The sequence below is a fragment of the Osmerus eperlanus genome, chromosome 12 (assembly GCF_963692335.1).
Source record: "Osmerus eperlanus chromosome 12, fOsmEpe2.1, whole genome shotgun sequence".
In the NCBI taxonomy this organism is placed as follows: Eukaryota; Metazoa; Chordata; class Actinopteri; order Osmeriformes; family Osmeridae; genus Osmerus; species Osmerus eperlanus.
In genome coordinates, this window is record NC_085029.1 from 1,017,040 (window position 1) to 1,089,128 (window position 72,089).

At 40.6% G+C, this 72,089-nt stretch overlaps 1 protein-coding gene across 2 annotated transcripts; it reads right to left on the reverse strand.

Moving 5' to 3' along the window:
- Positions 1-16,079: 16,079 nt before the first annotated feature.
- On the reverse strand, positions 16,080-57,015 carry smarcd2 (SWI/SNF related, matrix associated, actin dependent regulator of chromatin, subfamily d, member 2). 2 transcript variants are annotated; one of them, XM_062475136.1, is made up of 14 exons: positions 56,645-57,014; positions 56,415-56,536; positions 54,210-54,397; positions 52,091-52,133; positions 51,853-51,975; positions 41,304-41,423; positions 36,741-36,836; positions 36,527-36,628; positions 36,142-36,303; positions 35,704-35,801; positions 35,436-35,571; positions 34,052-34,174; positions 25,002-25,103; positions 16,080-17,990 (listed from the first exon to the last, which is right to left on the reverse strand). In XM_062475136.1, exons 2-14 carry the CDS (start codon positions 56,526-56,528, stop codon positions 17,937-17,939), a joined length of 1,461 nt encoding a protein of 486 aa, XP_062331120.1. In that variant the 5' UTR covers positions 56,529-56,536; positions 56,645-57,014; the 3' UTR covers positions 16,080-17,936. The 2 variants fall into 2 exon arrangements, with proteins under 2 accessions (XP_062331120.1, XP_062331121.1); XM_062475137.1 differs by lacking the exon at positions 41,304-41,423 and having other exon boundaries at positions 56,645-57,015.
- Positions 57,016-72,089: the final 15,074 nt, after the last annotated feature.

Here is a 72,089-nt window from a genome sequence, read left to right on the forward strand (position 1 = left end):
CTCTTCATCATGATATGTGAAAGGTGTAAGTTGTGGTATTACATATGATCTTCCATAATTCAATTCAAATGGTGTTAATGCATCTGGTATAGGACTAGGAAAGACTTCAATCCACTCAGTAAACATATCTATAATTACCAGGCAGTATTTTCCCTTCACATTTCTTATTATCAAAGATATGAAAAACCATTGTCATTATCCCAAACCAGAATTTAATCTGTATGCTTCTCAAATAAAACATAGACCAAATAATGTTCTTAATGTAGCTATTAACCAAACATTCTTCCCCAACTATATTTTCTATAAAGGTCAGATAGGTAGAACGTCATAACTCGTTTTGCTGCAGTTCAAAACGAGCCAATTAGCTCAAACCATCATAACCACAATTTATCAGACTTGATGAGTCTTCCCAAATTATTTCAGAACTGAATGTTATAATAACCCTCTTCATGCACTAATACCATTTATCAATACAACATTATCACAGCCTAACTGTTTATCCCAAACAGTATGCCAGGCTCTGATAAAACTCTCAAATAAAACTTAAAACCAAATTACAATTAAACTCCAAATAAACTTACATTTAGTTATTTTCGCTTTCTCATTTTTAACCAAATTACATTGAATACCTTTATCAAAACTCTTAAAAACCCTAGATTTGACTATTTTGACTTAAAATGTTATCCCATATACCCTCAAAGTCTATTTATAGTTTCCTCTTCAAAACATCAGTGTTTAAACCAATCATCTCTTCACATCCACAAAACGTTCTCTTGTTTCATTTCATAACCTTCCATGATCCTCTCTAAACCAATCTTTTATGTAACTTTCTAATCGCTTCCTCATAATTTTTCACATACATTTCCTCAAACCATTCTTTGACCAACACAGCTGGTTGGCGTTTACCGTCTATACACTTAATTTCGCTCTAGTATAACTCTTTCAATTGTATTAGGGGCGGCTGTGGCTCAGGGGGTAGAGAGGGTTGTCTGTTAATCGCAAGGTTGGCGGTTCAGTCCCCGACTCCTCCTAGGTCATGTGCCGAAGTATCCTTGAGCAAGACTCTGAACCCCAAGTTGCTCCCGATTGGCAGGCCGGCACCCTGCTGTCGGTATGTGTGAGTGAGAGTATGAATGGGTGAATGAGAGGCAAACATTGTAAAGCGCTTTGAGTGCCGCTAAGGTAGAAAAGCGCTATATAAATGCAGTCCATTTACCATTTACCATTAGAACCTATTTATAAACCAGGGGTATACCCTCTGGGATCACCTTTGTAAGATCTCAACGTAACGGGACTCTTTTAGCCCCCACCTTTCTCCATCTCTCCTCGGGATTTCTGTAACTTCTTGGTCAAAGAAAAACTCAATCTTTAACTCAATCTGACTCCACACAAATATTACAAGTTCAGGGACTCTAACCCTTGGAGAGGACTCTAACCTCTCCTTGACAAAGACAAAACACGTACAGGGACTCTCATCCTTTTGGAGAGGATTCTAACCTCTCCTTGACAAAGACAAACCACGTGTTGGGACTAACCCTTTTGGAGAGGACTCTAACCGATAATATCAGCTTTAATGCAGCAGTTGGAAATCAACAAGTACAGAGCTCTGGGGTTGTCTACGTTTCCCTACCCGCAACAGAGTTTTGGGTTTGTTCACGAAGTCCAACTGGCTATCTGTCCCTGCCCCAGCATATATTATACAGTGCAATTAAAACAGAAAGATGAAAAGAGGGTTGAGCTTGTTCTCTCGTGCATCAGGGAGTTGTTCTTGCCTACGCGTCCCACCTGCTCGGGTGCCGTCTCCACTCATACAGCCTTTTTCCCACACTCTGTGGTCGAAACTCGTCTGGATTGTTCCTTTTTCTCCGCCCGCACCCCTGACTCCACCCGCCCTGTGTGAGACACAATGTTTAAGCCTGAGCACACTTCTAAGTTCATAAGACAGAACTTAAATAAGCACAATGCATAACTTTCATAAGCACAATATATTCTTTACTGTTACAAATATCCATGAGGACTGCTCCTGGTAGCCTAAATCGTTCCAACCGGTACTCGTCACTCTCTGCAAATAAATCGGTATGGTCACGGAAGATGCGTTCCCTCCTCAGCGATCTGCAAAATTTTGCAGCAGCAATAAATACGCCATTGTGTGGTGTAGTCCTAGTGTGCGTAATAAGTAAGTAAGAGTAAGTAAGTAAGACTTACTCTTACTAGATAGAATAGGATAGATTCAAGATAGGATAGATTCAAGATGGCGCCGATGAAGGCTGCCTCGGTCGTTAGGTGCACTCTTTTTTGTCTTGTTTTGTCTGTTAATTCAGTGTTCTGCCAAGATTTCCGAGGTTCTCTAACAAGAGAAGTACTTCTAAAAATCAGGACTACAACTCCTGTGGATTTATTTCCCACTTTTCTGCTTCCAGCGGCAGAATTAGTGGGAATTATAGTCAAAGCCACCCTCGGCTTTGTCCTAGCAGCGAAGCGTCGTAGGAGAGGCAAACGAGCCGGTGCTCTGGTGCGACTCCGTCGGCGTGGGGCACGCACAGCGTTACCGGGGATATTTCTCTCCAACTTGCGTTCACTGAGCAACAAACTGGATGAACTTCAGCTTCTGGTGTGGAAAAACAGAGACTTTCATTCATCTTCCGTTTTGTGCTTTACGGAGACATGGCTGAGTGAACTGATCCCAGACTTTGCGCTACAGCTAGCAGGTTTCTAACTGCTGAGAGCGGATCGTGACCCTGTGCTCTCTGGCAAAACGAAAGGCGGTGGTATTTGTTTTTACATTAACAGTGGCTTATGTGAAGATGTGACAGTGATTCTGCAGCACTGTTCTCCTGATCTGGAATCATTTTTTATTAACTGTAGATCTTTTTACTCGCCACGAGAGTTTGCATCATTCATTCTGGTTGGCGTCTACATTTCTCCGCAGGCTAGCGTCAACGAGGCTCAACGTGTGCTCGCCAGCCAGATACTGAGTGTGGAGCATGAAAATCCGGATTCCTTGGTTATTGTGCTAGGCGACTTTAACAAAGGCAATCTCACTCAAGAACTCCCAAAATATAGACAATTCTTCAAATGCCCTACCAGAGAAGGAAACACCTTGGATCACTGCTACTCTACAATCAGCAAAGCATACCATGCGGTCCCCCGAGCAGCACTGGGTCACTCTGACCACGCCATGGTCCACCTGATTCCTGCATACAGGCAGAAGCTAAAGCGCTGTAAGCCTGCTGTGAGGACATCAAAACAGTGGACCAGTGAAGCTCTGGAGGATCTGCGGGCGTGCTTGGACTGCACTGACTGGGACATGTTCATGACTGCTACCAATAGTCTGGATGAGCTCACAGAGGCTGTGGCATCATACATCAGCTTCTGTGAGGACTGCTGTATACCAACACGCACCAGGGTGAGCTACAACAACGACAAACCCTGGTTTACAGCTAAACTCAGAAGGTTGAGGTCAGCGAAAGAGGCCGCGTTTAGGAGTGGGGACAAAGACAGTTTCAAGGAGTCGAAGAACAGGTTTAGCAAGGCGGTGAGGGAGGCTAAACGACTGTACTCGGAGAGACTAAAACACCAATTCTCTGCAAACGACTCTGCTTCTGTCTGGAGAGGGCTCAGGCAGATTACCAACTACAAGCCCAGAGCCCCCCACTCCACTAACGACTCCCGCCTGGCCAACGACCTGAATGAGTTCTACTGCAGATTTGAAAGACAATTGGATAGTCCTGAACTACCCCTTCCCACCCAGGAGGCCTCCCACCTCCCCCCTCTACAGTGACGACTCTCTCCATTCAGGAGGGTGAAGTTAACAGAATTTTCAAGAGGCAGAATCCCCGCAAAGCAGCTGGGCCGGACTGTGTCTCTCCAGCCACCCTCAAGCACTGCGCTGACCAGCTGTCTCCGGTGTTTACCTACATCTTTAACACCTCCCTTGAGACATGCCATGTGCCAGCCTGTCTCAAGTCTTCCACCATCATCCCTGTGACCAAAAAGCCAAGGCCAACAGGACATAATGACTACAGACCCGTCGCCCTGACCTCTGTGGTAATGAAGTCTTTCGAGCGCCTGGTGCTGGCACACCTTAAATCCATCACAGCCCTCTACTGGACCCCCTGCAGTTTGCCTACAGAGCCAACAGGTCTGTGGACAATGCAGTTAACATGGCCCTCCACTTCACCCTACAGCACCTGGACTCCCCGGCATCCTATGCCAGGATCCTGTTTGTGGACTTCAGCTCTGCCTTCAATACCATCATCCCCACCCTGCTTCAGGACAAGCTCTCCCAGCTGAATGTGCCTGATTCCACCTGCAGGTGGATCACAGACTTCCTGTCTGACAGGAAGCAGTGCGTTAAGCTGGGAACACAAGTCTCTGACTCCCGGTCCATCAGCACCGGATCACCTCAGGGCTGCGTCCTTTCTCCTCTGCTCTTCTCCCTGTACACCAACAGCTGCACCTCCAGTCATCCGTCCGTCAAACTCCTGAAGTTTGCGGACGACACCACCCTTATTGGGCTCATCTCTGGTGGAGAAGAGCCTGATTATAGGTGGGAAGCGGCCAACCTGGTGACCTGGTGCAGCCAGAACAACTTAGAGCTCAATGCTCTTAAGACAGTGGAGATAGTTGTGGACTTCAGGAGGAACACAACCCCACTCACCCCCATCACCCTGTGTGACTCCCCAGTCAACACTGTGGAGTCCTTCCGCTTCCTGGGCACTATCCTCTCCCAGGACCTCAAGTGGGAACTGAACATCAGCTCCCTCATCAAGAAAGCACAACAGAGGATGTACTTCCTTCGGCAGCTGAAGAAGTTCAACCTGCCATAGACAATGATGGTGCACTTCTATTCAGCCATCATTGAGTCCATCCTCACCTCCTCCATCACCGTCTGGTACGCTGCTGCCACTGCCAAGGAAAAGAGCAGGCTGCAGCGTATCATCCGCACTGCTGAGAAGGTGATTGGCTGCAATCTGCCTACCCTCGAGGACCTGCACACCTCGAGGACCCTGAGGCGAGCGAGGATGATTGTGGCCGACTCCTCCCACCCTGGACACTCCCTGTTTCAGTCACTCCCCTCCGGCAGAAGGCTGCGGTCCATCAGGACCAATACCTCACGCCACAAGAACAGTTTCTTCCCTTCCGCTGTTGGCCTTTTCAACAAGGCCAAGGGACCACACTGACTCTAATGACTTCCTGCTTAAAACACACGGCTTTTGCACTGCATTACAAAATTGTATCTTGTACATTTGTATTTTTTGTAATATTTGTATTTTTGTATTTTTATATTGTAATTTACGGCAACTTATATTTTATTTTATTGTATATTTTATTTAATTCTAATTCCACTTAGTACTGCTAGTGTATGTACCTTTAGTATAGATAGTCCCTATATGTTTATTGTATGCATCTTCCTGCCAAAGCAAATTCCTTGTCTGTGCAAACTTTCATGGCGAATAAATCCCATTCTGATTCTGATTCTTTATTTATATAGCACATTTCCTACAAGAATTGTAGCTCAAGGTGCTTTACATAAAATCAATAATACAAGTGATAAAAGTAATAATTAAAATAGCAAATTATAAAAACAATAATATAACTAATAAAAGTAGTAAAACCCTTCTGAGATAAAATTACTTAAATGCTTCGGTAAAAAGGTAGGTTTTAAGCTGTCTTTTAAAAATGTCTAGGGTGTTTGCTTCCCTAATATTTATGGGTAATTTGTTCCATAGTTTTGGGGCGTAATTGACAATGGCCGAATCACCAATCTACTTATGACTGCTTCTGGTGACCTCTAATAGGCCTGCATTTGATGATCGCAGTGTTCTAGCTGGTGTGTAGTTTATAAAGGAGTTAGCAATGTAGCTAGGTCCTTGTCCGCGTAGAGCTTTGTATGTGAGGAAAAGGACCTTAAAGTCAATTCTGAAGGTAACAGGGAGCCAGTGTAAAGTAGCTAGGACAGGACTAATGTGTTCTCTCCTTTTAGTTTTGGTTAATAATCTAGCTGCAGAATTTTGAATGAGCTGTAGTCTTTCAGTGGTTTTCTTGGGAAGACCAGTGAAAAGTGCGTTACAGTAGTCCAGCCGGCTGGATATAAAAGCATGAATTAACTTCTCTGCATCATTTTGGTTTATGAATGGTCGTACCTTTGCTATATTCCTCAGGTGAAAGAAAGCTGTTTTGGTCACCTTATTAATGTGAGAGTTGAAATTCAAATCTGAGTCCAGGATTACACCGAGACTCGTCACCTCTGGTTTAAGACAGGGGGTTAAGCCTCCAAGATTCTTAATAAGCATCTCTCTTTTGGATTTGGGGCCACATAGTAGGACTTCGGTTTTGTCTTCATTTAATTTAAGAAAGTTATCATTCATCCATTTGTTTATTGCCAACAGGCAGTTGGTAATGGAATTGATGGCCGTTGCATCGTTGGGTTCAGTGGATATATATAGTTGTGTGTCATCCGCATAGCTATGGAAATCTATGTTATGTTCTCTGATTAGGTCGCCGAGTGGTAACATATAAAGAGAAAAAAGTAATGGACCTAAGCAGCTTCCTTGAGCAACCCCGTAGCAGTTCTCATGTTTCTTGGACCTATGGTCTCTTAAACTAACATAAAACTTCCTTCCTGTTATATATGATTTCATCCAGTTCAATACACTATCCGTGAACCCAATAAGCTTTTCCAGTCTATTGATTAGGATGTCGTGATCAATGGTATCAATTGCTGCACTGAGATCTAACAGGATAAGGATAGAGACTTTATTTGCATCAGAATTTAGTCTGAGGTCGCTAATTATTTTGGTGAGAGCAGTTTCAGTACTGTGATATTTCCTGAAATCTGACTGCGAGACTTCCAGGATGTTATTTTCTTCAAGAAAAGAATTTAATTGGACTAAAACTATCTTTTCCAGTACTTTACTAATAAATGGAAGGTTTGATATTGGTCTGTAATTTGCAAGTAGACTTATCTAATTTGGGTTTCTTTAATAGGGGCTTTACAACAGCTGTTTTGAAGGCATCTGGGAAGACGCCAGTTCTAAGGGATGTGTTTATAATCTCTAGCACCGGACCTGAGACACTATCAAACACTCGCTTAAAAAATGTTGTGGGTATAGGATCAATATCTGAGGTTGTGGAGTTAGATTCGTTGACAATTTTGGAAAGTTCACTAAGTGTGATACAGGTAAATGTGCTCATGGTTATGTTGCAGAATCTACTGATGTCAGTTTCGACCCCACTATTAATAATACTAGCTCTGATCAAAGTTATTTTGTTCTTGAAGAACAAAGCAAGCTCTTCACATTTAACTGCTGAGGATGGAGGTGGGGCAGGGACAGTGTTTAGCAGCTGGTCAATGGTGGAGAAAAGAACTCCAGAATTTCTGGCATTTTCTGTAATAATGTTGGAGAAATATTCTCTCCTTGCTAGACGGATGGTGTTGTTATAGGTGGTTAGTGTATCTTTGTAGAAATTGTAATGGATAGTGATCTTTGTTTTCCTTCATTTTCTCTCTGCTGCACGGCATTTTCTTTTCGTTTCACAACATTTTTATTTCTCAGCCATGGGGAGGTTCTGCTTGTGCACTTCTTTTTGGTTTTCAGTGGTGCAACAGAGTCTAACACAGATAATAGTGCATCATTGAGGTTCTCTACCATTTCATTCAGAGAGCAATCATGGTTAGTCGGCTCATATAGAGGAAATTGTTCAGAAAATGTCATCATAGCTGTATTGTCTAAATATCTTCTATGGACTAAGAATTCTTTTTTGTTTTTTGTTAGGATAATTTCCACATTAAAAAGTATATAATGATGGTCTGAGAGGGGTAGATCAGTTATTGAAATATTATTGATATTTAGTCCAGTTGTTATCACTAGATCTAGTGTGTTTCCGTGCCGGTGTGTTGGGTCTGTTATGTGTTGAGTTAGATTGAAACTGTCGAGGAGATTTAAGAGCTCAATAGTTCTTGGGTATGCTTTTTTATTTACTTGGATATTTAAGTCTCCGTTTAAAACTACTTCGTCATATCTAGTGACACATAGTGATAATAATTCAGAGAATTCTTGTATGAATATTGGCGAGTGCTTGGGTGGCCGATATATAATAACAAAAAGTATTGATTCGGTTTTGATCTCTATAGCAAGATATTCATATGATATGAATTCACCTAGCTCAGTGATTTTGAACAACAGTTTAGAGGAGAAAATAGCTGCAACTCCTCCACCTTTTTTTGATGTCCTAGAAACTTGGTGAAAGCTGTAATTGGGGCGGACACGCTTCTATCAAAGTTGCTGTTGCCGTGTCATTGTTTAGCCAGGTTTCTGTTAGACAGATGCAGTCTACGTTGTTTTATTAAGCCTACTTTGGGCCTATAAATACCTTGATAAGTCACTTATTATTGGATGGCAAGGTTCCCCTTTAACATAGTTGATGTGAATTGAAGGCAAAGCAAGGCTAGTTTATTTATATAGGTCTAGCACAATTCACACACAATGGCAATTCAATGTGCTTTACAAATGAGCAGAAGTGTAAGTGTATTGTGTATTTATTAAAACAAACATATAACTGTGTAAAATAATGACAATTATAAAGGAGAGAAATATTCCATTTCAAATTAGAACGGACGAAAATGGTACTACTTATTTTGCGCAAACATGTCAGCTCTCAATTGTGTGTAAGAGTGCTCTTGGGTGTGCGTAAATTCTGTTCTTACCTAAGAACAAATACCAAAAAGGAAAACATTGATAAATGCCAGAATCTTAATGAAAACGGTGTAAGTGGGGTTTGAGCAAACCCTAACCCTATTTGTGCAAAATAAGTAGTTATACCGTTTTCGTCCGTTCTAATTTAAAATTTTATATATTTCTCTCCTTTATAATTTTCCAACTAATAATTTTCATTATTTTACACATTCTTTTTGTTTTTTTTTAATAAATACACACTACACTTACACTTCTGCTCATTTGTAAAGCACTTTGAATTTCCATTGTGTATGAATTGTGCTAGGCCTATATAAATACACTATTTTACAATCGCTATGACAATTTTTTCAATACTTTTAACAAGTTTCCTAAACTCTTGACACAGTTAGCACAACATCCGTCTGTATTGGCTATACCATTAACACATTTCTTGTTGCTTTGACACAAAATGCATAGAATAAACACAAATGTTAAATGCCTGAACTTCTTTTACACACAAGCTTAACCAAGACCAAAACAATCGATTTTTACTGCCCAATTTACCAATGCTTTCACACTGTATGTCGGAACAGATAACATCATGTTCAAAACCTAACTTATTGGCTAAAGTCAAAGTGAACAGCTGTTCATATTGTAAATTGAAATACAAACATATCCCCTGTATTTTATTCCATTGCTACTGAGAAACAGCTGGTTGAAGTTATGCAAATACTGTAAATCACAGCTGATTCCCAACTCGGAAACACTCAAGTGTTTACAGTAAGAGGACCTCTTTGGGCTGATCTTATGTGGAAAAAGAACAATACAGAGAAACACGAAGAAAGAAAGAATATGTAATGCCTGCACGAGGGAGAAGAAGACCATTACCAGGACAAGGGAGAGGAGTGGGACAAGGGCAAGGTAGAGGGAGAGAGTTAAAATGTGTGGTGGTGCTCAGAGAAGGGCCAGAGCTAGGGTAACTGATGAAATATTGTAAATGGCAGCTATATTGCATATTTCTTGCAGTAATGTCCTGTTGCAACTGAAGCCTTTACTGCAGCAATTATGTTTCTGTCTTCTTTTTTTCAATACAGTAACCGTACATTCTATAAAGCTACTCTGAGATGGGTCATTCATTTTTTGTTCTGAATTTCTGCAACAAAAGAAACAAAATGCATGCATTTACTAAACCCAACAAAACAAAAATGTAAAGAGGCTTCAAAAGAAACTGCATTGCAAAACACAATCTATGATCCATATACTGTGCGACCTGACACATATACTGTATAATATAATGCAGTTTCTGTAATTTCATCTGATGTTAGTGTTTTTTTATGACATGTGCTATGATTGATTAAATGTTCCTGTTGAAAGAGAACGTGTGTTAGTGTTTTGGTAGACATGGTGTAATGTTTAGTGTATTTTTGTGTTATGAAAATGAGTGTTTGAGTTTAGTTTACAATGTGTGATTTTGAGCGTGAAATTAACAGTTTTGCCAATTGTGTGTGGTAGGTGTGTTGGTGCATTAAGAGTTAAGGAAACTTGTTAGATGTATTGAAAAGATTGTCATAGCGATTGTAAAAAATAAATAAACTTGCTTTGCCTTCAATTCAAATCAATTATGTTAACAGGGAACGTTGCCATCCAATAATAAGTGACTTATCACTGTATTTATAGGCCCAAAGTAAGCTTATTCCGCACACTAGGACTACACCACACAATGGCGTATTTATTGCTGCTGCAAAATACTTCTTCAGATACAGCGTTCACTGCATGAGTAATGGCATTCCATGCATCGGTTTTATTTATTGCTTTGTATCCACCGCTGACGCTACTAAATATGATGTGTCGTTTGTCGCTAACTTCTTGCAGCTGTACCTCCACTTCAGAATTACTAAAGTTTTTCTGTCTTTTGGAGTCGAGGCCTCCACCGTCTTTACCACGTCTTTTCGAGCTCACAAGCTTTCAACTTACGACATATTGGGATTCATCATTCTAAGACCACACCTGCGAACAATTCTGCTGTTTAGGAACACGTCATGAATCACACGTATTACTTTCTTAAGAACAAATGTAAGAAATAACTTAAGAGATATTGGTGAATGAGGCCCAATGAACCTGACTATAAGATGTGATACAAATGATCTCAAACAGGCAGAAACACATTGGGCCTCATTCTCGAACGCAGTTAAGAAGAATTTAAGAAGGAATTTCTTCTGAATTTGATTTAGGCAAACATTTGGCATTCATGAAAGGTTTCTCATCTGGGATTTGTTCTGAACTTCAGAAGACTTTCCGAACTCGACATAGCAGTCGTAAATCGGCCAGTTGTTTCAAATGCGATTCCTTAACCCTTGTGTTATCTTCGGGTCATTCTGACCCATCAGTCATTGTGACCCACCGTCGTATTGCGACAAATTTACCTCATACAAAAACAAAGTGAAGCATTTTCTTTTAACTGTCGGGCTGTCTCAGACCCCCCACATTGGAATGGTTAAAAGAAAATTATTTTTATTTGTTTTTGTATTGGGTAAAATTGGGTAAACACAACAATGGTTCGTTATGAACCTTTGGGTCATGTGACCCGAAGGCAGCACGAGGGTTAAAAAAACACAAGGGGAATTGCATTTAAGAAAATTCTCCGTGTTAGAAGTGTTAATGAATTTGTGAGAAATCGTTGGTGATTGCGTTCACATCAACTCTGCAGACATCCTCGGATCAAAATAATTATAATAATTTACCTTGCTTAGTGTGCACACTGTTAGATCCAGTGGAGAACAATTCCACTGCTCAATACTGGTATGATGTTGTATGTGACAAATAAAACCGTTAAATTGCACTTGGACTTGAACATCATATAAATTCAACAAGGCCATCCAATTATCACTGATCACTCGACCTATTTAAAAGGACGAATGTGCACCCTAGGCATACAATACGGCACAATTGCTTTTCGCTTGGACATAACGTGCGTTCCTGTTGCTTTCCTAATTGTGTCGATTCTGACTGCATACGTCATTGCTGTTGCGTGCCCTTATAAGGAGCTGTCGGGGCGTGTATGTATGCAAATTCAGGAGCACGAGGACGCGCTTTCAACTTAAGAAAACTCTTTCGAGGGAGCACCAATATGGCGTGAAATTAGTGCCAGGAGAGCGAGCTCTGTAAAAACGATTTGTAACTTTCCGTAGAAGAAAAAGATTTGTGTACTTGTAAAAATGTATATATGTATTCGGATATTTAATTAGACGACCAGTCATTAAACCAATTGGTTTTGTAGGTTGAACATATAAAACACAAGCCACATTTCTACACTGATGTTAAATTGAAGGCAGTGTGATTTTCGTGGCATTTCGTTTGAATATAAAGTTGACAGTAAGCTATGGTAAGTCTGCATTATGGAAGATTTCTGTTACAAAAATAACTATTAAGCTTTCTTTGCCTGGCGAGAACAACGACGGAGCTAAGTGTTCATGTTAACAGTTTATTTAATCCGATACATGGGTTGGAAATCATACTCAAATCACGAAGAAAAAAAACAACATATGTGATGAGTTCCATCTAGAATAGCCCTATATTTAGCCCTATAGCCTATTTCTAAAAAACAAGTGAAAGGAATGCTATACAGTGACAGCATACATTTCCGTAAAGTTTGCATCATGTCTCTGATTCTTATCGGACTTGTACCCCATTCTGCCACTGCAATGCCTTAGCTCACACGCTCGCAACCATATAAATCTATGCTCGCGACTGGTTGTCGCAAAGTATGACGTGTACAGCTAGTTGCAAGCGTGCACGAGGTCTCGGAGCTAGGGAAAAAAAGAGCCACTGTTTAAAGCTAGACCGGAAGAGTCGGAAGTGGAAAGATGGCGCGGTCCAGTTTCGTACTCTCGCTTGCCTCACTGCGCCACTGAGCACTTTTCATAGAAATGAATGGGAACGCCATCTTGGAAGACAAAAGTTGCTTCCTATAGTTATATTAACTCTATGGGGAGCACAGCTCAGAAAACTTCTGCTGCGTAGGAACACATTTTCAAGCGTTCATGAATTTGGCGGATGTATTTTTCTTACGTTGTTTTTCCGAAGCCTGTAAGAAACATTTCAGAAGAAACTTCAGAAAATGTTCGAGAATGAGGACCAATGTCAAAAGACAGTTCCGTCGAGTTAATTCCTGCACGCATAGCATTTTGTTCAAAAACATGCAGACTTTTTGAAGTGCAGACATGAATGAATTGACGTGTTTACTTCATCTCCAAAGAATGTATTAATTTAAATAAACAAGTTGAGAAATAATGCCACTTTAACTGTTTTCAAAAGCCATTGGTTAATTGACATAAAATAAGGCCTTAGAAACTAGAGCATCTAGACAAGTTACAATCAATTATGGCATATCCGTTCTTGGACAACCCTGTGGAGAGGGGCGGAGCAAGGGTTGTGTCTCAGGGGGGGCGAAACTGATTGGGGCCCCCCTGTTATTAATATTTTGCAGTGCAATAAAATATAACAATAAAAAGTAACCAATGGCAACCTCTATTGTGAACAGCACATATTAGCCTATATAATAAATGTGTTCAGTCATCATAGCCCATAATGTGCGGACAAAATGTAGGCCTAGGCCACTAGCCTCGCATTCAGCATTCATTAGAATCTTTCACACACAGTAGGCCTACACAAATCCATGCATAACATGGGTTTAATGATCTGTCCATTTACCAAATACACTATATTCAAATTCAACGATAAGATGTCATAAACCCCCCAAAATGAAGTTAAAGACAGTAGCCTATAGTCATCCTAACAGTGACAACTAATAATAAACAAACATAGGCCTATATAACAATTCTTTCAGCAACAATTTGCGCAAGCTACACGCAAAACCAAGCCCCCATGAAAAAGAAAACGAGTGTGCAACACACACACGCGTGACGCGCACTGCAGTTGACCACCTACAGGCATGCTACGATTGAACTAAAATTCCACTAGACTATAATAATTTTCTTTTCCGAACTGACATGTATTGTGCATCTCTCAAAACCAGCAAACTCATAGCCTACACACAGGTCAAAACACAAAACATTTATCAATTTCAGACGGCTGAAAGTCCTCTCTGCCTTAGCACTGCTTATCGGAATTGTCAAGTACCTAAATGCGATAAAGAATGGCAAGGTTGGGGAAAGCACAGTCCATGTCGTTGTCAATGAGAAATGGTAGGATGCTGTGTGTGTTTAGTTCATGTTTTTCCATGCTCAGCTCACGGTACATGGTACAAAGTGTAACAAATTCATCCACCACATAATTGGCCTTAGACAGATATTCCGAATAGAACTCTGCAAGAACTCTAACTTTCCGAGCAGCATCAGGGTGACAAAAATGTTTCGGGTTCATCACAGCAAATTTCTCAGCCATTCTTCTGAAATCAGCAACGCGATGCTCAAACTGCGAAAGTTTACTCATCTATCCTACTGTACGTCTACTACGTCTCTACGTCATGTAACCAAATTGAAAATGTATATATATTTAGTAAAATGGTCTTTTAGTTAATCCCCATGCTTGATGGAGTAACAGGAATGAATGAGACACTAAAACCACCTGATGATCACGACAATCCTTGTTCATACAACTAGCCCAGAAACACTGCGCCACAATAATAATCTCACCTACATCTGAAGGAATCTGATATATTTTTGCGAAGAAATTGCACACAACTATATGGAAAACTATATTTAGTAAAATTGTCTACCATGGATACAATCAACGTTTTGTTGCCAAAGAGAAATTATGAAAAAAGAAAAAAAAATCATAGATCACGAGGCCCCCTCGGGTGCGGGGCCCGGGGTTTACGGCGCCCCCGCCCCCACCCCCCCTCCGCTACTGCCTATGGATGAAGGTGCTCAGATTATACAAAGAGCGTTTATCCCACCAGCCCCAAGGGTCTTCAGAGACAGAAGTAATGCTTCCCTGACCAGTATGTGGAAGAGGTATAGGTTCAGCAGGCCCAGCATAGTTTATCTTGATAGATTTTATTGTCATTCTTAAATATTGCCCAGGGTGCTCCTTAACGCAATAAATGATAGTGTGCCCTCTATAAATGTCAAAACATGTCTTAATGAGTTTCTTTAAGGAAGATAAAATGTGATGCAGTACCCTATAAGGTGCCCTTACAATGGTCTATATTTGACTGTTCGCGTGCCCTTACTTCCAATGGAAAAGGGTGCTGTCATGAAGTTCCCTTTATGCTGCCCCTACATGACAGTGTCCCAAATGGTGCCCTTTCCAAATAAGACGATTAGATGCTGTGCCCAACAGTCTCCCCTACAATGTGCCCACTAGGGCAAGCTTTCCCAAGTGAGGCTGTGAGGACACTTGGGGTGTCGTCCCATTCCCATTGTTACACTGGTGAGAGCCCATGTCGTGCAGTAGCAATTAACATAGGCAGACTATGTTAATTGGAAATATGGAAATATGGGACAGCTGTCCATACACTGTCAGCCAGAATAGTAATAATTGGATTTGGATTAAATATGCACGCGTAATATTATAATTATATATTCTTAGTCATGCTGAGCAATTTTAAATGACTGTTCTGCCAAGCAAAGTGTGCTACAGTTTGGGTCACCTTCTGATCTGAAAGATTGTGCTGGATCTGTGCAATAATACTTATTTCAGTGAATCCCCATTTGAGTCATGGTTATCTTTCCCTTTGATCCTAAAGCTCAGCATTTAGCCTATCAGTTAATAAATGTGTGTGGCGAAGTATTGCTGCCACGTTCTTTTTTGAGCTATTATTCTCAATCTCCTGTTGAGAATATTGACCATAGGCTACTGTCAGAATGGTTTCAGACAGCTCATCAAACTACGCTAATTAGGCTATCAGTAGGCCTAACTGCATATAGTTATGTTAAGTAGATTTGGTATGCCTACAATTTACGCATTTTAACGGTCGTAATGGTTTGACAAGTTGTCTCCATTGCCATGTTAATTGCGGCAACATTGCCCTTTTTGGGGACAACTCCAAAAAACTCAAAAAATCAATTTACGCTGCTGAAAATAACACCCCTCTGCTGGTTTTGCTTTTTGCGACATAACTCCTCTTTTCGACGATCGCCTGATCTGGGCTGCACAGTCCAAGCTTATTGGGGTCTAGCTTGAATTAGCGTTGTCTGTTAGTGGAACAGAACGTTAGTGGAACGGCTTGAGGTTTAAGTCTAAGTTGACGTTTACCCAAGTGAGACTTATTCGTGTAAGCGCGACTTGCGTTAGCGACGTTGATGGAACACCCCACTGGTGAGAGTGGGACCTGTGTAGCAGGTCAACCTGAATTTGCAGGTAGGCTACATTAGATGACTGTCATGCCTATTAGAGGTCAGTAAAATATAAAGTAAAGATATGTCGTCCCATAGCGGTTCCATAGCCTTTAGTCAGATATATTTTCATCATAATAGATAAATATTGGTATTAATAAGATATTAATTGTACAAAAGTTAGTTTCTAAGAACACAAAAGCAAGAACAATGCTTTTAAAGTAGGTTTAATTTTCAAAATGTACCAAGTTTACAAATTGATAAAATATGAAAGCCTTTGATTAAAAATATAAAACAAGCAAAATATATTAAAAGTTTTTTGGTGAGAAATTTCCTGTGACATAAGCACCAACACTGTCAAGGCAACAATTTTGGCACTGGCCGAAATTTTTACTTGGAATGTTACTGAGCATTTGGAGATCTTAATCCAGTAAGTTTTTTTGATTATAAAAATGTATCTGACAAAATGATAATTTAATACAACCACTTTCTGCTTTATTAAGTAGCCTACTATGGTATGAATTCATGTTTCAGCAATAACAAATTATAATTTAATGATAATCATTTCACTAGTTCAACTCTTTGTGGTGATTATCCCCCCGAAAAAGCACCCAGAAATTGTATGCAACTTCACGCCACACTCTTCCCAGTTCAGCAAGCAGGACAGTCAATGTTTGTGAATGAATAAAAAACACGCATGCATTTAACAAAAAACTGACAGTTACACCATTTCAAGATCAACAACAAAGGATTACTCTGCTAAACATGTAAATAAAGTTGTGTTGGTCACAATACTTGAACAAATAATACATTTTCATCAAGTTATGGGAGATTGACTATGCCAACACTGGTTATTAAACCTGTGTGGTGTCGTTAAGCCATTCTAAATTAAATGTATTCCTTTTTTAAGTACACCCTTATATGGCATACAGACAGTGAACAACACAAACATCAAACCGACATCAATACAACATTCAAGGGGTAAATATAAAACATACTCTTAAACAGTAGGCACATGGTCTGGTTTCCTTACAGAATTTAGATTTCCTGTGTGCCCTGTCCAAAACTGATTCTAGTATACCTACTTTTAACAATCAACCAGAATGTAGGTATTGGTTTGAAAGATTGTCTTAACCACTTCCAAAATGTCACTCACTTAAACAACTTACAAGGCTTATGTTTCAAACAAGTTTCCAAACAATTTAAGCAAAATATTAAGGACAATGCTACAAAACTAATGGGCTAAAGGACTATTCAAAACTAATGTAATGTACAAAATAAACAACATTTTATGATTAAACCAGGGGCGTAGACAGAATAATCTTTTTGGCTAGGTCAAAAAAAATATGGATATGCATCTTTTCATATTTTTTTTAACTTATTTACTATTCGATGTGCACCCGGTGCATCATTTTTCGGACATATTTTCATTTTTGGGTAGGCCTTAGAACAAATTGGGTAGTCCGGTGACTGCACAATGGCAAAGGATCAAAATAATCCAAATTGGACTGATGGCTGTGAAAAAACTTAAGTTGTATGTTAGATAGGTGTTAATTTCAAGCTAATGAAAGATAATTATTTTTATTTTCCTGATGATTTTTTCCAATTCAGATCGGGCATGTCAAACTAATTGAGGGCACAGCCTCTTCTTTATTGATGCATTGTACCAACAGCATTGGGGATGTCCCAATTTCCCTTAGTGAAATCTATGCAGGGGTTTGGCTGGCCCATCAGCTGTGGACACACTTTAGGTTTGGAGATGGACAGTAGACAAAATGAGATAAAGAAACAGCAGATGCAAATTTATCATGTTACATACTGTGTGCGATGAAGGCTTAAATTTGAACCCTACATCTCAGCCATTATAACACATTGGTGTCTTTTGGTGTGTCAGGATGTGAGCAAGATGCTAGCCAGTTCCAGTTCTGTGGATGACATGCAGATCTATGGTTGTGAAGGCTTAAGTGAGCCGTATTCCCAGCACCTGCTCCAATTCTTGTCTTCTTTGCTGCACCTTAGCAAACATAAAAAAGGTGATCAGCCTCTCTACAGGTGCACTATGGTGTACTCACCATGTGGGTCCTCTAATATAATAAGACTTTATTTATATAGCACATTTCATACAAAAATTGCAGCTCAAGGTGCTTTACATATAATCAATAAAAATAATAATAAAAGTAATAAAAGTAATAAAACCCTTCTGAACATCAGGCCGCAGTCTTTGCGGTATCTCGGGCCAAAGTCTTTGTAGTTTCCCAATATAAATCTAAATGTAACTCAGCAAAAACACAGGCCGCAGTCTTTGCGGGAATCCAAAACACATAAGCTGCAGTCTTTGCGGTATCTCGAGCCACAGTCTTTGTGGTTTCCCAATATAAATAAAAATGTAACTCAACAAAATACAAGCCGCAGTCTTTGCGGGAATCCAAAACACACATGCCGCAGTCTTTGCGGTATCTCAAGCCACAGTCTTTGCGGTATCTCGAGCCACAGTTTTTGTGGTTTCCCAAACAAGCCGCAGTCTTTTCGGTATCTCGAGCCACAGTCTTTGTGGTTTCCCAATATAAATAAAAATGCAACTCAACAAAAACACAGGCCGCAGTCTTTGCGGGAATCCAAAACACATAAACTGCAGTGTTTGCGGTATCCTGAGCCACAGTCTTTGCGGTATCTCGAGCCACAGTCTTTGTGGTTTCCCAATATAAATAAAAATGTAACTCAACAAAATACAAGCCGCAGTCTTTGCGGGAATTCATAACATACAAGCCATGGTCTTTCCGGTATCTCGAGCCACAGTCTTTGTGGTATCTCGAGCCACAGTCTTTGTGGTTTCCCAATATAAACAAGCCGCAGTCTTTGCGGTATCTCGAGCCACAGTCTTTGTGGTTTCCCAATATAAATAAAAATGCAACTCAACAAAAACACAGGCCGCAGTCTTTGCGGGAATCCAAAACACATAAGCCGCAGTCTTAGCGGTATCCTGAGCCACAGTCTTTGCGGTATCTCGAGCCACAGTCTTTGTGGGAATCCAAAACACACAAGCCACAGTCTTTGCGGTGTCTCGAGCCACAGTCTTTGTGGTTTCCCAATATAAATCAAATGTAACTCAACAAAATAAATCAAATGTAACACAATCAATAAAAGCAGTAAAACAATTCAAAACACAATCTGCAATCTTTTGCGGGAATCCAAAAAATCTATAAAAACAATAATGCAACTAATAAAAGTAGTAAAACCCTTCTGAGATCAAATTAGTTAAATGCTTTTGGTAAAAAGATTTTAAGCTGTCTTTTGAAAATGTCTAGTGTGTTTGCTTCCCTAATATTTATGGGTAATGTGTTCCATAGTTTTAGGGCATAATTGACAAAGGCCGCATCACCAATCTTCTTATGACTGCTTCTGGTGACCTCTAATTGGTCTGCATTTGATGGTTGCAGTGTTCTAGCTGGTGTGTAGTTAATAATAGAGTTAGCAATGTAGCTAGGTCCTTGTCCGTTTAGAGCTTTGTATGTGAGGAAAAGGACCTTAAAGTCAATTTTGAAGGTTACAGGGAGCCAGTTTAAAGTAGCTAGGACAGGACTAATGTGTTCTATCCTTTTAGGTTTGGTTAATAATCTGCTGGTGCACATGTCATGCACTAACCTACATGAGAATATGATACAGTGGACGGATAGCCCCCCCCCCCCCCCCCCCCCGTTGAATGACTCGAAAAAAGATTCGTTAATTTTACTGAACGAGATTCAAAGAACCGAATCAGTAAAATGATCCGATCTTCCCATCACTACAACTCCGTTGTCCGGCAACGCGGACGAGACATCTACCCTTTATATATCTATGCGCGTGACTACCTGTAGCAGAACATTAGTTTCGCATCTGTTAACTTGGGGGATAGCTAGGCTAACTATAGCTTTACTGCAAGGCAGCTGCAGAAACGCCACAAGCAAAGAGGCTGTTCCATGGCCAGGTGTATGTTATTCCCTCATGGGAGTTCGTTATTTCATTGACAAGGAGCAGATAAAAGGTCTAGAGTTCATTTCAAGTATGGTATTTGTGTTTGGAATCTGTTGCTGTCAACTCTCAATAGGAAGTCCAAAGAGCTGTCACCATCAGTGAAGCAAGCCATCGTTAGGCTGAAAAATCGTTAGCTGTTTCAACGTTGGCTGAATCTAACAACACTTACCACCGGAGAAACAGCTTACTTTTTTATACAGTAACTGAACATGACAATATTCAACACTGAGAATAGCTCAATGGGCTGGCATGGTGACCTGTAAAGTATAAGGTAGTTGGTTGGAATCCAGCCATTATCTTTTGGCCTGTCATAATTTTGATTATCTGTTTAGTTAAACAGGATGACATCATTCTGAAATACGATGCACAATTTCATGCAATTTCACCTTGAAATGTCAACCGTTTCTTAACCTTTGTCCAAAAGCTGACCAAAGCTAATACTCTGCCCTTTCTATTCATACAATCTCAACAGTTGGTGTGTAGCAGAGAGGATAGAGAGACTGACTTGTAACCTTATGCTCATGAGTTCAAATCCCCATTCAGCCTGTTGTTGGCCAAACATGAAGTAGTTTTGCTCCCTTGTTGTCCAACTCTCGATCTTCTGCAGTGTACATAATATTTTGCCATTTTGCGGAGGAACCCGCATCGCTGCTTGCAGCTATATTTATTATTATTTTTCTTCTCCTTGCGCCCCAATATCTCAAAAAGTCCCTTGTCATAAATTTTCTAATTTGGCACATTGATACTACATCCAAGTGGGTACCCCCACACCAAATATGGGCCACATCGGACCATAGGGGGCGCCACAGGCCACGCCCAAAAGTCCGATTTTCAAAGTGATGGCATTTCCACCCCATTGCTCCAATTCTTCTGAAACTTGGTGTGCATGCCTCATTTTTCATGAGGAACAAAAAAGCCTCAAGGACCCATAAGGTCCGCCATGATGGATTTTCCTGTACTGTAATAATTTGGGAAAACCTTCAAAATTCCTCTTCTCTTGAACCAAAGGTGAAATTGACTTGAAATTTGGTACAGATATGTATCATTGACATATTTAAAAACGTTACTTAAGGCAATTGAATCAAGTACAAAATGTCTGAAATGGGTGTATTTATGTAAATGTCCACATTGCCTCAATATGTTTGTGTCACTAAATCAAATGTATTTTTGAAGGATGGTTCAAACCTAATAAGCTTTAAGGTGACATGCCTCTGAAGTACCATGCAAAGTTTCACCTTGATATGTCAAAATAGGATTGAATTAGAGCTGTTTCAACCTTGGCTGAATCTAACAACGCTTACCACAGGAGAAACAGCTTACCTTTTCATACAGTAATACCAACAATAACATGACAATATTTAACACTGAGAGTAGCTCAATGGGCTGGGACGGTGACCTGCAAAGTATAAGGTTGTAGGTTTGAATCCAGCCACAAAGGTTTGATCCTGTCTTAAATTTAAATATCTGTTTAGTTAAACAGGATGACATCGTTCTGAAGTACCATGCGCAATTTCACCTTGATATGTCAAAAGATCATTGAATTACAGCTGTTTAAACTTTGGCCAAATCGAACAATCCGTGCTTCAGGAGAAACGGCTTCCTTTTTTTGTACAGTAACTGACCATGTATACTCAGCCTTGAGGGTAGCTCAATGGGTTGAAACGGTGTCCTACAAAGTGCAAGGTCACAGGTTCGTATCCAGGCACAGTCTATTGGCCTGTCATAATTTTGATTACTTGTTTAGTTAAACAGGCAGACATCATTCTGAAATACCATGCGCAATTTCACCTTGAAATGTCAACCGTTTCTTAACCTTTGTCCCAAAACTGACCAAAAACTAATACTCATATCACGCAGTCGGAGCACAGCTAGATAATCAGCGTCAGCACCCTTGGGTACCCAGCATGCAGTGCGGCATATCAAAAAACGCAAAGACTTGTGGAAAATAGTTGGTTACAACAGCCGTGCAAGGGATTTCAGTTGTTGTGTTCGTTCAGTAAGATGTTTGTAATGTTATTGTTTGTTAGTTAATATAATCTTGTTGGTCACCCTGATTGTGCATGTTGTGTAGTTTAATGGGACCAGAGAGTCGGCTGCTGTACTATCACAAGCTATTCTCGAAAGCAGTTGACCCTAACCCTAGCAACGTGAGCTCTGCCTAGCCCCGTTGCCCACATCACTATTGTTAATTGTGCATTGACTGAGATTCTGGAAAGAGATCAACTCAAGATAGTTTCAATATCCTATAAAAAGCTAATACTCTACCCTTTCTATTCGTAAAATCTCAACAGTTGCTGTGTAGCAGAGAGGGTAGAGAGACTGACTTGTAACCTTATGCTCATGAGTTCAAATCCCCATTCAGCCTATTGTCGTTGGCCAAACATGAAGTAGTTTTGCTCTCATGTTGTCCAAGTCTCGATCTTCTACAGTGTACATGTTTATAATATTTAGCCATTTTGCGGAGGAACCCGCATCGCTGCTTGCAGCTATATTTAGGTTCCTCCGGTAGGAGGGAACCTATTGTTATTGTTGGTATTCTTATTCTTATTTTTCTTCTCCTTGCGCCCCAATATCTCAAAAAGTCCCTTGTCATAAATTTTCTAATTTGGCACATTGATACTACATCCAAGTGGGTACCCCCACACCAAATATGGGCCACATCGGACCATAGGGGGCGCCACAGGCCACGCCCAAAAGTCCGATTTTCAAAGTGATGGCATTTCCACCCCATTGCTCCAATTCTTCTGAAACGTGGTGGGCATGCCTCATTTTTCATGAGGAACAAAAAAGCCTCAAGGACCCATAAGGTCCGCCATGATGGATTTTCCTGTACTGTGATAATTTGGGAAAACCTTCAAAATTCCTCTTCTCTTGAACCAAAGGTGAAATTGACTTGAAATTTGGTACAGATATGTATCATTGACGTATTTAAAAACGTTACTTAAGGCAATTGAATCAAGTACAAAATGGCTGGAAGGGGTGTACTTATGTAAATGTCCACATAAGCCAGGACAAATCGCCAAAGATTTTAGGCATGATTTGAAATTCCCTTCCATGACAAGTTATGGCACCCCAAACAACCTTTTTAAAGCACTACGAGTAAGTTATTATTTACAGCAGCAACCCAGTCATCCCGTTGTCCCGTTTTTATGTCCCATATATAAATAGGACTAAATTACAGCTATTATTAACCAAATCTGATAATGCTTGCCATTGAAGAAACGTCTTTTTTCTGATACAAAAACTGAACAATGAAATGTCTAAGTCTGTTAATGGCTCAGTAGGATGAGACACAGTGCTGATGTGCAAAGGGTGGTGGGTTCTAATCCAGTCAGAGGTATAAACATTTTTTTTTTATTCTGACAGAAATTACAGTTTCAAGTCTTCTGGTTAATCCCAGTGTAACTGTCTATTATGTCAATTTTACAACACAACTTACCATTTTGAAGGAGGAATCCGCCATTACTGCTTGCAGCTATATTTACTTTTTGTATTCATTGTAACATTGTTTCAAACTGACTGATCTTTTTCCATCTGACAGCCAATTTTCAGCACATTTAGAGGCATCAAACATTTCCAGGGAGGGCGCCTCTGTACTGATCCGAATGAGGTCCTCTGTGGTGGATGGATTCAAACTACTCATTAATGGGAAATGTAGTTTTTATGTGGTATTCGCACCGGTGTTCATGAACTGCGCTCTTGGTTTTCAGCATGGCTTGCGGTAGGATAGAAGGGGACTCAGTTGGGGGGTTAATTTTGTTGACGGAAGCATTATTTAAGTTTCTATTGTTAAACTCGTGTTTCTTTTGGTATGTGTCGTGTGGACGTAAGTTTGCTTAGTTCTATTGTTCACACTGAGTGTGAAGGTTAGCTAGCTTGATCGTTAGCTAGGCTGTTACAGCGCAGGACAGATCCAGTAGGCTATCGCAGGACGCAGCCTATGAAGTTTATCTGAGTCATGATTATTAGTATAATAAAAAAAGGAGGAATAAATGTTTCCGGTTGCAAATAATAATGGTTTGAGACGCAAAAGAAGGTCTTGTGTTAATAGCGCTAAATTATTTTGAATGCATTAAACAATTCAAATTAATTGCTAAGATTAACGCGTTATCTTTCCCAGCCCTACTATTTTACAAAGACTGGCCTTCGGAAAAAAAGACAAATGTTGCCACATTACGTTGGGATGCTGTTGGAGCAGCAAGTTGCCTAAATAAAGCCTATGCAATGTTTATGATAGCTGTCAATGCGAAAAAGGAAAGCTCAGAGGAGGTGAAAGGCTTGGTGACCGGCGTGGAGAAATGCGCGTCTAGTGTGAACAGCCTCGCGCCATTCGTAGCCAATCGTGGCGCTTCGCGGCGCTTCAGGGCGCTTCACAGCCAGTGTGTCCCAGGCGTAACGCTACAACTTGCTCGCTGCTATCACAGCTGTAATGAAAGGTCAAAGTATACAGTTTCAGCACCCCTGCTGTTTGAAATGTGTAGCTCGATTTGTTTAACATCTCAACCGACTTGAATTGTTACAAATCGAATATCAATCAGCTCAGAGTGCATCGTTACATCCCTATTCAAAACCCTTATGCACACCTAACTCAATCTGCTAAACTTAACCTGTGCATTTGAGAACGTTTTTAAGAGGCATTCCCTCCTCATCATTGCCTCTTATTATCAAATATTTCAAAACTTTCACTTTTAATATATAAGCAAAAATAGCTAAGACATGTTTTCAACTTGTCATAATAGGGTATCATGTGTATATGATATAAATCTTAAAAAGATTATAGGCTGTGATCATGCGGTAACATTTGATAAATTATTAACAAGCCACCAAACTAAGACTTGGATAAGTATTGTTGAATGGTGGTTGGCCATGGAAAGGCTGCATTGTTTTGACATTATTGATTTTATGTACCAACTCACAAAAACAAAATTGGTGGATTTGCACAAACAATGATATATCGAAAGGTGAAGGTCTGAATACTTTATGTTTATGGATAAATGTTCTTCTAGAAGCAAACCTTTGCGTTAACGTATCTGCCCACAGCCTCAGGAACCCACGGGGCCTGGTAAAATTCTGTTCGCCTCTCCTCCTCTGGGTTCCCTGCAACATCCATCATCAGCTGGAAAACAAACAAAAATATGACATTATGTAGTATAAAACCAGACCACATGATGTCAAGCAATCGCAGTAGGGCCTAAATTTGTAAAGAGGACTTTAAAAATCCTACTTAAAGGGCAACCGTTAAGTTATTTTATTTGTTTTCATTCAATCTAACATTAGTGTGCTCTAATACGTGAAAATAAAAATGAATACTGAACAGATTTTAAGTCCTCTAGGGCATAGTGCCTGTGATGCAGTTGGTGATTAAGATCCGTATTTGTGAAACACACAAATACATATTACTTGAACTATAGTGCCCCTGATAAAGATCAAATCACAATTGAAACTAGAGAGGGTACAATTTCTGGGGAAATCGTGAGGTGTGCTTGTGATGGTTGCAAATAGTTTTTTAATTTAAATTTTACAACTGATATTTCTGTATATTTTAAATAAGTATGCATACTTATTATTTATGAAGACGGCATATATTAAGAAGCATACATTTGTTGCTGCTCAAAATTCTAAGAGTGAAGTGTAGAATGTCTTAAGATTCCTATATGTTTAATGTATGCACCTTCCTGCCAAAGTAAATTCCTTCCTTGTCTGTGCAAACTTTCATGGCGATTAAAACCCTTTCTGATTCTGATGAAACAGTGTTCTCTTCTCATCTCCCTGAGATTCTTCTCTGGCAGCCTCACATAGTTGAAATAGTTGCATGAAAACAAAGAAATTGGGCAATCCTTTGTAAAAACTGTCCTAACCTATATGACTTTATAGACGGGAAAGTTTTTCCCTTCAAGTGATATTATTTTAGCATTTTAAGATAAGATAATCCTTTATTAGTCCCACAGTGGGGACATTTTCAGGATTACAGCAGCGCAGAGATAGTGCAAACTTACAAACAAGAGTAGAAAGAACAACATAGTGCAAAAACAACAATGTAGCAAAATAATTTAAATAAGTAATAAAAATACAGTAGTAGGTAAATATATTGCACAGATTTGTTGTGTTTGGTGGTCTACTGGGAACACAGCTGGTTGTACAGCCTGACAGCAGCAGGAAGGAAGGACCTGCAGTACCTCTCCTTCACACACCGGGGGTGAATCAGACGGTGGCTGCAGGAGCTGCTTAGTGCTTCCAGGGCCTCCCGCATGGGGTGGGAGGTGTTGTCCATCAGGGATGATAGCTTAGCAATCAGCCTGTCTCCCACCACCTCCACCGTATCCAGTGGGCACACTAGCACACTGCTGGCCTTCCTAATTTAAGCATGTACTCATATTGCATTCAATCAATGATAAAGAACCCACTGTAACACCCCTATGTTACGTCCCACTAGTCAAAGTGGGACGAACAGGCCCTCAGACAACTGGAGGCCGTAACACCCCAGCCGGGATGTTAATAGAGGAGTCGGGTATCAAACAGTAGAAGCACTGGGGTGTTTATTAACAATACACAGACTGTTGTGGGCCACTGTCTACGCCTTAACTAAGAACAGTAAAATGCCTAATAAAGCTGCTAACCTAATACTGTAGCCTGACTAACTATAGGCTACAGCCAAAAGACCCCCTGGACACACACCCAGCTATACCACAACCCCCCCAGTCTCCAATAAGAACCTGAACATTTAACACAAACTTCAATTCAATTCAACTTTATTTCACCATGTATACAGATACTAGCAATTTGATTTGGTATTCTCCATGCAGGCTATAGCATCACAAATAGAACAACAAGACAAAACAGAAAAACAATACAAGGACAGATAGTACCAGTATGAGCAAAATAATAAATAAGAATGGAGGTAGTGCAACAATAGTAATGTTAAATAAAGTGCTATAAAGTTCATGTGTAAGAACTATTTAGGAGGGCTATTGCTTGGGGGAAAAAACTGTTGAGGTGACCTGATGTTTTGGTCATGATGGCCCTGTATCGCCGTCCAGAGGGGAGACGGTTAAAGAGACTGTTGGCAGGATGTGAGGGGTCTGCCGTGATATTTATTGCTTTCCTGAAGGATCTGGAGCTGTGAAGGTCATTGATGGAGGGAAGGGGGCAACCGATGATGCGCTTTGCTTAGATGAATGTCCAATAACTATAGAATAGACTAATGCGTTCTGCAGAGAAGGGAGACTAGCGTTGGTCACGGTTTGGAATGTTTTTTTTGGGACAACGTTGTTAATGCGGCAGGCGTGTGTTGCTTAGGCGGCTGCCTTAACTGAAAAGTGCTGCGGGAAACCCTGGCAGTTCATCAACGCTCAGAATGTAGCTCTAAAACAGGGGCACTCATTGGACATAAGCTCATTCTCAAAAGTCCCAACTGGAAAATGTTTGCTATTTTCACAGCCGTGTAGAGAAGATCTTCGTGACCAGATTGGCATCTAACTCATTTTCACCGTGGGCCACATCAGCATTAGGGTTTCCCTCAAAGGGCCAGTTGTAACTACGATGTAACGATCTTTACGACGTAAAAACATTGTTTTTAGCTGTAGCTTTTGTGAACATATTCTGCTGCGATTGCAGTCCGGCTTTTATTTCTTGGACAATCTGCTGTTTTTCTTGGAGGATAAATTTGGCATATTTATCTCTGTGTTTGGTGTCAAAATGCCGACGGAGATTGTTCTCTTTAACGACCGACATCACCTCAACACAAAATACATATCGTTTTTTCTCCTTGAAGCAAAAGAATTTAGGCTATTCACGTTCCCATCTTTCTTGAAACAGCCTTCCATCCAGGGCCGGATGCAGCCTGCTTTGACTGGGGGTGCTGTGAACATTTATGGGGGGTATCGTGATTACGGAAAGGGATCGTATTATTTTTTATATTGGATATGCTGTTGGAGTGCTGTCATTCAAACCATGCTCGCCTCCACCCACTTGGAAATTTGCGTTAAACACCGATGTGTATATAGACTACACTGCTTTCTAGAGGCGGGATGTGCACTTTGCCATAACATAATCGAAATTGTGAGAGATGTATGTTTATGGTCAATGCACGCTGTAAAGCAGCGTAGACTTATTTCAATAGGCCTACACCATTTAAGCTCCCGCGGGCTTGAGTTTGACACATGTGGTTTAGGCTGTGGATTGAAATTCAGGTTAGTAGTCAGATTGTTTCACCAATTACAAAACGAATGTGGGACTTTTGATAAATGAAGTTCCAGCGGCGTCCTTGGACTAGAGTCTTGCACGGTTTCATTTTTCGGAACTGTAACCGAACCACGCAGGCAACATCAATTCCGAGATCAAACCGACACCCGACATAAGGAACAGATTTCACCCCCGAAAACTGAACCACCCTCATTTAATTGTTCTGAGAGCCGAATCCTTACCCGTTAAAAAAAGACTCCAAACAGCAGATTTAGCTTGCGCAGGTTGCACAATAGTGTATTCCCCGTTATAACCTTTTGTTTGATTTCACCATTTAGCATTTTGATAGACCCACTGAATTATCTTTTGGAATGTATATTCTCAATTGCAGGCAACAAAACAGTGGATAAATTAGTTTTTTTGTTGTTGCTACGCACTCTATCATAACGTCTTATCTGATAGGCTATTAACTGAGTATCATGCAAATTAGAACATTAAACACATCTTGAAACATTTTATTTTAATAACGTTTCCGACCCGCAATATATTAGTTTTGAACCGCGCAAGCCTTCCCTTAAGCCCAAAAATTATATTTTAGCGGGTTACCTGCGGGGAACCACGGCTACCCAACCCGGTGCCGGACTCTACCTTGGACCCTTTTTACTGGGGCATGTGCCCCAGTATAAATCTGCTGTGCCCGAGTAAAATCTGAAGTTTGAGTTTTAACAATTTACTTCATTAGTCAGTGCATTCATTTAGATTGATAATCCCGGAAAAAATAAACACTGTATGCCAATCAACGCTTGTAAAATCAAAGCAGTTTAACACAAGCCGATGCCCACAGAATTCCATGTCAGCGTGCTCTTCTGAGCTTGCCAAATAGCCACTGTAGCACGCACACAGAAGTCAGACTTGAGGTAGGCTAAGAAAACATTACAAAACGAAAGAACGTTTCTAAATAATAGGCCTACAGATCATCTTATTTTGACTAAAGCATAAAAACAATATTACATGAAGCTCAAATAACAGTATTTGCACTCAAATAAATGCGAAAAAATGTGCGCGCTCGCATTAACTATTGATGTCCCTGCCAAAGCTGATATCAAACTTGCGTCCATGAACTGTTGTATAGTGGGTTAAGCAAGGGGAGTTTCTATAGCCTACCGTATTTTTCGGAAAATAAGCCGCATTTTCTATAAACCACACCCCACCAGAATGGGAGCTTTGTGTTTGTAAATCTGAGAATAAACCTCACTGGAATATATGCCGCATTTGATACAGGAACAATGATACCAAGCAATGCACAAGTAGCCTATAGGTGATCTTACAGCATGCCGTTGTGTAACACACTTCGAAAACGAAAGTAAGTAAGTGCGTAATGTATGTTTTCTATTGCCCGGGGGAATTAACTAATATTTACCTTTAGATGTCTGAGTTCTAAATATTTCCGACAGCCCCCAAAGCGTAAGTTGGGGAGTAGAGCATTCAGCCGCTCTGCTCCCCATCTCTGGAATTCACCACCACCCCAACTCAGAAATATTGATTATATCCCCCATTTCAAATTGGAACTCAAAACCCATCTGTTTAAAACTGCTTATTCCATTTAATGTCAATTACTCTGCCTTCGTCTGTTGTTTTTAATGTCTTATGTACCCTGTACGGTGTCCTTGAGTGCCAAGAAAGGCGCCTTTTTAAATAAAATGTATTATTATTATTATTATGTTATTTTTCTGAAACGGTAGCTAGCTAGCTTTAGTTACCTTCCGGGCTAAGTTAGCTAGCATAATACTCGTAGCAATGCTACTACCATGCTAGTGTTACTTGTTAGCCTTCTCATTAGTACATTTTGAAGCCATACTAAAGCGTTTGTGGCATAGTTTTTGTCCATCGGAAAATATTCAGTTGAAATGTTCTAAATCGCATATATGCGACGTTACGCTGTGAGACCCGCATTCGAACAATCACATATGTGCGACACTACTCCTTAACGGGCTAAATAGCATTCATGAAAAAAGTGTTTCTACTGTTGTTTTGTATATACCGCACAACCACAAGAAAAAATAAATAAATCGGGGTATAAACCGCGGTTTTATTTCCGAAAAATACGTTAGTACTGCATTCCGGCAGCAAGCTTGGAAGAAAAAAAAGGGATATGAAAAGGGGCCGGTGCCCCAGTATAGCTTTATGTCTAACAACGCCCCTGGGAAGTGCCGAAAATGTTCTGTTGCCGTTTGGGTTCCTAAACAGCAGTGGAATTGTAATTATTTCTTACCAGTGTCGCATACAACGCTACAGTGAGCTACACTGGTTTAAAACTTCAAGTATATAATGATAATTTCACCAACAAATCATGTACTTATAATCTAATATCATAAATCCTAAAACTAAAATGTATTTGTGAGGCATGTTTATTATTTTAACAATTAAAAACGGATGTATCACAGACAGCTGTCATGTGTCATCCAACAGAGGCTAATGTCATGATGCTAACGCCTCAGTGAAATAGCAGACTATTGTTTCCGAAAGTAGATGTACTAATAATATCAGTGTTTATCGTTTTGTACATTACATTTCACAATTGTGTTTTTATCACATTGATAAAACAAATAGTTATCACCCTGGCCTTTGCCTGTGGCGTTTCTGCAGCTGTCTTGCAGTTTTAAGTTTCTACCTATCTCCCAGAAGTTAACGATTGCAGAGGTTTGTGACGTTGTGATGTTTGTGACTGTGGCTAGCTAGTTAGCCACCATTAGCTTAATTTTTTGCCACAAAAAGTGGCAATAGTGGTACCTGCGACCTTTCGAACAGAGTGCCCGGTTCTCCTAATAATTGTGGGAAACTAAGGTGGGACACAAAAACAAACAAACACACACACACACAGATTCTTGGCATTATTAGAGAGATTTAGCTGTGTCCTGCGAAACACAACTTTTTACCTCTTTTGTAGATAAAGTTTGATGTCTTTCATTAGAAATGTGGTCGATTTAAATCTACATCAACAGAGGTCAACTTTTGTTTAGGTTCCCAAGCAAAAAAAGAGCTACTTTTAGAGCTATATAGGGTCTGTTGGTACATAGGTGAGAAAGCTGCACTTCATTGCAGCCTCTGCATGTCCCAAACACTCATGTTTGGGACTCACTCAAAATGTGGTGTGTGGGGAACATGACATGACCAATGATGGTAGGAGGTTGCTGCCTAATGACGTGCCGTCTGTGCACTCTTACGATCAAGCATCCTTGTCCTAAGAAGCTTGAATCTCATTTCAGCATTCATATGCTGCCTGCCTTTGTGATGTTCTTAAGGCACTTACTTTTTGGAAAGGTTAGCAAGTTAGTCATTCAAGAGGAGAAAACTAGCTTGCTACTGCAGATGGCAAGGCAAATGTTATGAATTACACTCACTGGACTCAAAAATACATTTCTGAAACCAAGAAAACTATAATATACTTCATCCATCTCCTGAAACGTGTACAACTAATTCGAATAATATTACTGAAATACTCAACTATAACTCTCTATCTCTTTCAAACAACAAAAGTCACAACATTTCTTAACACATTGAGAACAAAGAGCCATTAGCCGTTTATCAATCCGAAGAACGCCAAGAAGGTACTTGTGTTCTTGAGAAAAGCGTTCTTGACGAGAATAGTCTTAGATCGTGAGGGTTAGAATGTAATGCAGTGACTTTTGAGGAAATCAGATGCATTCCTGCTGATCAAGTCACCAACCCATGCATCTTTGATAAAAGGGGTGGATCGAGAACAAATCTGGGCATTTTTTGCGTTCTTGGTCAATTGCATTCTTCGGATTGGAACAATACTTGGCCTTGAAAGATGACGTCAAACAAGTTCACGAGAACACAAGGACGGGAAAAAAGCAGATTTATAAACAGCAACTGAGTCTTTACACCCCAATAATGCTGTGTCGTTTCTATTGGATGATACAATTATTGGATGGACAGCATGTCAGTTTATACTGCAAAAGCTTTGATTGGTGTGAGGACATCCTTCAGAAATGATCATAAATACCATGTATGTCTATGGAAGGGGGTGCAGCGTATAAGCTTCGTAGGTTTTGTATTGAAGTCAATGTAGCCATAGGAGGATGGAGGCTAGCTGTTCTCTGACTGTTGAGCTGTGCTGTTGAGTTACTGTGGACCTTTATTGCAAAACCTTGTCATTCCCCCCACCCCCACCCCCCCTTTTTGTACGATTGTGGACTTCCACAATTAATAAATTCCACATTCCACATGCATAGTGGCATTAATTTGAGCCCAAAATAGTTTTGGAGTTTTATGTAAAATAAATATTATGTTGGACTATGACAACCCAAATTTTGGGCCACACAGTGCTTAGCAGCCAGTGTGGCCGGTCCAATTTCATGACATGGGCGCCAAAAGGAAAAAGGCTCCGCTTTCAGGTGCTTTCACAGCTAATTGCAGTGCTTCGCTGCCAGTGTGTTAGATATAATTACCCCCCCCAATGCAGCTAACTTTAGATCAGGTTTTAGTTATCAAGTTATAGTTATTTAAGTTAAACTGCAACTTGTTTTTGTTGTGCCATTGAGGTATATGCAAATCCTATCCTTTTTCCACAGTGCATACTTGCCCACTCCATTTCAGTTAATAGCTGGAGTTTTATGTTTTTGCTTTGCTTGTAGCTGCTAGGTAATCACTTCAAGGTAGGTCTCTGAGGTCAAGACTGGGTATAACCAACTATATACAACTCATATTGCATGACAGTAACCAACCTGAATCAATTTTAGTAGTGGCACAAGGATATATATTGATTTGTAAAAGTACTAACAGAACATGCTAAATTACACTCCTCCATTTAAGGACTGTGCACTATAGCATGGTATAGTACCGTTTGTCATATACATACATGCAGGGGCGCCGTATAAAATAGGTAAATATCAGACCCCCCACATTGTGAAGGTTAGAAAATTATTTTTATTTGTTTTTGTATTGGGTAAAATTGGGTAAACACAACGATGGTTCGTTATGAACCTTTGGGTCATGTGACCCGAAGGCAGCACAAGGGTTAAAATAATCCAGTTTGATACGTTCATTTAGATTGATTTATGGCTGTTAAATGACATCTATAGATACAGACTTTATTATTCCCATCATGAAGTGCAATTTATTTGAGAAGCTTGCACACACACACACCCACACACCAAAACATCTATTGGATCTAATCATTAGATCCAATAGATACAAATATGCCATATACCAATAAATGAATGTTCTGTAGTGTGTAGACATTGTCTCCAAAACATTGTCAATGTTCTGTAGTGTGAGTATCATTTATTGGTAAATGGCATATTTGTATATATACTGTATATATCACGATATATATATCACATGTATTGTGTACATCCTACAGAGCCAGGGCCCTCTCAGGTAGAGCTAGAAGGAGGAAGAAGTGTGGAAGCACAGGAAGAAGGGAAAGAAAGTTACAGTGATGATAAGGATGAGAGATACATGGTGGAAGAAGACAGAAATCATAAAAAGGATGTTGACCCAGGTTTGTGGCCAGCAGGTTTGACTGACAGGGACAGGGAGGCTTTTGTGAGGGCACTGGCCAGCAGAGATGATGATGATGTACACATGCAGACTTGCATGTACAAATCACCAGCAGTAAAAATTGTGCTAGTACTAGTATTGAACTACAAGAAGCAAGACAGTTGCAAGCCTTTAATTAGAGTTATGTAAAGCTTTTGATGGGACAGTTAGGTCCTAGATTTGTGGTGACAACAGCTGCGCACAGGTGGCCCAATTCGATTCTTTTGTCATGGGGCCCAAAATTCCTGGTGGCGCCCCTGGATATATCTGAAGTCTGTAACTGGAACATATGCATGGATAATATAAGTCAAGTAGTACCTTAAGGTCCCGGCTTTGGGACTTGAGCCAATCCTGGATGAAGTCTTGGGGGTTGTTACTGAAGCTCAACATGAAGTCTCTCTGAGTCTTCAGATGGTTGATAGACTCTATGGTTTCATGGATCTGTGAGGTGTTGAGTTAAAGCAAGCCTTGTGAGACAGCCAATAATATTGGCTGTACCAATATTATTGGCTATATTATTATTACATTATATTAATTAATATATATTATAGTATTACATATTATTGGCTAATACCAATAATATGAAATGTTTGTCCAGAATAAGCAACTACCAAATTCAGACACCTCTTTTGTATTTTTTTATTTGAACAGGTCAATGACCTCAGTGTTTTATATACATAAACTATTAACCAATTAACATGGGACATTATTTAAATGACATTTATTGAAAAAACCTTGGGCCACATTACACATTTTTCTATCTTGGACTACAATGAAAAGACTGAGTAGTGTCTATTCAATGTCTCACTATAGGTTTTCAGACTATTCTGCACACACAACTGTTGTCTTTGAGGAGCACAAATCAAAAATCTAAAGTCATAGTAGAGAAGGACAGCGTTTTGTGACACTTATACTTTTTGAGGGAATATACTTCCTGCAATATTTTGACACCAAAACAAACAAGGACGCCACAGCTCGCAACCACTGTTGTTTGTGTATTGTAATTTTTATTTTAATAGCGTGCTGACATTATTAAAACTTTCATAAGTTTACCACAAATCCTAACATTGATCCTCTATTTCCATAGTCCACACTTGCCCACTAGTCCATTTCTTTGTGTTTTGCATTGTGCGTTTCTTGTCTCAAACTTTCTGTTTTTCCCATAGGTTTTAAAACTAAGTTCAGTATGTTTACTCTGGAATTATTGGCAACCCTGATGAAGATGACTAAAAAGGGTTATAAAAAAATTACATTTTGGTGATTAGCTTAATTTCACCCTGAGAAAATGTTAACAATCCAAAAATCTAAACTCCCTTTGCAAACGAAGTGCATAACATTAAGTGACGAGCCCTGATAAAATCAATTGTGACCTAGCTAACTGGGATTGATTCTTGCACTCACACACACACATAATGATTACATCTATCATTACAGCATGATTAGCCTAGACTACTGTAAATCAGTCTAATAACAAATTGTTCCCAAATCTGACAATTAAAATTGTGTAGTGTGGCCCTAGTTTAAGGCAAATCCAATTTAAGTGTGAGGTAAACTTTAAGTATATCCAGTCATTTCAATGAAAGAATCAATGTAATGGACCTAGCCTGGAAAGAAAAGGCTAGATTATCTGGATTTGTCAATGCCAAAGTTTAAATTAAGTGGACTATGACATCACTGTAGTGGTTGGCTTAATCAACTGTACCTTCATTTCAAGAGCAGCAAACTCCTGCTGATTAGTTGCAGAGGACAGGAAGCTGTTCATCTGAACTTTGAGCGGGTCGTCCACCTCCACATCAATGTCATAGCATGCAGTCTTCTTGAGGTCATTAGGGTCAACACTAGGCAATAGTGAGAATTTGGCAGAAAAGTACCAATCATTTGATTTTGATCATTTCTTCCAAAATCACAACCACCATGTAATGTTGATGAATTTACAAACTTGGGATACGCACACGTGCCCATGGACAAACCTGATGACATGATGGATGATTATGGGGTCAGGATGCTGCAGTAGCCCAGCCAGCTTCATGGGAATCTCAGTAAATCTCAGACGAGGACAGACAAAAATCTAGAGGGCCATCAGACAAACCATCAAATGATCACCACAACCCTAGCCCTACCAATGCACAAACAATATTACCTTTGTATTCTATAGAAATCAACCTTCAATCCCTCTATAATTTCACCCATTTTGTTGTTTCTTAGGGCTAATCAGATCACTTCCTAATAAAGAGGCAATGCTAATACAAGTTATTTTCTGTATTTACAGTAAGAGGAGCATATTAAGCACAACACGTTAATGTGAAGTACTGACAGCACAAACTACATTGTTTGACAAAAGATAAGATTTAGGAACACATTCTAATACACAATTGTTTCCTGCCTGGTTGCATGTTTCATGTTGGTACCTGTCTCAAGTAGCGGTTGCAGTTAATGTACTCCTTCTCCTGGCTGTCCTGCAGCTGGTTGACCTTGATGTAGAGCCACAGAGCCTGCATGATGCTGGCACGTGTCTGAGTGTGGATGCCTAACAGTCGGGCCAACCTGGGGTCCAGTTTATATTGAGGTGGCTGTACCAGTGGACGAGTTTGGAAAGCAAACAGAGGCTGGCTTCATTTATCGGGCTTGATCAACATGTTTCATTCAACATTTTCCAACATTAGAGTGGGTGTTTTTGATTGCCCTGTTGAGTTTTTCTTAGAATATGAACTCCTGTGTGCCGCTTTCCTTTTTGTCTCAAAAATACAAATTGCATAATAGTAAGATTCATAAAATGTATAATTAGTTATTTACCTGGTGATCAAGCACGAGTAGTAAAGTGCATTTTACACTTGAATCTCCACGTCTCTTCACCTGGAAGCCATCAGTTTCCTGGGTGGTAGGCATCCTGTGCCACTGAGACAACATAATTAGAGTTCAGGCTTGAACAATGAAATTACACAATTGAGCCAATTATAATTTCTGCAATTACATATGATAGTGTATATCCTTATCAAGCAGGTCATACCTCTACCAAGTGGTTGTCTGGCCCATAAAGCTCCTTGTCAAGCTCAATTACCAGACTTTTAAAAAAAGATGAAAACTTCCGTTTTTGCTTTCCAGTCTATCAACAGAAATGTGAGAGATGAGGGAGAAATAAGTTTACGAGCATTATTTTGTAGTTGAATGGTTTAATTACATTGTGTATAGAGCTGCATTTATTGGATCTTACAACTTAGACTCATGAATAGTGTTGCTTTCGTCAACGAAGAAGGAGTCAGATTGTTGAGCGGTTAGGGAATCGGGCTATTAATCAGAAGGTTGATGGTTCGATTCCTGGCCGTGCAAATGACGTTGTGTCTTTGGGAAAGGCACTTCACCCTACTTTCCTCGGAGGAATGTCCCTGTACTTACTGTAAGTCACTCTGGATAAGAGCATCTCCTAAATGACTAAATGTAACGAAAATTATGACTAAATATTGTCGTAAACGAGACGAGACACAACGTAAATGCTGGTCATGTGACGATGACTATAATTAAATGTATAAAGCAATATTGTTGACGAATAAAAACGAGACTAAATGTGGTTTACAAAATAAAAACAAGACAAAATGTTATAACGTTATTTTGCCTCGTTTAGTTGCTTTATTATGATTAGCCAACTCAGGAGGCTGTGGTTAATGTGTCTCATTTTAACGTTAGCTTTAGATGTTAGCCACTGGAGCTGAAAACGACTGAGACAAACGTGTGTGACTAGCATGTGTGTATATTTGTTTGTGAGAGAGTGTAAAGTGGGTTGACAAGAATGACTAGTGTGTGTAAGTGTGTGTGTCTTTGTTTGTATGAGAGTGTAAAGTGGGTTCTTAGTTCCTACCTGACTGACTGTACTAAGAATCCCTTGTTGGCCAAATACTGTAGCTAGTTTTGTCATTTACATAGCAATCACACTGAACTGAATTTGGCATCAACAACATGACTTTGAATACCTTATTCTAGACCAATACATACATTTAAACAAATGTTTTAGGCATTAACATGCCTCCCGAGACTACTGCTTTGACTACTTCTGTTTTGATTAAAAAGAGACAATTAAGATAATTAAGGTCAAGATAAAATTTAACTAGACTAAATGCCATCAGTTTTCATTGACTAAAACTAGACATAAATAGTCATGGATAAGTCTGACTAAAATAAGACTAAAATGCTCAGACTTTTAGTCGACGGAAACTTGACTCTACTAAAAAGAGTATGAACGTGACTAAAACTAATAAAAACTCAAATGACAGCTTGACACAACAGATCTGTAGCACGCGAACTTGGGGTTGATGAAAGGCGAGTGGTAAAGTCAGCTACCTCGCTTTACTGTACATGTAACTGTCGCAATTAAATTATACTAATGTATAATTTGTTTTCAACCAATGTCATGATTTAGAATTATATAATTGCATTCAGTAGGCTATTATTAAGTGGTTGGTAAGAGTACAGTGCCTTTATTTTGAAGGCCGTGGAACGCTTGTGATTGATAGAGAGCGTCAACAAGCTAACAGCAAACGAAACACAGACAATTTAATGCTCTGATAAAAGTTTGAAGTTGTTATAGCTTATGTTAGCGATTGGGGGAAACCTCTAATTCCCTTGTGTACAGCATACAACCAACGAGGTATGTTGTTTTGTGTCTGTATTTTACTTTGGTGAACGTTATTTAGGCTACATGCTGCGCATGTCATTGTATGTTCATATTAAGCTAATGTGGTCTTTATTTTCTCGTTATACTGTGGGTTTAGTTTTCACGGTGGATTTGGAGAAGAAGCTTCAAATATATGGAACGCCGAGTTAGTCAAAATTAAATAAATAAATAAATAGGTAAATAAATATATAAATACATACATAAATAAATATGGCTATGAAAAAAATTCTGAAATTTAAAAAAGATGGCAATAAATATATAAATATAGCATTATATAATTATATAGCTGAATCCATTTACCGACATCAATAAATAAATACATTTATTTATTTCAAAATGACGTTTTTGTAAAGACAACATTTATTTATTTCATGGGACTTTTATTTCCTAATGCCACATTTATTTTTTATTTTTTTCCACACCACATTTATTTCCACATATATTTCCACACCACATTTATTTCCACACCACATTTATTTCTGTGCTGTATTTATTTCCGATCTCACATGCAAACGAGAGGGGCGTGGTTATCTTCAGACCAACGCAGCTCCACAAAAGATCGAAGGCAGACAGGACACCTAGATTCGGTAGATGATGGAAGACATTAGTCGTGTCAGAGATCGCATGCTGGCCTTATAGATCAAATGTATCAGCATGGCTTGTCAGGATGTATTATTTTGGCACACATTGTATATTTTGTAGAGGTACTTGGGCGGATAAATGCTAAGTCTTAAATGGTTTGAGACTCAAGCACCGTGTTTTTGTGCAAGACGGCAAGTGTAGAAAGCCACAACAAGAATCTTCCTTTAGGGTTTAGCGTATTTTGATCGTAAACTATTGTCTGGGTTCACAGTGACAATTTAAGTAAGCTAATTTGTAAGATGTAGTTTCATAAGGGGCTGTGGTATCGTGGGAAATTTGGCTATTGCCTCAAGACAACCCCAAATAGGCCTACGCGATTAGCCTACACATTCGGGTAATTTCTGGTGTGCCCACGATAACCAGCTGTTTTCGATGAACCCAGGCCATACAAAATGTTGCTTAAGTGCCAATAAATTTGTGACTACAAGCTCCTTTCATCCATGAGCCTGAATAGCTTCAACGGACCAACAATCATGTATTTTTGCTCTAGTGCGATCGAATCCCACTTCATGCCAGCTTGCAACTGTTTTATTTTCTTAGCCTACAGCAGCAAATATGAGATGCGACTTGAAATTCGCCAATAATGTTGAATGTTGTGTGAATTTGTGACGAATCTGGTGATAGAGGCCAACGGCAGCTGCTGCTGTTAGGTGAACGCACAGCTCACATGCTTACAGAAACCAGGTAGTCTGGAAACCAGGGCGATATCACCACGGCTGTCCAGCACCTGTGCTAAGGGGATAGCTGTAGAGCTACCTGTATGGGGGGTGACAGTGGCATCGCACTGCCGAAAAGCATACAATGTAGACAAGCTTTGCCCACAATGTCTGTGTCGTCTCTGCCTTTTTATCATTGGTTCCCAATGGGAGTGATGGCGGTGACCTAGTAGCCTACGTGTGGGGACTTGGTCTTTGATAGCTGCGACGTAGCGCTGAAGTTACCTTTGTAAACATTGCTTTAGCTTGTGTGACGTGTAACTCGTCTGCAAAGCTAACAATCACTGCCACCACTACGTCTTCCTAGGTGGTATTTAAGACTTCAATATCTATGTTCTGTAGAGCACTTATCCGCCCAAGTACCTCTACAAAATCTACAATGTTTGCCAAAATAATACATCCTGACAAGCCATGCTGATCAATTTGATCTATAAGGCCAGCATGCGATCTCTGACACGACTAATGTCTTCCATCATCTACCGAATCTAGGTGTCCCTATCTGCCTTCGATCTTGTGTGCAGCTGCGTTGGTCCGAAGATAACCACGCCCCTCTCGTTTGCATGTGAGATCGGAAATAAATACAGCACAGAAATAAATGTGGTGTGGAAAAGTCTAAAAAAATAAATAAATGTGGCATTAGGAAATAAATGTCCCATGAAATAAATAAATGTGTTTACAAAAACGTCATTTTGAAATAAAGGTATTTATTTATTGATGTTGGTAAATGGATTCAGCTATATAGTTATATAATGCTATATTTATATATGTATTGCCATCTTTTTTTAATTTCAGAATTTATTTCATAGCCATACTTATTTATGTATGTATTTATCTATTTATTTACCTATTTATTTAATTTTGACTATACTTCCATACAAATAAACCTGTAGCAAGACAGCCACTTGTGCCAAGTGGGAATTATAGTACACTTTACTTGTGTAATAAATACTGTTTTAATTTAACCAATTAAATAACCATTTTAAGATTTTTTTGGTGCAGCGTTTAATTGAAGGCGGCGTTTATTACACAATGGTCATTTTTGGTGTGGCGTTTATTCATGTGCGGCGTTTAATCAAAGAAATACGGTAACTAAGTTGGAGGTAAAAGGAGGGGGAACTATTCAAAGTTGACTGAAGAAAATGTACAAATTGCAGTTTCAGTTCCTTGTTTTGAAGGGAAACTGATCTGTACAGACATCTGGTTGCATGGTGGAAGACAAAGGCCAATAAATTTTTTGAAATGCAGGGACTTGAGGGAATTCCTTCAGATTCTGAAAAGCAATTTTCTTACAAATGAACATCATCCAAAATACATTTTAAAAGCCTATAGATTCTGTCACGCTTTAAATTTAACAAGCAACTTTCAACAAGGAATATGCACCACAGAGTTTTGTACAGATCTATTAACACTCAAATACCTTCTACACAAATTGGCTAATAAGGACACCACCATATGCAAGTACTCTGAAACAAAGCATGTTCTTGCAGGTCACAAGATAACAAAATATTTCAATGATTAATACTGCTATATTTTCATCAAAACTTACATCCTCTAGTAGTTTGCCCTCCATCCTTAGTTCCCAGGATGAAACTTTATCAATTTCTTCACCTTCTGGCTTGCCAGGAGTACAGGTGTTGGATATGTAAATCCTCAATTTGCGTTTTTGCTGTAGTGGATGGAATTCAGTCATAGAACAAACACCACACCATGTGAACAGAGCGTCACAGTAACAAAACATAATAACCCTCCTTGGCCATGGCACTTTAAATAACAAGCTCAATACAAACAAGTGGCTAATTAGTTAGCTAGCTAAAGTCTTTGTGAAAGGGATTCTGGACAGATGTTCCTCATTTAATTTGAGCGTTGTGTTCCAATATGGGTTATTTTTTCCCCCAGTTTTTTTTTTCTGGGCTGAACTTGCATCTAGAAGTAGTGTTTTAAGTCAATAGAAAGAGCCACACTGGTTTTTCAGATGTTCAAGTTCAAGTCTTTTATTGTCAGATGCACAGAACAACACAGGGTCAGACTAGGCACTGAAATTCTTAGGACAAGACAACGCATACATTACATTACAACGCAGAACATACATTACATCTATGATAAGATAAAATATAGTAAATCTCCTAATATACAAATAATATACAATATTCAATACAGTATACAGATGTGTTGTTCTAAGTGACAGTACAGAGCAATATTAGTGCCAGCACAAATTGAATCTGAATGTACTCGTTTTAGAATTTATTTGTTTTATTTGAATTTGAAATGTACAAACTGTATTGTATACTAAATTATGCCATTTGGCAGATTGATACTGAATCTAATGGTTTAAAATCAAATTTCGACATTATATTCGACTTCTATGTATTCAATTTTGTTGTAGGCAAACGCAGCTAGCCTAATCAGTCACAAATGATTTGGTAGTTGACAACACTCTCCCTCTTCCAGAGTGCCGAGTCTGAACATATTAGGTTAGCCAATGTAGCCTAACACAAATTTTTCGCAACCACACAAATCGTTAGCTAGCATATGTGACAGGTGCTGGTATTAGTCCTCATGTACAGTACTGTGCAAAAGTTTTAGGCAGGAGTGAAAAAATTCTGTAAAGTAAGAATGCTTTCAAAAATAGACATGTTAATAGTTTATGTTTATCAATTAACAAAGTGCAAAGTGAGTGAACAGAAGAAAAATCTACATGAAATCAATATTTGGTGTAACCATCCTTTGCCTTCAAAACAGCATCAATTCTTCTAGATACACTTGCACACAGTTTTTGAAGGAACTCAGCAGGTAGGTTGTCTCAAACATCTTGGAGAACTAACCACAGTTCTTCTGTGGATTTAGGCAACCTCAGTTGCTTTTCTCTCTTCATGTAATCCCAGACAAACTCGATGACATTGAGATCAGGGCTCTGTGGGAGCCATACCATCACTTCCAGGACTCCTTGTTGTTCTTTACGCTGAAGATAGTTCTTAATGACTTTCACTGTATGTTTGGGGTCGTTGTCATGCTGCAGAATGAATTTGGGGGCAATCAGATGCCTCCCTGATGGTATTGCATGATGGATAAGTATCTGCCTGTACTTTTCAGCATTGAGGATACCATTAATGCTGACCAAATCCCCAACTCCATTTGCAGAAATGCAGCCCAAAACTTGCAAGGAACCTCCACCATGCTTAACTGTTGCCTGCAGACACTCATTCGTGTACCGCTCTCCAACAATTTGGCGAACAAACTGCCTTCTGCTACAGCCAAATATTTCAAATTTGGACTCCAGCGCACCTGCTGCCATTTTAATGCACCCCAGTTCCTGTGTTTTCATGCATAGTTGAGTCGCTTGGCCTTGTTTCCATGTCGGAGGTGTGGCTTTTTGGCCGCAAGTCTTCCATGAAGGCCGCTTCTGACCAGACTTCTCCGGACAGTAGATAGGTGTACCAGGGTCCCACTGTTTTCTGCCAATTCTGAGCTGATGGCACTGCTGGACATCTTCCGATTGCGAAGGGAAGTGAGCATGATGTGTCTTTCAGCTGCTGCAGTAAGTTTCCTTGGCCAACCGCTGCGTGTAAGGTCCTCGACGTTGCCCGTTTCTTTGTGCTTCCTCAAAATAGCTTGGACAGCACATCTGGAAACCCCTGTCTGCCTTGACATTTCTGCCTGGGAGAGACCTTGCCGATGCAATATAACTACCTTGTGTCTTGTTGCTGTGCTCAATCTTGCCATGGTGTATGACTTTTGACAGTAAACTGTCTTCAGCAACCTCACCTTGTTAGCTGAGTTTGGCTGTTCCTCACCCAATTTCATTCCTCCTACACAGCTGTTTCTGTTTGAGTTACGGTGCGTGTCCACTACAGCGGAGAGGAGCGGCGCGGAGCGTCGGATTCCAATTCATTTTCAATGAAATCGGGCGTTGACGCTCACGTATGGCATTGTGGGAAGGCGAGCGGAGCGTTGCAAGTTGGATTTTCTCAACTTTATGTAAATGACGAGCGTGAAAATGCTAGCGTTGGCCAATCGGATTGGTTTCTTGTTTCTTGTAACGTAGCAACTGTTGTTCACAGTAAACATGTCTAGGTTTTACAATTTCAAGATGGAGGAGAAACTTATCGTATGTGTCTGCACACCCAGTTCTGTTCAGAACAAAGTTATGTAATGTGACAAGCCTGAATTTAAAGGTTACATTAAACTAATAATGCATGTTGCAGGGTTGCCGACGTTGTCAGTGTCCCTAGAATGTTTTTACACTTTTAAATTCAGTCTCGTCACATTACGTGACTGTTCTGTGCCACTGCTAGCTTGCTAGCCCAGCCTACAAACGACTGGTTGAGTGACCGGTGGCGTGACCGGTGGCGTAACATGAATTCTACTGTAATCTTGCACTAGTAAAAATTCAGTATTAATGTTGTGTAAAAGTGGTATTTTGATCGATATTGTGAGTACATGAACCCAAGTCTGCACGCTTGGCCATGACTACAACAGTGACCTTAGAGAACTACAACTCTGTATTAACTTGTCTAACACGCCCCCGAGTGTGGTGTACTGTGGGAAGGCAAGCGGTGCAGAGCGTTAAAAAACGCTGTAGTGGATGCACCGAATCCAGATTTGAGGTTCGGCCGAATACCGAATCCACTGGTTAAGATTCTGCAGAATTCGAAACCGAATACCGAATCCTACTTCCATCCTCAGTTGATGAACACAGTAAACACATTAATGAAGTAAACAACATCCACAGCAGTGTATTTTTCATTTCTATTTTATTTTTACTGTAAAAAAAAAGAATTGGCAACATTTTGCCAGGAAGACAAGTGGGAAAAACTATTTTGACAATTACCATATGCCCAGTGGCGACTGGTCATTAGGGGCAGGTGGTTAGTGGGCAGTGCCCCACCTGTTATCAACACAAAGAACTGCAACAAAATTATGTTGTTTTTTTTTCGTTTACTTCGAATCATTTATTATCTATTAATATAACTCCTATATCTTCCTAAATTGTTTCGTTTCATTCGTTTGTGTTAGTATTTTATTTCATCTTCATTGGTCCCTGCCTTGCTGCTTCAGACTGCGTTCTGCCGATTCGAGTTAGCAGAGGCTAATCGTGAAGGTGGGGCTCTGGTGGGGCTAGCCCCTCTCTCACAATGCAATGTACATTGGACGAGGAAAAGTATTAATACGCATGCTCAGAATGTAATGTAATGTTATGTGGATCACACAAATTTGATGCCAAGTGGGGCTGAGAGCCGGTTGCCCCACCACAGCGTCATTTCGTATTTCAGACTTGATTGGCTGTCTGTCTTTCTGGCGCCAACATTAGTCGGCAAAAAGAAGAGCGTGGTGGGGCTAGCCCCTCTCTCACAATGCAATGTACATTGGACGTGGGAAAGTATTAATACGCATGCTCAGAATTCTAATCCATCAATGTAGATCACACGAATTTGTTGCCAAGTGGGGCAGAGAGCCGGTAGCCCCACCACAGCGTCATCTTGTATTTCATACCTGATTGGCTGTCTGTCTGTCTGGCGCCAACATTAGTCGGCAAGAAGAAGAGCGAGTAGTCCTTTTTTGCTATGTTCTGTTGAAATACTACACTACCCACAATCCCACGCAAAACAACACTGATATCTTATTAGGTTACCATGGCGACGTTTACCACCCCCTTGACCGGTTTAAGCGATCTGAAGGTTAAAATGTTAGTTTGAGCAGGAAAAGAAATGAAACGTACATATGCCAGTGGTGCTGAACGTATCGGACAACAAAAGAAAAGCTTATTCAGTCTACCAAAAGTTACCTCTTTCTTTGGTCCAGTATCTGTAGAGCTAGCTCTAACCCTGCGCCCGGTGACCTGCATGTCCACGGTGCTGAAACACGGAGCCCATCGTTGCTATTTATGATACCAGTAGTCTAAGTTCGGTTCAGTGTCAGTCAGACACTTTTTCTTCTTTGCTTTTGTTAAAAAATTCAAGTTGACGGGATGTTTGAGTCAGCCCAGACAGCTGAAAATATACTGCGCTAATCAATTAGCTAAGCAGTGAAGTTGCCGAAAGGGCGAGGCTTATTCTAACATAAAACGCTGTATGTATATCGTTTTAATCAAATACTGGTAAGGTTGGATTATTTCTATGTTGAGCTGCCAGTTCATGAAGATGAAAGTGCACATAATAAAATAATAAACCATTGATGCAAACCAACAGGAATCCTTGCTTTTTCTGCTCTATTATGTTTTATGTGGGTAGGGCCCCATATAGTTATTGAAACGGGCCCCCAGATGCTTAACCCTGTGAAGCCTGACACATCAACTAATAGACAGAAAATTCAGTTTTTTGTTATTTTAGTGTTTATTGAACCTTTAGTCAAAACATTAAAAAAATTATACATGATTGTCTGTCTGTTTGGCGCCAATATTAGTCAGCAAGAAGAAGATCGAGTAGATTGTCCCACCTAGCTTATAAAATGAATACAGTTGATTTCCTACTTGAGCACCGGTTTGAAACCCTCAAATTGGAGGAGAAGCTTGAAATCAAGCGACTTGGTGCCCATCAGCCACGGGATATTGCAATTACTCAAGCTGCTGGTAAAGTTAACCGTGGGTTTAATGTGGAGTGGTTTGTAAAGAAAAAGTGGCTAACGGTGAGCATTCAAAAGACCGCACTTTTCTGTTTTCCATGTCTGCTATTTGGTGGAGATGGTACTTGGTAGGGTAAATGTCGCAGCCCAAGTTGACAGTGCATACAGACGCTCCATTGAGCAGCATAAGAAACAGGTCGAAGAGAACAGGTACGTTCTCAGTCGGATCATAACCTGTATTCAACTGTGTGGAAAATGTGAAACAGCACTGCGGGGGCACGACGAGTCGGCGGACTCCCTGAATCCAGGTATTTTCCGATGTATTTTCGAGACCATGTGTGAGGGTGATTCCAGACTTCAGAGGCACTATGACGCTCAGCCCATCTTCAAAGGGACATCTAGCACTATACAAAACGAACTGTTAGACATCATGTATGAAGTGTACAAGGAGGAGATAGCCAAGCAATTGGACGAGACATCATTTGTTGCGGTACAGGCAGATGAGACAACTGATGTCTCCTGTAAATCCCAAATGGTGGTTGTGTTGTGATACATGTTGCCTGACTACACAGTGACAGAGAGGTTTTTGGAGTTTGTGGAAGTCAAAGACAAAACTGGACTCGGCCTCTCTAATAGCATCAAGGGTGTGCTGGAACCACTGAAGCTGGGAGAAAAGCTGATCGCTCAGACCTATGATGGTGCGGCTGTAATGAGTGGAAACGTCCGAGGAGTACAGACGCTAATGAAAGAGACATACCCACATGCCCAGTTTGTTCACTGCTATGCTCACCAGCTGAACCTGACCTTGCAGCAACTTTGTTCAGCAAGGATGAGCATTCTGAAGGTGTTTTTTGCAGATTTAACAGCTTTTGCCACCTTTTTCTCTGGCGCTCCAAAACGTGTTGCGGCACTTGCTGAGGCAACACAGAGACGCATTCCAAGGCCACCAGCTGTACGATGGAACTTTAAAAGCAGAACTGTCAATGCAGTTTGGGAAAACCGCGCTGCGTTGCTCCTGTGTATGGAGAATATACGCACACAACCAGGATGGGATGAGGCCACCATAAGTGAGGCATACGGCCTGTCCAAAAAACTCCAGGACCGAGCCTTTCTGCAGCTGCTGGAATTTTTTTCCTTCCTTATGCCAGAAGTTGATGTTTTATACAACACTCTGCAAAAAAGGAGCATCGATGCATCTGGGATTGGGAGTGCGCTTACCCGTTTCAAGGAGAATGTCCAGGACATGCGGAAGCAAACGGATGAATGGGCTGCCACCGTTCACGATGGAACAGACGATCCAGGCCGACGAGTGACCAACACAGCGCCGGTGATGGAGGCATGCGACACTGTCATCTCCCAGGTGGAGCAGAGGTTTTCACAGAGTGACCACCTGATCGCTGCCAAGCTAGTTGACAGCTCGCTCTTCCCACAATTTGTCCTGTCATTCCCTACATCTGAGCTTGACTGTGCGGTGAAACTATGGCCTCTAGGAAACGAGGAAAAGTTGAAGTCTGAGTTGACCACTCTGTACCGCCACACTGAGCTTCACACTGGCAAGACGGCTCTGTCTCTGTTACGATCCATCCATGAGAACAACCTAGAGGAGGCTTTTGCTGAGACCGTCACTCTGCTGAAAATTATCATTACAACTCCTATGACGACATCCGAGTCAGAGAGGAACTTTTCCACCTTGAAGAGGGTAAAAACCTTCACCCGCAACACCATGGGACAGCCGCGACTCAACGCATTGGCCACGTTGTCCATCGAAAGCCAGCTGATTCAGCACCTACAAGACTTTGTTCCCAAAGTCATCGAAAAGTTCGCCCAGAGGAAGAACCGCCGTGCCACCTTTCTCTTGAAGTGAGCCCTCAGCCTTGGTGAGTGAAAGCATATTGTATCATCCTGTCTGTAAGAAAGGCTGGTGGGATCAGCCAAATGGGAGACCGACTGCATTTGACGGACTTCTGTCAGTTGGAATAATTAGACAATGACAGTTGGCCTTCTGTTGAGTCAGTTGGTAATATTGCTGTGGGTTAATTAATATGCATTTTTCGGGTTGCAGGCGGTAAAGTAGGGGTCTCGCGCTCTCGCTCGGCTACCTAAACTGGGCGGGACGAGTCACGAGAGATGAGAAAAATAGAAGATTACAGTTTGCCTACTGAGAAGAAAGAAAGAAGAAATATTGATTTACTAACCTTAGAATAAATGCAGTAGTTGTAAATTGATTGCGAGAAGAAGATTTATTGTTTTGCAAATAACGAATGCTTTCGATTTTGTTTTGGGACGTTATATAGCCTATCACAAAATCGGTTGTTGCAAGTGCTGTTTTGTATAATAATCTAATTGATAAGGTTAGAGTGAGGGTTCCTAGATTAGTTTTTCTACTTGATTTGTGTATTGTCATATTTGTGTGTTTCTTGTCATTGAATTGTTGACCAATTGTTGTTTATGATTTTTTTTTAAAGAAGACAAATTAAGAAAAATAAAACAGAGGTAATAGAGAAAACAAATATCATAAAAAATAACCTTTTTTTTTACCTCTGAAATATAGCTCATGTGTCAGTGTGTTTCATTCTGTTGTGTTAAGTGAAACACTCGTTACAGTCTTTCCGCTTTGTTGGGGCCGTCAGTGGTGTTGAGCTCATTGCTGTTCGGGTATGGCCCTGTAGACAAATTGGTTCTGAGCTTGGTTGCATTCCTAATTTAGGTTTGCAAATGCGACAGTGGTAATTTTACATGTGTGTGTGAGAGAAGGAGAGCAATTACACAAGAAGGTCTCTCCAGTAGGCCTATGTGTCGGCTATTACAACACCTGGTAGAAGCAAGCCGCTCTGTCGTTAAAAGTGTTTTGTGGAGCCATGCTGTTTGTTGATGTGTTAAATAAAATGGTTTGTGCCCCACCAATTTTTTACATATAAAAACGCCACTGCATATGCCTATGTTTACCCTATCTCAAGATCCAATCAATATCCAAAATATTAGCCTTTTAGATATCTTGAATTTCTTTCGGATGTTTCATACGCAAATGTTTTAACAGCGGAGATGTTGTGTATTGTTTAGGGTATTTGCCACCATGAGATAAATCGGCATTGCAAATTGAACATGCAGCTCGACTTGAATCGCCTTCTTTTGACTTTTTGAAGTACTGCCAAACAACACTTTTTCTGCTTACAAGTTCCATTTTCACTTTCTCTTAGCCTACTGTATTGAACGGTCCACCTAAGTAAACACCTTCCCGTAATCAATGGTGGCATCATTATGTCGACCAGCGTAGCACGCGTAGTGCAAGCGTAGGGTTCGGTCGGTGGAAAAAAATTCTAAGGTTCGGCCGAAACCGAACTCCGTCAAAAACAAATGTTTGGCTAAGAAAGGCATACAAACGCATGGCTGTCGATTATCTGCATGTTTAGCACATAATATGCACATAATATGCATGTCTGGGCATGTGTGAGTATTTCTGGGCATATCTTTGAAATGTGAGTGTGTTATACTCAGTTTCAAACCTGGCAACAACAAAAGGACACAGAGAGAACGGTGCCAAATTTGAAACTGAAAATGTGTAAGCAAAACATTGTAAAAGAAACAATCAGACTTTTTAAACTTTATTTAGATCTTATAAAACGTTTTCAAATTTTTGAAACATATTTTTTCAGATGAGAATAAAAAATAAAATAAAATGACATTTCAAAAAAAAAAAAAAGTATATTGCCCACATAATCATACAGTATGATCAGATTTGGAGGTGCTGATTCCCATCCCAGCCGCTTCGCATTCAGTTGCGAACCGCTCCAGTGAGAGGTGAAGGTCACGGCCCGATGAAGCCATCAGGACCTGAGGTCACCAAACCGGACCCCCTCAACGCCCTGGCTGCGCCTAGAAATTCTGTCCATATAAGTTATGAACAGAATCGGTGACAAAGGGCAGCCCTGGCGGAGTCCAACCCTCACCGGGAACAAGTAAGACTTACTGCCGGCAATGCGGACCAAACTCTGGCACCGGTCGTACAGGGACCGGACAGCCCTGATCAGGGAATCCGGTACCCCGTACTCCCGGAGCACCCCCCACATGAGCCCCCGAGGGACACGGTTGACGGCCTTTTCCAAATCCACAAAACATGTGTAGACTGGTTGGGCGAACTCCCATGCACCCTCCAGGACCCTGCCGAGGGTGTAGAGCTGGTCCACAGTTCCACGGCCAGGACGAAAACCACATTGCTACTCCTGAATCCGAGGTTCGACAATCCGACGGACCCTCCTCTCCAGAACCCCTGAATAGACTTTCCCAGGGAGGCTGAGGAGTGTGATCCCCCTAAAGTTGGAGCACACCCTCCGGTCCCCCTTTTTAAAAGAAGGGAACCACCACCCCCCGGTCTGCCAGTCCAGAGGTACTGTCCCCGATGTCCACGCGATGTTGCAGAGTCGTGCCAACCAAGACAGCCCTACAACATCCAGAGCCTTAAGCAACTCCGGGCGGACCTCATCCACCCCAGGGGCCCTGCCACCGCAGAGCTTTTTAACCACCTCGGCAACCTCAGCCCCAGAGATAGAAGGGCCCCCCCCGATGTCCCCAGACTCTGCCTCCACGTCGGAAAGCGTGTTGGTGGAATTAAGGAAGTCTTCAAAGTATTCCTTCCACCGATCCAGGACGTCAGCAGCGCACCATCCCCACCATATACAACGTTGACAGTGCACTGCTTCCCCCTCCTGAGTCGCCGGATGGTGGTCCAGAACCTTTTCGAAGCCGTTTGGAAGTCGTTCTCCAGGGCCTTGCCGAACTCCTCCCACGCCCGGGTTTTTGCCTCCGCGACCGCCAAAGCCGCATTCTGCTTGGCCTGCCGGTACACATCAGCCTATGCCTATGTCGTCAGTCAAATTCTTTTTACTGTTTTTTTTTTGTGGCATTTCTGCCTTTAGTATTTTATGATGGACACGGTGTGTTTGGACAGGAAATGTGGGAAGAGAGAGACAGGGCACAGCCTACATGGTGCGTGCATTAGTCTGGTGAGCCACTGGGAAGCCCTAGATCTGCAGTCAAATTCTACCACTATATCACAGTCTACCATCATTTTTCTTTTTCAGATTTCATAAGAAAGCTTTTTGAAACCACTAACAAGATCTAACATGATTGGATGGTGATTGGCAGGTGTTAATGTCAGCCCTAATGGCCCTTGTATGCATGTAATAATCTAATTTGTTTGGAGCAGTTTGGTTAGTGTGTTTCTATAGAATTGGACAGTTCCAGGGAACAGTTCCAGGGAACAGTTCCAGGGAACAGTTCCAGGGAACAGTTCCAGGGAACAGTTCCAGGGAACAGTTCCAGGGAACAGTTCCAGGGAACAGTTCCAGGGAACAGTTCCAGGGAACAGTTCCAGGGAACAGTTCCAGGGAACAGTTCCAGGGAACAGTTCCAGGGAACAGTTCCAGGGAACAGTTCCAGGGAACAGTTCCAGGGAACAGTTCCAGGGAACAGTTCCAGGGAACAGATACGAAAAAGTTTAATTGCCTACCCATAATACGAAGTTAGAATATTAGCGTTACCGCTATAGGCTTCTTGATGGCTTCCTGAATTTCCATGCGCTTGCGTGCGATGGTCTGATCCAGCTTCCTCTCAAAGGCAAGAAGGTCCATGTAGGCTTGGGACTCAGGAACAAGGTCTCTGATCTATGATGAAAACAATCGTTTTCAATAATTGAGTTCCAGGTTGTCTTTTCCAGTGTGTAGGTCTAATTAGACATGTTAGCAGTATCTTCCTTTAAAGGGAAGAAGTTCGACTCACCCTTTGGGGAAGCACCTTGTCAGCCATCTTGCGCCTTTTCCCACTTACAAGACAAAGTAGATAAATACATAAATTATAGATACTATTATTTAAAGGTGGGTGGTATGAACGGTATAGAAATAAACCGGTATAAATTTGGCCTACGAAATGGATTTTGACTATATTGTGTAACCGCGGTAGAGCCTTCCAGAAATAAAATGTGTCACAGACCCATTAACACCAGGCACGGCACACAATTACCGTACAGTACTTTATTGCAAAAATCGCAATAAATCTACGCAAACATCGCAAGCAATCTTATGCATCCTCGTGCATTCAAAGTTTAGACTACAAAAACTTGAACGTCAAAGATTTGGCATGAAAGAGTATAGCCATGCAAGAAAAGATGCCAGGTTGGTTAGAATTATGAAATGTTTATTGTAGGCCAACAGAATTATATTCATCCATGTAATGACTTGTTATTTAGCTCAATATTTGTATTGAGCTAGATAACAAGTTCTTGTTATGCCATAAACGTACTGTTGAAAGCTAGATATTAGCTCTTTTTCCATGGAAAAGCACTGCAAAAGTTTGAAAAATTCAACCCCATCCAAATCCGGTAGAGTAGCTGCAGCGGTGCATATTACATTGTCATGACATTTTAAGAAGAATTAGATACATTGCTTTTAACAAGTCACTTATCTGTGTAACTGGGTATAAGGTGTCATAATAATACTATTACATAAATATAATCCTATTAAAATAAAAGGCCTACTGATATCAGAGGGTAGATGGATAGATATTGCTTTGCTAGCAATAGAACAATCAGGCATCAAATGACAGGTCCTTCATTTTGTTTACACACTCAAACATTCTAGCTACAGTATAAACAAGAAACACATTATGTTTTGCATATTTGCCAAAGTGTTTTGTTGTGTTTTCATCTGAGCATAGATCTTTATGCCATGTTGTTTTTTATTCATACCAGGGTTTTTCCTGCATAGAGAACATTTTGGCGCGCGCCAAAGCCGTTTTCCCAAGCGCCAATGACAAATCCCGCCAAAGGCAAAAAAAAGTCTGATGGAAAAAAAACAAAAGCTGTGTTCATCACGTGTGCAATGCATGTCAGCGAATATGTTCTCAATAGTATGTTTCAAGTAGGCTACAGCCGACCCTCGTTCTGTTTTGATCAATAGTAATCGAGTTGATAAGCGTGTCTTCTTGTCTGATCAATACGCAACTAGGAGGTGCGCGAATGGACAGAGCAGCCAGTAAACTGTCGTTCCGCTGCGAGGGCCAGCCCGACGTGCACGAATACACCTGTACAAATGCAAATGAAATTTCCACTCAAAATGCTGACAAAAGTTTGATTTACGATTTCCAACGCAGCCTCCATTGGTATTCTTAACCTGGAATGATAATATATAAGGCAATGTTTCCTCTATGGCTAAATTTCTGCCGCCACGGTATCAGAAATGTAGCCTGGCTTTGCCCTCCTACTTACTTCCGCTCAATTTGGATTTTGCTTCTGTACTAGGTCTGGGATTTCAGTGCATCAGTCGTTTTTTGGAGAAAAAAAATGTGTAGGTCCAATCAGCGAACAGAGGGAGTGGCTGAGAACGATGACGTTAATGTCGTGCACTCATTTGAGTTGTAGTTCAGTAATGGCGGCGGAGAAAGATGCGAGCGAAACTATTCTGCGGTTGTGGCAACGCTGCCGAATATCCATAAGTTAAAGCCGGAGCAAGAACAATCCTTGCTGAGTTTTGTTGGTGGTCATGATGTTGTGGCCCTCCTCCCCACGGGGTTCGGGAAAAGTTTGATTTTCCAGCTACGGCAGCTAGCTCCGTTAGTGGGTTTATTGTTATTATTTGCTACAGAATGCTTAGCCTATCAAGATCAAATGAAGCAGGCAGTGTACTGTGGCCTACCTTAATCAATAGGCTAGGCTACTACAATATTACATTAGCTATTAGACTATTATATTAACCTGTTCCGAAATGGAACAGGTTAATGGGGGGGGGGGGGGGGGGAGGGAGATGCAAAAAACCTGGGAATAAATACATTGATTAGGACACCTGTAACAACATACTGACCTTCTTAAATCATGCACATTAGACAAACTGTGCGCACCACTCACCCATGCCTTGGGCCTGCAAGTCCCACTTGCTGGTGAAGTTGTTGCTGCTGGTGAAGAAACCTCTTTCTGGAGACGTCTACAGGTGAGAGCCCCATTCCAGTGCGTGAGGGCATGTTCCCACCAAAATAGGGTCCAGGATGATGACCCCCCATGGACCGCATTGCTATCCTGGGAGTCAGTCCAAGGCGCTGAGGAGAAGAGGAGTAATTTTATTTTAAAGAAAGGATAATGGTGTCCCTATTGCCTTCCATTAGCATTGCAACGAAAACTAATAAAAGTGACATATCTCATCCATCAGATACTGAAGCGCAATCGAGTTGAAATTTTCAGAGGTGCTAATTGTCTATGGGAATAATATTAAGGAATGTTAATAAGTAATTAACTTTGATTGGCCTACTGTATGTCCCATGTCATATGCAGACAAATTTAGTAATCAGCAATATCCTAACAATATCCTAAGGGCTTGAAATTTACTTTTTTAATTGGTGGCACTGCAAATATTTAGGAGAATCCACTGACTATTAAGGACCAAAACAAAAAATGTATGTTGTACAGCGGTTCCGTGTGGTGCTGAGAATATAATTTACATCCTTGCATACTGTGCTAGCTGTGTTATGATAGTTATTTTCGTTTTGACTGGCAATGTACTGACGTTGCTCGTCCACAAATGCCCTATTAAACGCATAGAATAGGGTCGCTTCTCTTGCTAGATTTTTACAATCTACCGCCCCCCCTGAAACAAATTCTAGGGTAAACACTTATCTGCATTAAAGTTGAGAACTTAAAGAGGAAGTTTAATTGGTTATGTAACGTTGGTCCGGTCACTGTATACACTACTGTAGTACCGAGCGTTTTATAAAGAAATTAATACAGGTCGCTTCTCACAAATATATTTTTAGTTCACACACACACAATTTTGGGAGCATATGAGACCAAAATGGTCGCAATTTCAAGCCCTGTAAAAGCATTTAACATAACATGATAAATCAAGTTATAACACACAGTGTATTATTGAAGGATGGCCAAAACTAGTAGGAGAATGGTAGCTAGCTAACAAATCATACCCAAAGCGACAAAGAAATAGTACATATTGTACAGAGGTTCTCACTTATTTTGAGGGTTCTCAAGAGGAGATAAGATTATGATGTGTGAAGCTACATATGTTAGGTTCTGTAGGGGGGGGAGGCAGTGCCCTGTGACAACAACCTTGGACCCCCTAAATCTTGAGTCTGAATCATTATCAACATGGTCTTTTGCATTTTAATGCCTGCCTGTGAAGAAAACAATGTGACAACAAAAATGGTTAATGTAACTGGCCCCTCTAACAGTAAAACTGGCCTCCTGGTCCCCAAAACCCTAGGCCCGGCCTGGTCACTGGAGGTAGAAAGCTTAGCATGAGAGATGTGATTGTTCCCTTGACATCCCTGTCATCCTGCTTAGCTGCTTTAACAGGATGACCGTAATAAACTGATAATGGTGAACAGAATGGGATTTAATTTGGATCCTGGTTGGTGGGATTCATCAGGTTGTTTCAGATTTAGAAGGGTGCTGGCTGAGGAACAGCACATTTCAAAGTTTTGCACTCTGAATTTGGCACTGAAAATCATGGGGTGGCACACCACAATTAAAAGCCATTACTGAATTTCAGAAATGTTATTATGCTGTTGGAGCACATGTAGGCTAGTTGAAAACTGGTTAGATAGCCAGACTGCTGTCTACAGAATAGAAAAATATAGTATGGGCATATTTCGTTTTTCTGTGAAAACTAAATAGTGAGAACTAGAATATTGACTTATTTGATAGTAAATACCTTATTTAGCTTGATTATTTTTATAAACACTGTGCTAAAGAGTGCATTCCGATTAATCCCAAATCTTCTTCAGGCTGCCATGTCTGGATTTTGTTCTGATATGCACTGACAACTGTTCGACTTTACATTAGCCATAACAAAGCATGTCAAATCAGTTGATTTTGCCAGTCATACTCAGTCATCATGTTGTAGAAAAAGTTCTCAATTTCGAGTGTCATAAAGCACTTGGATTGCCTAATTGTACAAATGTACTAAAATATGTTATTGAGGACATAAAATAAAAACGTTTCTGTTTTAGTATGTCAATATAGGGTAATGCGTAGATTGATAGAGTAAAAATGTAATCCAATTTCCAGTAATGCAGACAACTGTTGGTGGCTCGGAATGTAAATTACCTGGTTGTATTGCGAAGCAGTGTTGAAGGATCGGTAGCCTGTGTTGATCAGTGTTGGCATCCTTATCGCAGCATTCTTATGTCCGGTGATTATCGAGTTTACACTGGGGTTCATGAGAGGACCTGAGTGGCAATCAAATTAAACAAGTTGGTTTGGTCGTTAGCTAAAAAATGTGCTCCCTAGTAAACTAGGCAATCTATCCAGTGAGCAGATCAAGTTATTTTCCTTACCAATAGATGCCAGCTAGTACACTATACGATCTAATGCTGTTGCTGTAGTGAAGCTTGTAACTTTTAGCAAATGTAATTTCCGGGATGGTTCGTTGGCTGACGCTAGCTAACACGTTAGCAAGATCGAGTCAGTTTGTTTAGTTCTACGTAAACTGCGAAAGGTTGTGGTGATAAGTAGCGAGAGTAGGTCTACATGTTGTTCACTCCAATCGTTGGATATGCCTGGGCAATTTATTAAATTTCGTTAATAAGAAGTTGATAAACAATTACTCTAGCTAGATTATTATGTGTGCATGTTTGTGATGTAGTAAGCGCGACTCAATTTCTTCGTAATACAGTGCAACCTCTGCTATGACTAGCACCGCCTAGTATGTGTTTGCTTGTTGCCAGCAGAAAATATGTTGTTATTTTCTCTTTTTTGGGATGTTAATGCGTTTACGTACACAACTTTGATGATTTTATTGTTGTTTTTAGTATATTTAAGTAAAATATTGTAACTTAATACTTTAAAGAAAAATAAACTAAACAGAAATCGAATCTGAAATCTAAAATTAAAACGTTTAGTCTAAAATCTACTGGCAAATTACCAGAGGTCCGACCTCTGACGTAATTTTGTAGTTCACGCTGTCCAGGTTGAATTTATATTTTGAGCTCTCGAGTTCTGGCACAAGGCAGAAGTTGGTTTCTTGTTCTCCGGTTATTAAACTTTGACGCGTTGGATCTTTTAGTAGGTTTGCACTATGGTCTGAAATGACTGGCTGTTATGTATTATAGTTTCATTATTTGACAAGTAACTCACTGTATAAAAATAAGATAAAGCAGCTATACTGATTTGAATCTGATTTTCTTTCCCCCTCAAAATATGAGTGGCTTCCAGGTTTTCAAAACACTACTTTACAGACCTGCAAACTTGTCGCTTTTCGGCGACAATCGCCGTTTTCTTGGTCAATTGGATCATTTACTTGAATCGTGTATAACCGGAGAGGTTTTGGGGGGGGAGAGGGGGGCGCGGGTGTAGGCTGCCCTTCTTCTGCATGCCATGCCGGCTTAGAATTGCGAAACATTATTGGATAATTCTTATAATTTACATTTCTCTGGGCCAATCGCAATCTTAGCACTTTTTCTTTTGACCAATCGGAATCTTAGCACTTGCGTCAGAATCTTTAAGCACACAGCGTCAACTGTTACTTGCACTGTAGTGATGGGCATTCCGGCTCTTTTTCGTGAGCCGGCTCCTATGGCTCAGCTCACCAAAAAGAGCCGGCTCTTTTGGCTCCCGAACGGCTCTTTAAAAAATACATGTTTTAACTATGAATTTGACTATGATGGGTGTGAAAACAATTTGAATTAAATTATGAAATGAAATATACTCGACCGTAACCACATATCTTTAAAAATGCATTGATTTGTCATCTCCTCCGAGTTTTGACTACTCTCTGACTGTGTGAGTTGGCTCGGCCCTCCCTCATGCAGGATTGACAGGAACAGAATGTGAGGATGATCGTGTGCGCCTTTAAGCCTACAAGTATTTTTTTGTTATTCTTTGAATTAGTCAATTATTTTAAATACAATTAAAATTCATTCTTTCATAATCATTTAGTTTTTATAGGCTGTATTAATCTATTAAAAATAGAGTCGGCTCTTCAGATATGCGAGCCACCTCCCGACGTTCACCTTCAAGAGCCGGCTCTTAGAGCCGGATCGTTCGCGAACGACCCATCACTATTGCACTGGCCAGCTTGCCTACCGAAGTTGAGTTAGAAAATGTCGTTAGCTATGCTAGCTAACGTTAGTTTGCTAGCTGTATATAACATTTCACTGGGTCTTGCAGGCAGCTGTGTGTTTAGCAAGTCGCAGTGTTTCCAAGCCCTGATAGTTTAACTGAGATGACGCAGTAGATACGACGTGCAAATATGTGCGAGGCTGGATTGAACTAGCACTATATGGGATAGACTGTTGCACAGTACTACTAGTACTAGTAGATAGTACTTAAGCTACTACTAGTAGCTTGTGCCGTTGTGTACTGGTAGGCTGCAAGGTGAACCACGAAAAGTCTTTTAGAAAATGATTCCCGCTCCACAGTCTGGCATCTACTCAATCTTTAGCTCATAAAAAAAGAACGATTCGTGCTAAGCTACCAAAAAAAAGTTTGTCGCTGAAATTCCAGTCGATTATCGTTGCGTCTATGTTTTATGCAGAACTAGTTTCTTCAGAGCGTAATAGGATTTTGGTGGCACGGTTCGACACGTGATTGTTCTACACCAATAAGGTAGCTGCTTTTTGTCAACATGGATGGATATGTTTGGCAAATAGTGGATGGGACCTTGCACGTAACAGAAATTCGGCCCCTGACAGTGTTTTTCATGTGATACACTGCGGCTGCAAAAGTGCGTGTGAGACAGGCAGATGTTCATGTTTTTCTGCAGGACTGTGTTGCACACTTATGTCGTTGTTGTAATTGTGCCAACACAAAAGAAACTGAGGAACTGGGAGATAACTGTCCTGACACTAACATTGAGGACTGAGTGTCCTTAATCTGTTATTCCTTATTCTGTTTTGTACAGTTTTATATATCATATTTCATATTTTTCATTACGATTGTTTTTGAATGATTACATTCAAATTTGATTACAACAACGACATAAGTCTGTCCCCCCCCCCCCCCCCAGGTTAATGTAATAGCCTAGTTTAATAACTAATGTGATATTGCACATATTTTTGTACTATTTCCCCTAAAGCAATAAGGTTAGGCTACTTAGAGACCTTCCACTCAAAGTATGTTCTAGTATGTTCTGTTGGCCTCTTCAACAAGGCCAAGGGACCACACTGACTCTAATGACTTCCTACTTAAAACACATTGCTTTTTGCACTGCATTACAAAATTGTATCTTGTACATTTGTATTTTTTGTAATATTTGTATTTTTATATTGTAATTTACGGCAACTTATATTTTATTGTATATTTAATTCTATTCTAATCCCACTTAGTACTGCTAGTTTATGTACCCTTAGTATAGATAGTCCACATATTTAAATTTTAGGTCCCTATATGTTTATTGTATGCACCTTCCTGCCAAAGCAAATTCCTTGTCTGTGCAAACTTTCATGGCGAATAAATCCCATTCTGATTCTGATTCTAAATGGCATAAATGCTGCCAATTATTAATTTACGTATTAATAATTGACGTTGGTCAGTAGCCTATCGATTAAGGTACTCGAAAGCATGTACACTGTCTGCTTCATTTGAGCTTGATAGGCTAAGCATTCTGTAGCAAATAATAAAAAAAAATCTTACAGCCAGCAGTGTGTATTTTTTTGCCTCCCCTTTCGAATTCAGAATTCAAATCACTAAACAAAAATTTATATCCAGAGAAAAGTGGATTTTGAGGGGTATAGCTCCATAGACCTCCATTCATTCTGCACTCGCTCGTTAGCGCCCTCACATGGAACTGCAACCAGTTCAGAACCCGGAAGTTTCCCAAGAGTGGCAGTTCTCCCTACGCCTGGGACACACTGCCTGCGATCGGCTGCGATCTGCTGCAACGCGACTGGAAGCGCCGCCTTTTTTTCATTCAGCGCCCATGTTATCAAATGGGACCTATGGGGGGTGACAAGTATGGAAGGCCTAGTATGGGGGGCGGATAGGGACATGGAGAACCTGCCTAGGGAGACTGTCGTGTGACGTCTAGCCTACTTCTGGATAAGTTGCTTACGTCGTCGCATCTATTTGTGGATAACGTCGTCGCCATACTTTGAAGTAAAGTACTCATTTTTGAGTACATTTATAGTTATAAAGTTTTTGCGAGTTCAGATCATTTTGGAGCTTTTAACACTGAGAAAATTAAGGCAATGTCAGAAGATGACTTGCCTTCTCAATGTGTCATTCATTTCCGTGTTGTTAGTCGGTGATTCATTACAACATTTGTTGTCTAGCCCTTCAATCTGTCAGCAAAATGTAGGCTAGTTATTTGGCCGCTATAGGATGCCACACACGTTGCGTATCAGACAGATGTTGTGCTATAAATGCGTAGCCCGACATTAAAAATATTTTAGAGTCGGATGACTGATTGCGTTGTTGTACCCAGTCAAAGGAATTAACACACAGGAACATCATAAACATGCAATGGTCTAGCGGCAGTTATCCTGACAAAACATGTAGCCTAATGTTATTTATGTATTATCAGGACATGGTCCAAGTAAGCATACACATTATAGGCTATGTTATGCCTATTCAATTTAACAACTTTCAGAAGGACAAGACAGGCAGTGGATAATGTCTTAATATCTTTTTTTTGGTAGCATATGCCACTTTCATTCTATCCTTTGTGTAGCCAAAACACTGCTTTTTTAAAGACAGAATAGAATAGATTAATATGTAGTCTACATGTTATTAACTTTGATCTTTCAAAGTCAAGCTTCTCTCCCTATCCCTGTTGTGTCTAAGCTGACTGACGCATCCCAAACAACCTCCCATGGAACAGAACAGAACATTCAAACAGCCTCCTGCAAGGACATGGGCCCTGCACAGATCTGCACCCCCCGGATGAATTACCTTGTGATGGAACAGCTCAGTGACAGAGACTTTCCCAAAGAAAAGCTACGCTAGGACAGCCACCATGCTATTTCATTGGACATACCGGTCATCATCACAAACAGAAAATGGCATGGTAAAATGCATGGTTACAAACCTGAAACTAGTGTTAGAAGTCACAGAACTATCCATATTCTTCCAACAGATGTATCTACCCCTGTTTTATCTGTTAATACCCCACAGATGAAACTGGCCCTTCTAAATGTTAGATCACTAAATAACAAAACATTTCTAGTTAATGATCTGGTCAAAGAAAACAACTTAGACTGCATCTGTCTAACAGAAACCTGGCTAAACAATGACACGGCAACAGCAACTTTGATAGAAGCGTGTCCGCCTGATTACAGCTTTCACCAAGTTTCAAGGACATCAAAAAAAGGTGGAGGAGTCGCAGCTATTTTCTCCTCTAAACTGTTGTTCAAAATCACTGAGCTAGGTGAATTCACATCATATGAATATCTTGCTATAGAGCTCAAAACCGAATCAATACTTTTTGTTATTATATATCGGCCACCCAAGCACTCGCCAATATTCATACAAGAATTCTCTGAACTATTATCACTATGTGTCACTAGATATGACAAAGTAGTTTTAAACGGAGACTTAAATATCCAAGTAAATAAAAAAGCAGACCCAAGAACTATTGAGCTCTTAAATCTCCTTGACAGTTTCAATCTAACTCAACACATAACAGACCCAACACACCGGCACGGAAACACACTAGATCTAGTGATAACAACTGGACTAAATATCAATAATATTTCAATAACTGATCTACCCCTCTCAGACCATCATTATATACTTTTTAATGTGGAAATTATCCTAACAAAAAACAAAAAAGAATTCTTAGTCCATAGAAGATATTTAGACGATACAGCTATGATGACATTTTCTGAACAATTTGCTCTATATGAGCCGACTAACCATGATTGCTCTCTGAATGAAATGGTAGAGAACCTCAATGATGCACTATTATCTGTGTTAGACTCTGTTGCACCACTGAAAACCAAAAAGAAGTGCACAAGCAGAACCTCCCCATGGCTGAGAAATAAAAATGTTAGTGAAACGAAAAGAAAATGCCGTGCAGCAGAGAGAAAATGGAGGAAAACAAAGATCACTATCCACTACAATATCTACAAAGATACACTAACCACCTATAACAAAACCATCCGTCTAGCAAGGAGAGAATATTTCTCCAACATTATTACAGAAAATGCCAGAAATTCCAGAGTTCTTTTCTCCACCATTGACCAGCTGCTAAACACTGTCCCTGCCCCACCTCCATCCTCAGCAGTTAAATGTGAAGAGCTTGCTTTGTTCTTCAAGAACAAAATAACTTTGATCAGAGCGAGTATTATTAATAGTGGGGTCGAAACTGACATCAGTAGATTCTGCAACATAACCATGAGCACATTTACCTGTATCACACTTAGTGAACTTTCCAAAATTGTCAGCGAATCTAACTCCACAACCTCAGATATTGATCCTATACCCACAACATTCTTTAAGCGAGTGTTTGATAGTGTCTCAGGTCCGGTGCTAGAGATTATAAACACATCCCTTAGAACTGGCGTCTTCCCAGATGCCTTCAAAACAGCTGTTGTAAAGCCCCTATTAAAGAAACCCAAATTGGATAACAGTCTACTTGCAAATTACAGACCAATATCAAACCTTCCATTTATTAGTAAAGTACTGGAAAAGATAGTTTTAGTCCAATTAAATTATTTTCTTGAAGAAAATAACATCCTGGAAGTCTCGCAGTCAGGTTTCAGAAAATATCACAGTACTGAAACTGCTCTCACCAAAATAATTAGCGTCCTCAGACTAAACTCTGATGCAAATAAAGTCTCTATCCTTATCCTGTTAGATCTCAGTGCAGCATTTGATACAATTGATCACGACATCCTAATCAATAGACTGGAAAAGCTTATTGGGTTCACGGATAGTGTATTGAACTGGCTGAAATCATATATCACAGGAAGGAAGTTTTATGTTAGTTTAGGTGACCATAGGTCCAAGAAACATGAGAACTGCTACGGGGTTGCTCAAGGAAGCTGCTTAGGTCCATTACTTTTTTCTCTTTATATGTTGCCACTCGGCGACATAATCAGAGAACATAACATAGATTTCCATAGCTATGCGGATGACACACAACTATATATATCCACTGAACCCAACGATGCAACGGCCATCAATTCCATTACCAACTGCCTGTTGGCAATAAACAAATGGATGAATGATAACTTTCTTAAATTAAATGAAGACAAAACCGAAGTCCTACTATGTGGCCCCAAATCCAAAAGAGAGATGCTTATTAAGAATCTTGGAGGCTTAACCCCCTGTCTTAAACCAGAGGTGACGAGTCTCGGTGTAATCCTGGACTCAGATTTGAATTTCAACTCTCACATTAATAAAGTGACCAAAACAGCTTTCTTTCACCTGAGGAATATAGCAAAGGTACGACCATTCATAAACCAAAATGATGCAGAGAAGTTAATTCATGCTTTTATATCCAGCCGGCTGGACTACTGTAACGCACTTTTCACTGGTCTTCCCAAGAAAACCACTGAAAGACTACAGCTCATTCAAAATTCTGCAGCTAGATTATTAACCAAAACTAAAAGGAGAGAACACATTAGTCCTGTCCTAGCTACTTTACACTGGCTCCCTGTTACCTTCAGAATTGACTTTAAGGTCCTTTTCCTCACATACAAAGCTCTACACGGACAAGGACCTAGCTACATTGCAGATGCAAATGCAGGCCTATTAGAGGTCACCAGAAGCAGTCATAAGTAGATTGGTGATTCGGCCTTTGTCAATTACGCCCCAAAACTATGGAACAAATTACCCATAAATATTAGGGAAGCAAACACCCTAGACATTTTTAAAAGACAGCTTAAAACCTACCTTTTTACCGAAGCATTTAAGTAATTTTATCTCAAAAGGGTTTTCCTACTTTTTAAAGTTGTTTTCTCTCTTGAACAGAGATCTTATTAGGATTTTTATTTATGTTTGAATTGTTTATCACTTGTATTATTGTTTTTATTGATTGTATGTAAAGCACCTTGAGCTACAATTCTTGTATGAAATGTTCTATATAAATAAAGTCTTACTTACTTACTTACTTTTTCCCATTTTTGATACAGCCTTACATTTTGTTTTTGAGGTAAGTAAGTAAGACTTTATTTATATAGCACATTTCATACAAGAATTGTAGCTCAAGGTGCTTTACATAAAAACAATAATACAAGTGATAAAAGTAATAATTAAAATAGCAAATTATAAAAACAATAATATAACTAATAAAAGTAGCCTAGTAAAACCCTTCTGAGATAAAATTGCTGAAATGCTTGGGTAAAAAGGTAGGTTTTAAGCTGTCTTTTAAAAATGTCTAGCGTATTTGCTTCCCTAATATTTATGGGTAATTTGTTCCATAGTTTTGGGACGTAATTGACAAAGGCCGAATCACCAATCTTCTTATGACTGCTTCTGGTGACCTCTAATAGGCCTGCATTTGATGATCGCAGTGTTCTAGCTGGTGTGTAGTTTATAAAGGAGTTAGCAATGTAGCTAGGTCCTTGTCCGTGTAGAGCTTTGTATGTGAGGAAAAGGACCTTAAAGTCAATTCTGAAGGTAACAGGGAGCCAGTGTAAAGTAGCTAGGACAGGACTAATGTGTTCTCTCCTTTTAGTTTTGGTTAATAATCTAGCTGCAGAATTTTGAATGAGCTGTAGTCTTTCAGTGGTTTTCTTGGGAAGACCAGTGAAAAGTGCGTTACAGTAGTCCAGCCGGCTGGATATAAAACCATGAATGAACTTCTCTGCATCATTTTGGTTTATGAATGGTCGTACCTTTGCTATATTCCTCAGGTGAAAGAAAGCTGTTTTGGTCACTTTTTTAATGTACGAGTTGAAATTCAAATCTGAGTCCAGGATTACACCGAGACTCGTCACCTCTGGTTTAAGACAGGGGGTTAAGCCTCCTAGATTCTTAGTAAGCATCTCTCTTTTGGATTTGGGGCCACATAGTAGGACTTCGGTTTTGTCTTCATTTAATTTAAGAAAGTTATCATTCATCCATTTGTTTATTGCCAACAGGCAGTTGGTAATGGAATTGATGACCGTTGCATCGTTGGGTTCAGTGGATATATATAGTTGGGTGTCATCCGCATAGCTATGGAAATCTATGTTTTACATTTACATTTAGTCATTTAGCAGACGCTCTTATCCAGAGCGACTTACAGTAAGTACAGGGACATTCTCCCCGAGGCAAGTAGGGTGAAGTGCCTTGCCCAAGGACACAACTTCATTCGGCACAGCCAGGAATCAAACCGGTAACCTTCAGATTACTAGCCCGACTCCCTAACCGCTCAGCCACCTGACTCCCTATGTTATGTTCTCTGATTATGTCGCCGAGTGGTAACATATAAAGAGAAAAAAGTAATGGACCTAAGCAGCTTCCTTGAGAAACCCCGTAGCAGTTCTCATGTTTCTTGGACCTATGGTCTCCTAAACTAACATAAAACTTCCTTCCTGTGATATATGATTTCATTCATGATTTCATATATGGTAGCCTCTGACCCTACACCCCTAGGCTACTGTGTATTGAAGAGGTTTGTCCTTAACCACTGATCAGTTAACAATAATTAAATATAATGATTATTTTATTACTTTTATACTGTTTGGAATACTCTGAATATAATAAAAAATGTTTGATCTATACCCTGCTATATCAAGCTAATGAGAACATAACCCTTGGTCATGTCTAGGAGAGAAATATAGAGAATCTATGAATTATTTTGCTTGTATCATTGATAAACTGACATTTTGCTGTTTGCTTATGCCTGCATAGCCATAAGTTAGTTATTTGTGAGGTGTGACCAGGAAATGCCTGTGACACTAGTGTAGGTCAGAGGTCACAATATTACCAAAGTGTATAATGCCATGCAACTTTGAACAAGGAAAATAGAAAGAGCGTCAAGGCCATTTCTAGGAGCCCTATCTAAAGGCCTAAACAAAAGCTATCAAGACTAGCATGCAGCATCTTCTTTCTGTGCTTGCAAAGCTATGTTGATTGGTATCCCCCCTGACGTTTCTTGTGAGAGTAAAACCCCCAATATTGTGATACTATTTAACTGCCCCTGCTCTTAACCCTGTAAGTTTGTCTGCAGTTGTAATTCAATGGTATAGAATCATGTGTTAAAGCTTAATATTATGAGCAATATCAATAGGCTAGTGACAAATACACTTTTGTATCATGTTCTAACAGTCTGCTGGTTTCTGTTAGTGTAGCGTCCACACAAAAAATGGAAACCACTGATGGTCTGAAGATGTTTAATTTGCTGTCTTGCACTTCTACACCAGTGCTAAACAGAGAAGTGTACATTTACATTTAGTCATTTAGCAGACGCTCTTATCCAGAGCGACTTACAGTAAGTACAGGGACATTCCCCGAGGCAAGTAGGGTGAAGTGCCTTGCCCAAGGACACAACGTCAGTTGGCATGACCGGGAATCGAACTGGCAACCTTCGGATTACTAGCCCGACTCCCTCACCGCTCAGCCACCTGACTCCCTCAAGTGTAGTCAGAAGGCAAAATTATAAATTAAAACTCCCATTAACAAGGCTACATTCATTAGTAACTCATTAACACCACCAAGTTAGCAAACACATCAAATAAACTCAATACAATTACATTACACTGTTGCCACATGTTGGGAAATAACCAAATACAAGCAATATAAAAAATGTAATGAATGCAAACTTTACAAGCATGAAACACACTGTATTGTGGTCACCTACGTAGTCCTAGACTATTCTAGGTTGTGGTTCAGTGAAAGCACGTCTTCTTCAGTAGGCTATAATTGTTAAATCCTACTTGAGAAAGGACAGTTCACAGCTGTATGACTCAATAGGAAATTACCATTACCTGAATGACTTGTAGTGATCGGGAGGTTATGCCTGTTCTGATGATGGGATAAACCATGTTAGATTGTTGGCTCTATGTGCATTGTTTGGTTCTCCTTTCCCTGTCTGTTTCTGTGTCTTTGTTTCTGTTGCAGGATGGCAGGTAGGTAGAGGAGCTGTGATTGCTGCAAGGGTACACCTGTGATCTGTGCCTCGGTCCTTAATAAGCTGAGCCCTTTAACAAGCTGGGTCTCTCCATACTAGCAGGAACATCATCACTGTTTGCTTTTTAGTTTGTAATGATTCTCTACACACTCTACACTTGCACTGATCCCACATCCACTCCCTACACTACTGATTTACATGACCCTCACATGCAACCGTTTCTTTGTAAGCACTTTTTATTGAATAAATACACTGTTATCCTTATTTCTGTGGCTTGTCACTTCCTGAAGTGTATCCATCTTCATATGAACCCGGTTATGACAGCTTTACACAAGTACTGGTTGGCTACACCTAATGCCGGGCTTATACAGATGTGTGTATTGGCACTTTGAAAGGTTTGAATTATTATATCCACATATCAATGTATAGTTGTTCAATCCACTGCAACAATAGGACAAAGGAACACCAACAAAATGTGAATAGCCTACAAACAATGAGCATCCCAGGCGATTCTAGGTTTTAAAACTGGGGGTGCAAAAACATGCTCAAAATTAATACTATATCTTAAAATGTATACTTAATCATTAGAGTACAACAAACCATGATAGAACATACAACTCTGACATCACTTTAACGTGTTCTAAAAACATTTCTTCGTTTTTTTACATTAATTTGAAAATGTAATGTTTTCATCCCAACGGTATCAAGTCGTGCATTAGGATTTTACCGCAGGTGCAGCCTGCAAAACTCAATACGTTTTGAAAAAACAAGTCAGTGACGGCGGCGACGTAGCTACTTAGTAGGTGTGTTGTTTGGCAGCGACGTGTGTCTCACACGGCTTAGTGGCGACGTACTTATCTCAGACGTACTTAGTGGGCGTAATGTTTTTTTATACTTTCGAACATGCGTCGCCGCGACGTCGCCGCCGGTAGACGTTCCTTACATGCCGTCGCCGTCAAGTCGCCGCCAGTCTCTGGTTTGCAGTCCCATTAGTCCCATTCAAAAATCCACACGGTCAGGCGGCGACGTATGGTTAGGCTGCTCCTTCTCCTAGGAATGTCCCTTTCCGCCCCCCATAATCACCCCCCATAGGGACCGGCCACACTGGCTACGAAGCGCCGCGATCGCCTGCGATCTGCAGCAATCGTTTCGGCAGCTGGTCGAATGTTTTCGCGAGACGCTTGCGAAATCGGCTGCAGGATGATGAAATACACCATATTAGTTGATATATTTGAATTTAAAAAAAAGTTATTAAGATTTTACTCCATTAATTGTAGACTACAGTGCACATTTGTAAAGTTGTAGACTTTATAATTACACAATGTTGGTAACGAACGGCCTTTACATGTGGTTACTGTGAAGGAATGATAACATACTGCTAATCAATGCTGCTATACCAATCACTACCTTATATACATATATACACATATATTATGTAATGCTCTATACTAAAACATGTATCCAATTGTGATCAATTGATTTAATAAAGAACATATGAGATCATGCAACAGGATGCTTTCTGTGCAAGTAAGGTCGTGCTGAAATGTATCTGTGTAAAGTAAGATCATGCTAAATTGTAACTTCGGTGTGTGGGCAAGAATGCCGATGTCAGGCAGACTGTTTTGGGAGGCGAGTTTGTGATGCTCAGGGACCGCAGTGACCACAATAGGGCCTCTCAGCGCTTGGGAGTAAAAGTGTCAACTTAGGAGATAAGGTAATGTTGGAACAGTAACTCTTCTCTGCTTAAGGACGGGTCAGATCAGCCGGACTGACCACCTTTGGATATACTCTGTTCTGAGGTCACATTCAATTGGAGAGCCTGCCCCTGTCCCCCCTTTCACACTACCCGTCCCCTTGGAGACCCTGCCCCACCTGCATCCCCTTGGAGACCCTGCCCCACCTGCATCCCCTTGGAGACCCTGCCCCCCCCCCCCCATTTTCACACTGGATGATCTACCCCTTCCCCTTGGAGACCCTGCCCCACCTTTCCCCATACATCATCGACCCTGGCCTGGTCTGCCTCACCCCTTCTCCTGGAGACACGACCCCCCCCCTTCCTGGGAGGCGCAGCTCCCATCTCCCTGCATGCCATCAGGACCTTGGGGCGATCTACTCCCTTCCCTGGAGCCCCCCTCCCTTGGATTACCTCAGACCTGTGGGTCTTGTCTGCCCCCCTCCCTGAGTAGACCTGTGGGTCTTCTCCGCCCCCTCCCTCTCCGAACATCACCAGATCCTTGGACTGCCCACCTTGTGCCACCATGAACGCCCTGGACATTTAATTGGACAACCACATTCCCACTCCACGGTCTTCTGACCAATCGCCTGTCACAGACCTCCCTCTCTGGGGTGGGGGGGGGGGGGGGGGGTACAAGACCTGTCTCCCGAGGACAGGGAGACAGAACTGGGTGTGGGCAGAACTCTCTCTGATCTCTGTCACGACCACTTTCTCAACGAAGGCCTTGGTTTGTTCTATTCTGAGACTCTGTTTCTGTGAGACTGCTGTTGCATCATCGACTGATTCATTGTACTAGACTACGAACATCCTGGTGTGTTGTTTTCATTGTGTATCTTGTGATTGCATCATTACTTACATTAAACAACAAATAACTTGGTCCGATGTTTAACCTTGTATTATTCTCCACTACCCAGTTACACAATCCTTAACATTACCCTGATGAAAACGAATGAAAATAACCAGATTGATCTGTTGAGCTAGCATGCCCGTAGTTGTTTTGTTTGCTTGAGAGAAACGAGTTGTCACGCGTTGCACACAACACACACGCGTGCAGACATAGCCTACCGAGAGAGAACCCCCAAGTCGATTTGTAAAATCAGCATCAAATGAATTCTCGAAGTTGAAAAGCACAGGGAGTTGTTGTATGACCCCCAGCAACAATTTTACAAGGACAACGTAGATAAGGATCAATGCTGGGATATAGCCAATGCCATGTTTATGCAGACATCGCAAGTCTCCCGGAAGGTCCGGGAGTCTCCCGCATTTCAATAGCGGCTCCCTGACGCCCGCAAATGCTGTACAATCTCCCGGAAATCGGGGATTTTGTATTTCGAACGAGCGAGAGACTGTCCAATGGTCATTTCTGGTAGAGATAGGTGCATATGTACCATGTGAGCCTAAAGGAAGCTCAGTCAGAGTAGCAGAAAGGCTTGGTGACTGGCGTGGAGAAATGCGCGTCTGGTGTGAACAGCTTTTGCCGATCGTAGCCGATCGGGGCGTTGCGCGGAGCGTCCAGGCGCTTCGCAGCCAGTGTGTCCCAGGCGTAGACATTCTCTGGTAGTTGGCCTACTGTCTTCAATGCCACAGCTAAACTTTATGCAGTAGCGGTTAGAACCGAAACTGTACTGTACTGTAGCGAGTGGTACGTGACAGTGGAGCGAGTGGTACGTGACAGTGGAGCGAGTGGTACGTGCCAGTGCCTCCACTGGTACGTGACAGTAGCTAGTGGTACATGCCAGTGCCTCTACTGGCACATGACAGTTACTGTTCTGTTGATAGTGGTAGCAAGTGTCTCGTGGCAGTTGCATTGGGTGTCTTGCAGCTTTAGTTTACTGTCGTGTAACTGCCCCGCGGTCATTTTAGAATAGGAGAACAGGCTATAAACTTTTATTTAAAAAAATAAGTTAAACTGTTTGTGCTAACAGACTCTGTTATGGCAGTTTTTGACATAGTTACAATATCTATGTTTCTTTAAGCGGTAAAAAGTAAGTTCCTTTGTTATAGACAGACGAATGTTAGAAACTGAGGCTCTGTGGTGTGGTTTACTCTGTAGAATGGACACTCAGATTGTCTTAAGGTATTTATGGTGTTGTTTTATGATACCTAACTAAGAGCCAGAGGGTCTTAGTTAGGTCTGTGGGTTGGGGGAGATTGTTATCTCAGTTGAGCGAGCTGACCTAACCTTTTGGCCAAGGAGATTGTGTCCTGTGTCCTGTTTGTGTATCATTAACCATCTCCTTCTTTAGAGAGGGAGCTGGGGCATCAAAGAACTGTGGGACACTTGATGTGGAGTCAAACTGTCACTGAGCAGTGCTGACCAATCACAGAGACCGCCATATTGATGGATTGACCATCAGAAGAACCATTTGTTCTAAGTTTATATAAGGCAGGGTTTTAGGGTTGTTCTTCACCACTCTCTCGGACGACCTGTAGGTTACATCTGCATGTCTTTCGCTATGACCGGTCCAGAGTACTCTGTTAATTATTAAATTGTACAAACTAAATACATTTATTGAAACCGCCATCTCTTGACTGTTAAAATCTGTGTGCCACTAGAATTTTTCCACAACAACTCCAAACCTACTTTTGATGTCTCACTACAAGCTCACCATACAAAGTAGTTGATTTAGACATTATATTGCATAAAGTGTAATGGTGTGACTTTAATGTAAAGCAGACTTGTACACACGTAATGAATTAGTAACAAATTATTTTACTCAGAGTAACTGAATTTAAACGTGCACATGAGCCACCGTTGTAGACTCTCGTCTCTAATGCACATCGTTATCAGCGCCTCCTAGTGGCGTATATCATTAATTGTAATAACTGAAGTCAATATAGGTAGCCTACATTTGCATTTCGATACTCTGAGTAAATATAGTTGTTAATAATAGTTCATTATTTGAATCATATGAAGAACCTTGTCAATAAATGACACCCTATGATTGCAAATGTACTTTCTGGGTATTATACATATTGGAAACTACAAACTCTCCTGGATACAAATCTGTTTAAATCACTCAGATATCTTTATCACAACTGAAGTTAC

Bases quoted from the DNA above. Each gene is read 5' to 3' on its own strand.
- smarcd2 (XM_062475136.1), bottom strand. From the start codon at position 56,528: ATGAACCCCAGTGTAAACTCGATAATCACCGGACATAAGAATGCTGCG. The intron at 36,837-41,303 runs GTAAGTTTTGAT...TTCTGTTGATAG, and splicing joins AGGGCAAACTACTAGAGGAT to ACTGGAAAGCAAAAACGGAA. The intron at 35,802-36,141 runs GTACCAACATGA...ATGGCCCTCTAG, and splicing joins GCAACCGCTACTTGAGACAG to ATTTTTGTCTGTCCTCGTCT.